A 72,089-nucleotide genomic window follows, 5' to 3' on the forward strand; every position below is an offset into this window, starting at 1 on the left:
TAAAAGTCCCATACCTTCAGCTACCCAACAACTTCACCAATGTTATTGACATAGCCAGGGTCTTATCTCCAGCCCAAGCAGTGAACATTTCGCAAGAGTTGCAGGCTTCGGAAGACGAGTCAGAGTAGAAAACGAGAATCCTTACAAGGTTTGGGCCATCCCCATCTCCTTCAGATAAATCCTTCAGGGACCTATGGCGCCCTGATGACAGGACTGTGATTATAGTAGAGGACATCTCTTCCCCAAACATCTTGAATTTCGACACAGGATTAACAGTGGGCTCCGGGCTTCCTCGTCAATCCTTCAGTGAGCTGCAGGCCAGGTATGGGAATCCGTTTTTTGTATCGGAAGAGGGCTATCAGGCAGCCCTTTTGAATACAATTGATGCCATCAGGCAGTGCATTGTTAGGGAAGAGGGATGCCATAACGTGCCTGGCTTGATAGATGTCCTGTACTTTTTAACTCTTGTGACATCCATTGCTAGGGGTTGTGTGTTTGGGTTTGTTGTCCGGCTTAGCCCTTAGGGCAGAGTGGAGGGTTCATGGCAGTGGGTTCTTCTTCTTTCTCCTCTGTGGCTATTGTTATTTCCTTCATTTGGGATACTTCCAATTGTGCGGAGAACTTCGGATTGGGAGCCTTTGGTAAAGAACAGCTTAGGGTTTTTAGGAGCAGCTGCTGCTTTTTATCTGACACCCATCTTTGCAAAATCACCTATTGAGAAAAAATGATTTCTTTCTGATTATTTTTACGCTACATCGTTTTTATAGTTTTTATATGATTGCGAAATTTAGCTCAATATGGTGCGACTATTAAACATTTTACATTTTAAACTTTCATGAAACAGTGAATGGCTTTTTGCAGATGGGGTACCTAAGTACATTTTTGTGATATGTTGACACGTTCTTTTTCAAAAAAGATTTTATTTAATCAAGTTTTTGGGTTAAATATGTTTAAAAGATGAATGCAGTAAGATTGAAATGTAATGCTCTGGTAAATAATTGATTATTTTACCTTAACTACATTATGGAGGTTTTTATCATTAAAGAGAATTAGTTTAGAATTAGTTTACAAACATTAAGACCTTAAATTATTTACAAAATGTAGGCCACCATTATACCATTTAATGGGAGAATAATGAGTACCCATCAACATCATTACCATAGGTTTCTCCCATAAAATGGTTTTGGGTTCAATGTCAATAGTGAAAATATCATGTACATAATAGTCAACATTTTTTATATCTGCTTCTTGTGGGATTGAATTTGAAGAGTCACACTTGATTCTTCTTTACCTTCACTATGTTAAGACAATTTAAGTACATATAGGTTATATTTTTAATGTTATAGTTAACGTGTTAGGTATTAAAGTTTATGTCTTGTAACATTTTAGGAGTTACAATGTGTTTATGATGAGAGTGTAATAGGGGTCATAATTTTAGAATTCATTGTGTTAAAAATGATATTGCACTATGGTTTACTCAATAATAGAGTTATTCCCTTAAGGATTATAAGGTAATAAATGCCATTTGTTCTTAATGGTAATAGTGGTTAGAAGTTTCATTTTGGAAGGGTTTGCAATTCTCCAAGAGTGATCAAAGTATATTATGGTTTACATGGGATATGGGACATATAAGTATTTTGACTTTCATAATGGTTTTTGGTTAAGACAGATATTGTATTTGATATTATTTGCGTTGGATTTCAGAGATCTGTGGTTTGAGCTTTTTGAATTTTTGACCGGAGAACCCACAGCAATGGAATTTTTACACCAACGTTTCGAATCCCAAATGGGATCCATCATCTTTCTCTTTCCCTGATGATGGATCCCATTTGGGATTCGAAACGTTGGTGTAAAAATTCCATTACTGTGGGTTCTCCGGTCAAAAATTCAAAAATTATTTGCGTTCTTATTTATGCCTTACGGCGTTTCCTTTGCAACATCTGGTGCGAATGCTAGTATTAACACCCAATGAAATTGAACACCATTGACATATAATTGAATTTGATTGTGTTTGTGCATGAGAATATGAAACAAAATTTGTATGGTTCATTCAGATGATGTCTTTTTCTTTTGCAGAGAAAAATAGAAAAATTGAGTTGAGATGATTTATAATTTGTGATTTAGCATTAAATTAATTTTTAAATTAAATTGTAAAGACGTGTTATTTAATATTTATCAATAATTTGTAATGAAAATTGTTTGAATAAAATATATCATTAGTCTTTTTCAATTTTTTTCTCAATATTATAGGTTTGTCTATTATTTGTGATTTAGTACTAAAATTATTGAATTTGGCAACCACTTTGAATAAAACCAAGAATAAAGTTGTATTAGATTAAACTGCTTTAACAAAAATCACCCATTAACATTTTGCATGGTAACTGACACATAAAATGTGGAACTTCAATGTGGGATCCTGGAGTTTCAAATCTTTTGACCTGCCAAAATAATAAACATTAATCACAAACACATGAAAGGAATTAAAAAGTAAAAATAAAAACCTTCTTGAATCCAAGAAGATTAATTTCTTGAATTCTTGACTTCAATTTCTTGTTATAAGATCAATTTATTGATTTTTTTATACACTTGAGACAAAAATTATAAAAATTATGTTTAAATAAAACAAATTCAACAATGTTTGGAAAAAAATACTCAATACATCCCAAAAATTACTAATAACTAGGAAAGACAAGATTCTAAAAAGTAATAACTTATTACCATAATAGTTATTATTTATAAAATCTATGTGTAAACAACAACAAAAAATTATGATTAATGTAATTGGAATTGAAAATAGAGAAAAAAATAGAAAAAGACAAAAAAATAGGAGTCCATTAAAATGTAAAAACAAAAACGAATTATTGGGAAAATATTTTTTCCCTCTTTAAAATTTGTCATATTTCTAGAAAAACCATAAAAAAATACAAAAATAAAATATAAGTCAAATTAAAAAGTAATAAAACACAAAAAAATATTGGAAAAAGTTTTTAAATTATTTTTTCTCCTTAACATTTGTCATCTTAAATTGAAAATATGGAAAAAAACTGTAATTCATGGAAATAATAGAAATATAAAAATAAATCAATCAAAAAGTTAAAGAAAAAGAAAATAAAACTAAACAAAAAAATTAGTAACTAGTAGAATCCAAGCTCATAATAAAACCTCAACCAATCATCTTACAAATAAATAAATCTAAATAATAATAATAAAAAATTCACATGTCAAATTAATTTAAATAATAATAAGAAATAAATTCTAAATATCAAACTAATAATAAGAAATAAATTCTAAATATCAAACTATGGATAAATTGCATAAATTTTTTGGTAAAAACAAATTAATAAAATTTCATAGACAAAATTGAATAATGCCTACCATAAAAATAATAAAATAAAATAATAAAATGTTCCACCATAATACTTGTTTACCATACGACGCAATGCTCAAATATTTTTGATAAACTGTGCGACATCATTTTTAAAGTAAAAAATAAATAAAAGACAAGCCAACGTGACAACCCGTTCTACTTACTTTCAGTTATTTATTAGCCCAAGGCTCCCCTATTTCAACCTGGGGTGGCAGAGTCGACATTGACTTTTCTTAATACAAACATTTGGATGGGCCAGATTAAATCTGGAGCAAATATTCTCTAGATATGCTTCATCTAACAAGCATATCTACGACTCTAATGCGAGGGTGCATGAAGTGAACTGTAGTAAATTGGAGATGTTATTTTTTTAATTAAAATTCATTGATCCTTGTTGCGGGTGATAACATGGCGACAGAGTAAATCAAAGGACATTAAATCTAATCTGAAACGTCGAGCTCCTGTAATGTGAATACTCTCGAGAAGACAAAGGGGTTAATAGTCCCGCATGACAGATAGGTCAACGACAACACTGTGGTTGAAGGCCGAGCGACAATTTGAATGCCTCAACGACACCACAGATCCATTACTAACAAGAGTTGAAGTCTTTCAAGCATTAAACACAGATCGATTAATCGTGCCGATCATGCAAAGCATTTCCATCATAGTGGGAATTTCTGCTGTCGGCTCAAAGCTCCAGAGGGTGAGAACTGCATCCGTGTCTCAATGTTTGTTCATGGCCATGATGGTCTCAAGTGTTCGGCTAGTTTGTGTGGCTCTTTGATAATAGACTCCACAAAAGCAGAGCCCTTTATCTATGACGGAGAACTGAGCATCATCCCCGATGACTGGTGGCATATTAGCGCATACTAATAGGCTATGGGCCTCTCATCCTAAGGTATATATACCATCTTCCTTGTACTCCGGTTTGAAATCCTTACTGATTGAAACTAAATGAACAAGCGTGAATTTGTGGGTTGATATTGTAGTCTCTGCTAATAAAGGGCCATGGAAAATACAACTACTCGGTAGACCGCAATAAAACTTGCAATGCTACTAGCAACCAATGTTCACCCTACATTCTACCGATGAAACCTAGAAATACATAACACTTGCAGACCGCCAGCGCAACTTCTTTATCGGCCCTCAATTTCTTCAGCTCTAGGACATCATGTGGGTAAATGTTAGGTATCTGGCTTAATGTGGTATGGTAAGGGTTTGATTCGATCGGCTTATTTTGTATTGAAAATTTTACTTTCAGGACTACAGGGTCTTATTTGTTGACCACAATTGAATTTGCAGTTACAGGGTTGTAATTATAATGCTATTAATATATAAATTGATAAATGATGATTTATATAGTTTATTTGTTTTTTTTTGTATTAGATATTTGGTGTTTGGAATGAGCGCCATCTTGTTAGGGAGACCAGCGAGGCTCTATCTACCTTGATGAACTAGCATGAGCCAGCCGTCGAACAATCAGTAAGCTTGATTTTTTATCATTTTTAGAAAACAATTCTGCAGTTTTTCTTTGTTTGTTCATGTTTGTTCAGATCTCATCCATATGATCCATAGTCAAATAATAAAATATTATTCGTTTACTAAGCATCGTAGAGTGCTCACCAGACATTACTTAATTTACTTACATGAGTAGAACCTCTGAAAAATAAATTTGGATAGACTGGACACAATCATACAAGAAACTATGTCTTCATCAGTTCTGCACAGTCGTATCAAAAGTTGTGGTATTTCAGTACAAATTAACGTCGTCCTCACCTTAGTTGTTTGAACTTTGACACAGTAACAACACATTTTACGTTTGGCTTCTATATAAATTCCAGGTGAAGAGAAAGCTACTCATCTCACAAACCCGTTAGAAAAAATGGCTTAATAATGGGATAAAGGCCCAAGGGAATTATACAATGGAAAATTCTTCTTATTTTTCCTTTATACTAGTGGCATTCAATACATCAGCATTTTACGTTTGGCTTCTATATAAATTCCAGGTGAAGAGAAAGCTACTCATCTCACAAACCCGATTAGCAAAAATGGCTTAATAATGGGATAAAGGCCCAAGGGAATTATACAATGGAAAATTCTTCTCATTTTTCCTTTATACTAGTGGCATTCAATACATCAGCGTTGTACATATTGTTGATGGTTGTTTTTACTCGAAACTATAGAGTAAAGTATGTTTATCATTTTGGGTGAATGATCATATAAATGATAAAAACACTTAATCAATAACTTATTATTTACCACAAAGCTTTAGCAATAAGAAAACCAAATAAATATAACAAACAATGTTGCAAGGAGAGGAGGGCTTGCTATGAAAGCATTTGAATAAAAAGATACCATTAATTGATTTGGGTGTTAGAAACTTCCAACAATGTTTACAATTGGGCCTTACATTTACATTTTTATTGTGGAGCATATATTAATTGCTTTGGTGTTTCAATTATGTCATTTATTTTTAATGTAAAAATCATTTTTATTGTAGAGCATATATTAATTGCTTCGGTGTTTCAATTTCGTCGTTTATTTTTAATGTAAAAATCATTTTTATTGCACAACATATATTAATTTCTTTGATGTTTCCATTTCGTCATTTATTTTTATGTAAATATCATATAATTAATGGGAAGAACATTATGTTTTGCATGATTCAACTCGTAGACTGATCAAAAGAAAATCGTTTCGATGAATAAGAACATGAAAAGCCATATAATTAAATTGGGTGGAAAATGATGTTCTTAATCTCGAATCCCTTTTGTTTATTGTGGATCAATATTTAACATAGCTTTATATCTAGTAACAATTATTAAAACGAAGGAATCGCTTCTGTGGTTGAACATTTAATATAGTTTAATTTCCACCGAGGGTTAGAGTTAATATTTTAATAGTGCCTAAAGTAAAATTAGTATTTATTAATATCAATATTCTTAAATAAATTAATATCTATTAATATAAATATCGCTAATTATTTTAATAATTCATTTTTATTTTATGCATTATTAATTAACCCATTAAATAATTAATTCATTATTAATTAATTAATAATTAATAATTAATTAATTCATTTATTAAAAAATTGATAAAATAATTAATAAACCTCTTATGAAATTATTATGTTATGCTTAAGTTATCCACTGATTTGGAATTATAATTAGGCCTCTATATGAGCACAAAGCATCTTTCTCCATTTTTTATTATTTATATATGGAAATCAACCATGGGCGACCATGTTTATTTTAGGGTTTAAAAATGCAATGGAATAATAAACCGAAGGGATAAAAATTATAAGCACAAGGTATATAAACCTTCAATCTTGCGTTTATTATTCCCTTGGGTTTATTATTGTAAGTGTTCATATTGCTAGGGTTTAATTTTATTCACATAGGTTTATTCTAAGTTGTGTTTTTAGTAATAATCCCTACATTTATTCCTTTGGTCAATGATGGTCCAACATCACATTGTAACAAAGATTGTCTCAATATAAAAACCAATGATTATCTCAACCATGGTCCAATGTTGCATTATGAAAAAGACTATTTCAATATGATAAACATGGCCAGCCATGGTCAATTTGGTCAACCTGGTCAACCATGTTCAACAATGTTTTATAAAATCCAATATGGTCAACCATGATCAATCATGGTCAAACGTCAAATCGTGACAAAGATTGCCTTGATATGAAAATAAACCATCGTTAAGCATGGTCAAGCATGGTCCAACAATGCATTGTGACAAGGATTTTCTCAATATGAAAAAAAATCATGGTCAACCATGTTTATTTTAGTGTTTATAATATAGACTCAACTAAAAGCACTACTTCACTAAAGTCGTTACTTCACTTGTATATATATAACAATTTTTTAGTTTGAATGGTGCAATTGAATGGCTAGAAACCTAAAATCAAATCATTTGTTCATGCTTTGATCTTCCAACAACAAAGTAATTAACATAGTGGATTTCTAAGAAATATTGTCTCAATATAAAAATCAACCATGGTCAACCATGGTCAATCATGTTCAACCATGGTCAAAAACCATGGTCACATTGTGAAAAACATTGTATGTTGGACCAATGTCACATTGTGACAACATGGTCATCCATGGTCAACCGTGGTCCAACATCTCATTGTGACAAAGATTGTCTCAATGTGGAAATCAACCATGTTCAACCATTGTCCAACGTCGCTTCAAGAAAGGTTGTATCAATATCAAAATCAATCATGGTCAACCTTAGTTTAACGCCACATTGTGACAAAGATTTTGTCAATAAGAAAATCAACCGTGGTCAACCATGGTCCACCATTTTTATTTTAGGGTTTATAATATTTACCTTAGGGTTTATAATATTTACCCCTTGGGTTTAATATTATTCCCTTTGGTTTATATCCCTTGGTTTTTTAGTATTAATCCCTTGGGTTTAATATTACTCCCTTGGCTTTATAGTACCTTGAGGTTTTAGAATTAATCCCTCTGGTTTATCAGTCTAAGGGTTTATATTCCTAGGGTATAATATTATTCATAAGCTTTATAATATTAATCCTAGGGTTTAATATAAATCCCTTGGGTTTATAATTATGGTCAACCATGGTCAAATTTTTCAATGTCACAAAGGTTGTCTCAACGTGAAAACCAACCATGGTAGAACATGGTCAAGCATGTTTATTTTAATGTTTATCATATTTATGTTAGGGTTTATATACCTAGACTTTATAATATTAACCCCTTCAGTTTAACATAACTCCCTTGGTCCAACATGACATTTTGACAACAATGATCATCCATAGTCCAATGTCACTTAATGAGAAATATTGTCTAAATATGAAAAGAAACCATGGTCAATCATATTCAACGATTCTCAATAACCATGGTCACATTGTGACAAAGATTGTCTCTTGGTCCAATGTGACATTGTGGCAACATGGTCATAGAAGGTCCAACGTCGCATTATAACAAAGGTTGTGTCGATGTGAAAATCAACCATGGTCAACCACTGTCGAACATCGCATTGTAAGAAAGGTTGTCTCAATATGAAAATCAATCATGGTCAACCATAGTTTAACTTCGCATTGTGATAAAGATTTTTCAATAAGAAAATCAATGTGGTCAACCATGGCCAACCAAGTTTATTTTAGGGTTTATAATATTTATCTTAGGGTTGATGTACCTTGGGTTTATACTATTTATCCATTGCATTTAATATTATTCCCTTAGGTTTATAGTACCTTGAGGTTTTAGAATTAATTCCTTGGATTTATCAATCTAAAGGTTTATATTCCTAGGGTATAGTATTATTCATAAGGTTTATAATATTAATCCTAGGGTTTAATATAAATCCCTTGGGTTTATAATCATGGTTAACCATGTGCAACCATGGTGCAGTGTGACACTCTGAAAAAGTTTGAATCAATATGAAAATCAACCATGGTAAACCATGGTCAAAGGTCACAATGTCACAAAGATAGTGTCAATATCAAAACCAACTATGGTAAAACATGGTCAAGCATGTTTATTTTAGGGTTTATGGTATTTATGTTAGGGTTTACATACCTGGGGTTTATAATAATAATCCCTTATGTTTATCATTGTTGAGGTCCAACGTTCCAGTGTGAGAAAGCTTGTCTCGACATTAAAATCAATCATGGTAAAAAATGGTCCAACCTCGCATTGTGACAACAATTGTCTCAATATGAAAATCAACCATGGTCAACCATGTTCCAACGTTGCATTTTGACAAATATTTTCTCAATATGGAAACCGACCATGTTCAACCATGGTGAATAACGATGGTCACATTGTGACCAAGATTGTCTCATGGTCCAATGTCACATTGTGGCTACCATGGCCTTCCATGGTCAACAATGTTCCAACGTCGGATTCTGACAAAGATTTTGTTAGTGTAAAAATCAACCATGGTCAAGCATGGACAACCTTCATCAAACATACTTGCCTATGGTCAACCATGTGCAACCATAGCCCAATGTCGCACTATGACAAGTATTGTCTCAATATGAAAATCAACCATGGTCCAACGTTGAATTATCACAAAGATTTTGTCTATATTGAAATCAACAGTGGTAAACCATGTTCAACCATGTTTACTTTAGGGTTTATAATATTTATCTTAGGGTTTATAAACCATGGTCAACCATGCTCCAATGTCACTTTGTGACAAAGTTTGCCTCAATATGAAAATCAACCATGGTCAAAGATGGTGCAATGTCGCACTGTGACAAAGCTTGTCTTGACAATAAAATCAATAATAGTCAACCATAGTTCAATGTTGCATTGTGACAAGGATTCTCTCAATATCAAAATCAAGCATGGTTAACCTTGTTCCAATGATGGATTCTAACAAATATTCTCTCAATATGAAAATCAACCATGGTCAATAACCATGGTCATATTTTAACTGAAATTGTCTCTTGGTCCAACATGACATTGTGACAAAAATGGTAATCCATACCGCAATGTCGCTTTCTGAGAAATATTGTCTCAATATGAAAATCAGCCATGCTTAATAACCATGGTCACAATGTCACAATGTCACAAATATTGTTTGTTGGTAAAATGCCATGTTGTGACAATGTGGTCATCCATGGTCAATCATGGTCCAATGTCGCATTGTGACAAAGATTGTCTCAATGTGAAAATCAACCATGGTTAACCATTGTCCAAATTTGGATTGTCAAAAATGTTGTCTCAATATGAAAATCAATCATGGTCAACCATAGTTTAACGTCACATTGTGACAAAGATTTTGTCAATAAGAAAACCAACCATGGTCAACCATGTTTGTTTTAGGGTTTATAATATTTATCTTAGGGTTTATATACCTCGGCTTTACAATATTTACCTGTGCGGTTTAATATTACTCCCTTGGGCTTATAATCCCTTGGTTTTTTAGTATTAATCTCTTCAGTTTATTATTCCCTTAGGTTTATAATATTTATCTTAGGATTTATATATCTTGGGCTTATGATATTAATCCCTTAGGTTTAACATTATTCAATTGGGTTTATTGTAGCTTGAGGTCTTAGAATTAATCCCTTGGGTTTATCAATCTAAGGGTGTATATTCCTAGGCTATAATATTACTCTTAAGGTTTATAATATTAATTCTAGGGTTTAATATAAATCCTTTGGGTTTATAATCATGGTCAACCACGTGCAACCATGGTGCAATTTGACATTGTAACAAAGTTTGACTCAATATGAAAATCAACCATGGTCAAATGCTACATTATCAAAAAGATGGTCTAAATATCAAAACCAATCATGGTAAGACATGGTCAAGAATGTTTATTTTAGGATTTATGGTAGTTATGTTAGGGTTTATAATATTAATCCCATGGGTTTAATATAACTCCCTTGGGTTTATAGTCCCTTGGGGTTTAGTATTAATCTCTTGGGTTTATTACTGCCGGTGAGGTCCAAAGTTGCAATTGAGAAAGATTGTTTGGACATTAAAATGAATGATTGTCAACCATGGTCCAATGTGACATTGTGACAACATGGTCATCCATGGTCCAACATCACACTTTGACAAAGATTGTCGCAATATGAAAATCAACAATGCTCAAACATTGTCTAGCGTCGCGTTTTGAGAAATGTTATCTCAATATAAAAATAAATCATGGGCATCCATAGTCCATTGTTGCATTGTGACAAGGATTTTGTCAATATGAAAATCAACATGGTCAACCATGGTCAACCATGGCCCAATGCCACATTGTCACAAATATTTTGTTGATATGAAAATCAACCATGGTCATTCATGGTCATCCATTTTTATTTTAGAGTTTATAATATTTACCCCTTGTGTTTAATATTGTTCCCATGGGTTTATAATCCCTTAGGTTTTTACTATTAATCCCTTACCTTTTTAGTATTAATCCCTTGGATTTATTATTCCTTTGGCTTTCTAATATTTATGTCAGGGCTTATATACCTTGGTTTTTAATATTAATCCCTTGGGATTAATATTATTCCCTTCGGTTTATCATACCTTGGGCTTTAAGAAATAATCCATTGATTTTATGAGAAAAATGATTTATTAATTAATAATATATCATTAACAATACTATTAACAATATTATAACATTATTTAATTAACTATATTTAATTAACAATATTTATACTAATATATCAATCAATTACTCAATTTTTTGTCCTAAATATGGATCCCGTTTGGGATTTTAAATATCGACAAGATGTACATAACACTATGAATGATTGGAATCACAATTTTCTAAAAGACAACCAAAAACAATTAAAATCTAACCTAAAATAAATATAAATATTTATTAAATTAACAATATTTTTATTAGTGTGATTTTACATGTGATTGATATAAACCTTCAGCTTATATTAACATTTTCTAAAAGACAACCAAAAACACTTAAAATCTAACATAAAAAAATATTTATTTAATTAACAATATTTTTATTAGTGTGATTTTACATGTAATTGATATAAACCTTCAGATTGCATAAACCACATTTACTATGTGGTTGCGCTAGTTCTACTGTTATCCATTCTATCACTCTATCATTTTAAAAATTAGTGGGTCATCTTAAGGTTAGTTATATGGTCCATCATTGTAAGCTGGATACAATGCAGGAAATACAATTTAAAATATGATATCAAAATATTCTGATTAGCTGGAGGGAAATATTTTCGATTATAACAAAGAAATACAAATATTATTATACAACTGATTACACCTTCAAAAAAGAATTATTTAAAAAACCAGGCCAGTGTAAAGAGAACAATACAGCTATACACATCGCCGACAAGTGCATCAGCGCGGCCTTAAACAATCTTTGTCCTTTCAAATATGGGTGAGTGTTATAACGCAAATGCTGGAACTCACTTAAAAGGCTGAAAACAAGTCATTGAGTACAATATTATTTAATATCATTGTTGACCACTGTTGTCACTCATTCCACGCCGCCTAAACAATCTTCGAATGGCAAGGGAGTATTACAAGGCAAATGTAGAAGATATCTTTAAAATATAATAGTGCGGAGCAAGTCATGGATTCCAACATCATTGCTCGCTGTCATTGCTATTTCAAAGTTCATTACTATCATTGCTGTTTTAAATTGAACTTTAAGCAGAAGTCGACGAACTGTTATGCATGTGTGACAATTCGCCTTCATGTGTATATTAAATGCATGTGTGACAATTCGCCTTCATGTGTATATTAAATCTTTATAAACAGTAGAGATTTCGTTTTTCAACATTGATATGAGAATGGAAGACAATAAACGGAAAAACGAGTTTAGATTCTAGGTAGCGTGTTTCAAAAATTTAGCAGCGATGAAGATTTTACTGACGGCTATATCAGTAATTATCATTTTACATTTTAGCCTATTTTTTCGGATCCATTATTTTTAAAGGAAAAGGTGGTTTTATATTACATATGGTTTATATACATCTTTTAAATAGTGAAGAAATCATATACCTCTTAAATTCCATGTCGAAACTGGAAAAGATTCCCATCCCCATAAAAACAAAACAGAAGTATTATAATATATTTTACATTTTAATCTATGTTATCATGGGGTGTTAATTTTTGTGAATTGATGTTGTCATAGGGTGTTAATTTGCATGAGAAGGAAGATATTTATTATAGTCTATTGATTTACTATTACGAATTACTTCCTTTGTCCGTAACTTTGATCATTTTCATAATAATAATATTTTTAAATTACATTATTTTATAATTTTTAATTGTTTATTTATTTATATTAATAAATTTTCATAATTTCTAATTTCATTATAAATATTTTTTATCAAGATTATAGGGTCTAATACACACATAATATTTTATAAAAAGATTAGTTTTAATAGTAATTATAAATTAAAGATCAAGAGTTATTTCAAAATAGTTATGTTATTAATTAATTAAGAAATTTGTCATATGAAAAAGTGTTATATAAGATATGAATTTTAGAAATCTATTATTCATCAATTTAGTGGATGATGATATTATAAAAGGAGATATTTACACATTAAGAATCTCCATCATAAAAATTAAATAGTAAAAATTAAATAATATGATTAGAAATATATCTATCTATCTATCTATATATATATATATGTATATGAATTTATTTGACTATAATAATGTATTAGTTCATTTGTGTTATCTTAATACAATTTTTAAAAATAATTATAATCTTTTAAAATTAAATGAGAAAACTAAATATCAAATAAAATTTAGAACTAAATTAAGATTTATTAAACATAAAAAAATTATTTAAAATTTTAACCATAATAGTTTATTAAATAAAACTTAGAAAAATAAAATAATAATGGAACATTAAAAGATAGAAGTTCCAATATTATAATAAAAGTCTTTGTAGTATGCAATAAACATATTTGCAAAATTATGTAATTTTTTTAACCAAATTGTATTCTATGCACAATAGTTATCATTCTTAGTATTTATTTAGGATGATTGAAAATAAAAACCATAAGGTTTTAGTATTGTATATGATTATATAGGCAGGCTAGGATGAAAAGTTGTTTCAACTATAACTAAATGCTAAATAAACATACGCACATGAATTGCATACTAAGGTGGAACTCAAAAAAGTTGGAAACATTTGTTTTGTTAGCATTAATATAAATACAAATACAATTTTTCTATAGAATTATTCAAGAAATATTTATACAAATATTTCAGTAACTAAGCCAACCAAGCTTTTTTAAACCTTTGTCTTATAGAAAGATCTCAATTTAACTAGATATGATTAAAAGCTATCTTTCAAATTCTTCTAGAACCCTCTATGAATAGCAAGAGATATTACAATATTGCAACATTTCTAAATTTCATACAATTCATTACATGATTTCCTATTAGTTTATGTTACAACTAGGCTTACAACACGAAATACATTCAAGAATGTGTTTTTGCATACCAGTACATCTTGTCCTTGGTTATATGTTCTAAAATATTTTCTTTCATCTCCTCCAAACATTATATTGTTCATGCATTTTCTTTTTTTTTCAGGTTTAGCTTTACTCTAGTCTTCTTCTTTAATATTTTCTTATCTTTGTTTCCTTCTTCAATTTCATCTTCTTATACATCAATAATTATTGATGGAACATCTATGTAAAACTCTATAAGATTGAAATCAAAGTTTTAATTTTCCTTCATGTCGCCTTCCATTGTTGCAATAGCTTCATTGACTATACTAGTTTCTTTTACTCTTTATGTTCCTTCTTCTGTTGCAGTTATGAAATATTTACAATGATGATTTTAATTTTCATCAAACATGAGATATGAAAGACCACCCTAAATAAATTATAATTCACTCTCATTCATGTTTTCAACACCTTCCGTTACTATATTCTCTTCACACCTTTCTATTCTTCCAAACATAGTTATAGTTTCAGTTTCAACTACAATTTCATCATCCACATTTGTATCTAACTAGTGGGATTTGCTCTATTGTAAGTCCCCATGGTTTGCATCTTATTGATAATAACTTTTTTTTTCATGTAGTATCTCCACTAATATGCTCTATATCATTTAGGAAAGCTACAATATCCATGTCTTGTATGTGTTCTTCTTCCTTAGTATGCTTTCCCACAATTTCTCCATTTAATTTGTCAAAGTCAAATTCATTTTCCTATTTTGTTGTAACAGTCATTTCATCAACAACTATAACATACTATGAGTCAACTTGATGTTGACTAGTGTTGCTCCCCCATTTTGTATATGCCATCCCTAGAATATCCCAAGCTTGTTTAGTCCTTGTTCCTACTACAATTTTGGGAAGAAGGCTCTCATCCAAAAATTATTGAATCATATACAATCTTGTTGAATCATCCTTGTTGTTTTCTATGACATGATCTCTTTGATATTCAGCCATGGCCTCATAGGCTATAGTTTTATTTGGGAGTAATTTAGTCCTTTTTGAAATGATATATCATAAATCTTGTACAAGTAGTCTTCTTCTCATCATAATGGCCAAAAAATCATATTAGTCAAGGAAGTAGGAGGTAGATTAAAATTTTAAAACAAACCCACACTAATAACTCTAAATTTACTCAGAAATATCAACCAATAATTTATCATCCTATTTTATTCTTCTTGGCGAAGAGTAAAAAACATATTAACCTTCTCATCCCTTACTAAATTTTAAAATATATTATAAAAACCACTATATATTTAAAGCTCAGAAATCACTATTACATTGACCATTATGTATGCAAAATTACATAAATCTATAACTATATACTTGTCATTCGTACTCAATCCTTATGCCTCCAACACACTGTAATATAGCAATATAAATGTAATGAATCAATGCATGGGCATTAGTAAGGGGATTTAGGCTTTACGTGGGGCTTTTCCTTGTAGGTATTACGAGTTGATATATAATTTTATTAGTTTTTTGTACCATTGTTACCTTTACATAAATTATCAAGGATGAGAAATTTAAAATTTTCATTTTATCACAATTATTCAATAAAGTTATTTTTATTTGCAAATTAATGACTAATAGTATTTTTTAATTCCTAATATCATAGCATAGTATTGAGAGAGACGATATGGTTATCTTGAGTTCTCAATAAGAAGACTATAAGATGGCATAGTATAGATTTTCTCTTTCAAAATTTTCCTAAATACATAAACCTAAAAATCATAAAAAATTGAGCTTTGGACCATATCTTACACAATGCAAAACATCACACCATTTTTCTTACCATATGGTATTTTTGAGCACTAGGTATGGGTCTTAGTGATGTGTACATTGTTAGAAATATGGGAAATACACTCCTTAATATTATAGTAGGCTTCCATGCCTCGAACCCATAAGAATATTTCATACAACTAAAAGGGGAATCAACACCTTAAGTCACACAAATATAGTGCCAATAGTATTATTTCTCTTTAAAGGAGGATACTCATGTGATCCAATTATTTTGAGCACTAGGTGTGGGTCTACGTTCAAATATAGGCTTAAGGGAGGATTCTTATGATTTGTTACTAGAAGTAAGTTTATAGTCATCAAATATGATGAATAATGTCTAATACTAGCACATGAGACCTATTAAACATGTCCTTGGATCACTAGGTACGGGACTAGGGTTTATGAACATATCTAGTGGAAGAAATCAAATCATTTTATATTGGAGGAAATTTACAAGCATCAAGGGACTCGAGAAACAATTCAACCATCTAAAAGTGTGCACTCAATGTAATCCTTTGCTTGTAAACAAGATAAGGGGATACATTTCAATTTTTTTAGAACAAGCTATGAGAATTGGGTTCCTATGCATGGAAGGAGATGAAACTTATTCTTTACATCGTAAATGAGGTTTCTAGGAATCAAATTATGTAAATTATTTTTTAAAACCATGAAAATGATGTACTAAGATGACACTTTATCTATAAGTGTGTGCAATTTAGCTATTTTTAGAACTACATATAGTTCCAGTGTCCATAGCAATTCTCATATCAATAAATCTACATGTTATACCTTAATGATGCATCTAGAAATCCAAGGCCAAGAAAAATACATCTAACCACCACAAAATGCCTTTGAAGGGTATCCTTGGCCTCTAATTAGGGATATAGCTTCCCTTTTGATGCTTTGGAGGTATAGATATGGGCATTTAAGCACCACATATGGTTAGAGGAGGGAACCCAAATCTTATTTCACAAAGAATGCTTGTATGGATATAAGGAAACAAATTACTATATGAACAACCATACAAGTTTAGTTGAGGGGATACGTATTTTTATCAATCATAAATGTCTTGGCTATGAAAGGAGATCTTCAAAGTAACATTAAAATGAAACTTGTAGATTAGAGGTGCCCCTCCAAACTAGAGAGGGCTCTCTCTGACAACTTAATCACCTACGGTCACTTAAATGCCCCTCCAAACCAAAGAGGTATCTCTCTAACAACATAATCACCTACGACCACTTAAATGTTTGGTTCTGTACTTTAGAACAATGGGTATATCTTTAGTTGGAGGGTGTTGAAAGGTTTGGTTCAGCAGAGAGGAGCATCAATTGGGAAATGGAGTCAATCATGCTAACAAGAATTGATTGTGAAGTAGGCAGACGTCAGAGGCAAGATAGATGCACATTTTCCTTAGATAGTTGTCATTGTAGCTGATAGTTGAAGGGAGAAAATAGTCCATTGCAATTGGCCATAAAAGGTGAATCGAAGAGCAGCTTTAGAGGACATGGTTGGAAATATTTGGATCTATGAAACAAAGCACCAAAAACAAGGATAATTCTTGTAACATTTAATCTTATCAAAATAATAGAAAACAATACATTCAAATGGTATAACTAAAAAAAACGATTACATAAGGAAAAATACAGATTGGAAAAATACATCGTATGAATCCTTGATATGACAAACTTCATGCTATGTCTTATCAAGCTTTATTACAACACAAATCTAATACAATGTGCTCCAAAGAGTCCTCAACTCGGAACCTTGTGAATTAAAAATTGCTAGAATAAATAGGCAAAATTACAAGGGCCCATTTTTCTAGAAAATAAAATATTAAATTGACATTTCTAGATAATAAAAGGTAAAATATTTTCTCCTACATTAACAAAAATAAAAAAATAAAATCTAAAGATACATAGATTAAATTGGTTGCGAAAAGGAGGTCTTGAATAATTTAAAATTGTTGGAGTGATCTCAAGATGTCGAGTATCCCTTATGCTATTGAATTAGTTCCCTGAAATCTGGATTTGAACCATATCCTTATTTGATAAGGAGGTGCTCACTAATTTTACTCCTAAAGATTGGGATACTATTTGAGTCCCCTGGTGATTTTAGTGTTAAAAATCAGGGATGTTTTGCCATTTTTTCGTTTCCTCTATCCTCCTTGATATACTCTCTATTAAGTATACCAAAAAAAATTTCCATTGATATCTAAAGCAAGATCCAACAGGAAAATTATGCTCTGCATATGATGACTCTATTGTTTTTGTGCATCTCGTATTTGTTAGACCAACAATAGTTTCCAAAAAACCGATGCAATTTTAACACTTTCTCGTTTTGAGTCTACATGAATCAATGTTGCGATGAGTAGACTTGCACGCAGCCTATGTCTATATATATAGATACCCTATCTCAACAACAAATTATGTTTCATGCTAGTTATTTGCCTCCATAGAAGAAATTGCTGAGTTCGCAATATGTTTAAAAACCAAATTTTCAAGCACCTTCATGGAAAAAATTCTGTTTCCAAAAGACCACGAAAGCCTTTCAAGAACATCAAGCCTTTCATATGTTTCTAATACAGATCCCATTCGTTCCCCGTCAATTGCTCCTGAAAGAAATCTGAAGTTTCAGTGGTTTTTTGTAATAGAGTATCTACGAAAGCTTTAACATGAGATCTTAGAAATGATTAGTTCATATGCTATTTTATTGGGCAGATTGCATAACTTCTCAAATTAAACAAAGAGGTTCCTCATTTATCAATTCATTGGACTCGTTGCAATTGCTATAGGCTCATAGTTCTGTCCTTTGCGCTGGTAAATCCTTATGGAAATACCCCTGCAAACAAAACATTAGAATTCGAGACCATCTTATGACTAGTTTTCTTTGGCGCCTTAGAAAAAATCGAACCCTTGCATGTGATAGTGATGATATCTTCCATGGGTGTTATCTCTGGATAAAATCTTGGCTGAATGGTGGTTTAATCCGGCTTGAAGTTATAGAAAAAATGTCCCTGGATTGTAATCTCTAGGCATTGAAAACTCTCATGCTGAGGGCCTGTCGAACATATCAAAAACTACAGTAGCTTCTGTTTGGTTTTCCAATATTGTAGTCAAGACTGGAGGTGTTTGATATTACCAAAACCCTGAAACCCCTACTGATAATTGTATGTGCAGTTCAAATCATGAAGAGGGACCCTTCAGAGAATTACAATTAGACAAAATCTTTAAGGAAGCTCGATCCGTTGGGCGCAAGAGGTTTCAGACTGAGTACTCTCAGCAACCTTTGAGCAGCTTCTATAACACTTGGCAGCGACATAAACATCCATTGTAACTTGGCGTGTGGTATGGTAATTTGTCAACACAAACCTTGCAAATCTCACAATAAACACAGTTTTTCAGCACTTGAGCGTTTATGGGTAGTTTCCACAGAATTCTCCTTTAAACAAGACTCTTACATTGTAACTTGGCGTGTGGTATGGTAATTTGTCAACACAAAACTTGCAAATCTCACAATAAACACAGTTTTTCAGCACTTGAGCGTTTATGGGTAGTTTCCACAGAATTCTCCTTTAAACAAGACTCTTAACGAATGGGTGGATGAGGGTTCTAACATCTGGACTATTAACACATAGATGATAACCCCCGTTTCAATACATTCACTTACATTTAGCTTTTTCACATGAAACTCAAAAAATTGTGGTATCCAAAATTTTAATTTTTAATAAATTAAACATTGCATTATTGACCACCTTTTACTTTTATAATAACCTTTTTCAACGCTGAACTCAAACTCACTGTTAAACACACATGGGAAACATAGAATAGGAAAGATAAATCATGTGAGTTCATTTTTTTATTAACATCAGATATACATTTATAGTACAATGTGTGACTCTTGGGTTTCAGATCCCAAGGTCTCTTGGACTGCTTTTGTCCATTCGACTTCCAGACTAACCCATTAGGATTAGTTGTCCAACAATTCCCCCCTTAATCCGAAGGGTTATGTATGAGTCCAAGAAGAGAGCTGTAATACAAAATGTGCAAAAAATGCATGGCAGCACTACTCTGAATGTGCTCTATGAAATGTTGGTAAAAAAGGGCGGTGGTTTAAGGATGACCACCAACACTGGAACGCTTAGTGCAGTTCCCGGAACTCTTCCAAAACTGGCAAGAAGCTGGAGTCTTCTGCTAGAGGAAGTGTTCTTAATCTGTGATGGTTTAAGGATGACCAACAACTCTGGAATTCTTAATGCAATTCCTGGAACTCTTCCAAAACTGGCAAGAAGCTGGAGTCTTCTGCTAGAGGAAGTGTTCTTAATCTGTGATGGTTTAAGGATGACCAACAACTCTGCGATTCCTGGAACTCTTCCAAAACTGGCAAGAAGCTGGAGTCTTCTGCTAGAGGAAGTGTCCCAGATTGCCAACTGAAGGCATGTTCAAGCATCTTTGTCTCTGGCTACAACTCTGAAACTGGTGTGGCAGGTTGTGGCTCAGGCTCGCTTGATGTGACTTTGAAGCTTGTAGATGACCATCATTTCCCCCCCTGTCGGATACAAGGTGAGATGATGGAGAAAACTCAACTGCAAGACTGTTCAATATTCTGGAACAAGTTCTGACATGTGTTTGGAATATCTTCTTGGCTGTTGATTCCCATTGCCAAGAAGCGATCCATCCAAGATGAATCTTTGTTCTTGCAGGATGTTTGTTTTTTAAGCATCTGTGTGAAGAATGGCTGGTTTTATGGCAGTGCTTACATGGATGAAGATCAAAACAGTGATCTTTCATATGGCCAACTCGGTCACAGTGTTGGCATTTCACGATCTTTTGTTTTTGTTGTTGTTGCTGCTGTGGAAGAGAGGCAGAGTCTGGAACACCTGAAGCTGAACTGTCATGAATGAATCCAGCACTCTGAAACTGAATGGGCTTGGCATAGTCTGGAATATGAAAGGACAAGTCCTTGTCATATCCAAGACCAGTTCTGTGCTTGTTGTGGACAAGTTGTTCCCAAGGTCTGATGATGGGCTTGGGAAGTGCAGACTGAACCTCTGCATCTGCATGTAACTTTGCTGCTTTATCTGAATGAACTGTAACATCATGCTGCTGATGGGTGGTTGTCTCAATGTTCTAAACAAAAACAGGTTCAGAATGGTGTCTATTTTGATGTAGCTCTTCTTGCTGTAGCTGTGATTCAAGCTACAAAAAATCAATCTTTTCCTGTGCATTTTGTAGACATGTCTGAATTTCTGAGAGAGATCTTATGCTGATTTGTAATGTGTCATCAACAGTAGATTGTATAAGAGTTTTCATGAACTCTAATACTTCACTGATTCTGGCCATTTATGCGTTAGAAACTGATCAAAACTACTACTTAATGCAGAAAAGTAATATCTACTCACAGTACACAGCAATATCCTTTATAAATGTCAGCAAATGATCAGTGTGCAATATAAAAGATTACAATCAGTTCACCAAAATCTTTATGCAGCAGTGGAATCAAGGAATCAATGCACTATAATGAGTTTTAAATACAATGCCACAATTGGGGCAGCAGCAACTGCAAACTTGTTTGGATCCTTCAAGTACTCTTTCACTTTCAAATCAGCATCAGCAAAAAGTTCCCAGAATCCAGGTTCTTTAAAACGGACTAGTAATATGCATCTCATCTTTTTTTTACCCAAATCAAAAAACCTCAATAGCTGGCAATTTCACAACTGTACCATTTGCATGCGGAAGCTTATCTTTCATGTGGTTCAAAATCATTCACCATTGATTTCATACTTTCATTAAAAGTCATCATATATGGAATTATCTCAATTCCAATATCTACTCATCAGCAGGCAAATTCATGCCTTCTTAAACCCACTGACTCAAATCATTCAAATGCTCATCAACCCAATAAACATCATTCATATATGACCAAAATTCAATGAAACAATGTGCCCATTATTTTAATCAATGAAAGGCTCAATGCGCCCTTGATCTTTTAGCAGTGGTACAAATGATCCCCAATGAATCTCAGCCTCCTAAAATGATGAAGAATTCGGTCTTCCAGGCATCCAGAACTCCTACATAATATATGCCCTTGGATTCAAATAAGGAAATGCTTTCAGCCTGCAAGAATGAATGCCTCTTTCCCTATCAAGAATGAATGGTTCTCGCCCTATTAAGATCTGATGTCAAATAATATACCTCTGCTCCTATTGTAAAATGCTACCACAATTATAAACAGAGTCTTCAAAAAATATTTAACACAGAGGCATCATACTGTCAGCAAAAATGTTTAACGCAGAGGCAAGTCGTCCCGAGAGGCAAGTCCTGAACCAACGGCTTTACATATATAAAAAGAACAGATTCAAGCTCAAAACCAAAACGTTTTGATGGACATACTTCAGATAGCGCTCTTGTTACATCAAATCGATAGCCCAGCCAACGGCTTTACATATATAAAAAGCACATTCAAAATTAAAACAGCGCATTCAATATATATCATGCTACCAATATATATCATCGTATATATATCACTTCAAAACAGTTCAAATTCGATATCTAGTGCCTTCATTCGAATGAAATGCTGGTAAGTTCAATTCTCTCTTACTTGAAGCGAAAGCAACCCCTCAAGGGAAACACTCAGATTGTGGAGCACATATCTCTGGTCATGTTCCTCCTGTAGCTAGAAAAGCGTTCTTAGCATGGACATTTTCCACACTAGATATTCAGGAACTCATTTGCCACCCTTACAAACACTTCAATGCCTTGCTCTTTCAGGGGCGCAAATTTGATCAGTTTGGAAAGTACCAGCAAATTTGAACACAATGCGCATAGATAAGAAATTACCAGCAAATTTCACAAAGGAAATATTTTATGCAATGGAAAAGCACTTTGGTCAGAATCAAACTATTCATCCTGGAGACATGGTTATTGATACCTCAGCGTCCAATTATGGAGCATTTGAACACAATGCTGCTTCAGAAAATACCCCACTGCATAAGGATATGAAGTTGGAGATGCCGTTAGATGTTTTGCTTCGCCTCTTGAGTTCGTCTTTCAGCTCTGTAACCTTCCACTGCTCCAGAGGGCGATTCCTAAAACCCCTTCAAGGCAAACAATCCAGGTAACAATTCGAGTTCGAATCCGAACAAGTGCTCAACAGAATATTCACCTCGGATAAGCAAAGCAATATCGTCCAAACCCTCAAATAAGGCCTCAGAATGGACTCACTGCCACAATTAATGTGCTAAGGTCAATTCACTGGCTCAGAGAAGGCTTTTAGAATGAACTGGCTTAAATATTGGCTGCTGCCATTGTTAATTCCTCCGAGGTAGTTTAATGGAATTAACAAGATATAGCATCAGAATTCTAGAAAGAGAATTACGGTGCTCTGAACAAGTGGTCCTGGTGTGGGCCAACTCGCAACGTAAAACACAATATCACCCAACAGTGAAAGGTATCCTTAAAGTTCATGCTTTAGTCACTGGATTAGATCGTCCCGAAAGTTCAGATCAAGTTGTTATAACTCGACTACTACTAGGGGGTGAAGAACAAGCTTCACATATAATTGGAGTGGCGGGGACAACAATACGAGCTATTAAACAAAGTACAAACGCCAATATTCAAATATTCGATGGTGTTGATAATATTCCCTTTGCATGTGGTACAAAAGACGACAGGCTGCTTGAGATACGAGGAGAACCTGCGAATGTTCATAAAGCTCTGGAACAAGTTCTTTCTAATCTAAAGATGTTTGAGCATGATCTTAGCGTTCTTCCTAAATTTGGAATCAATATCATGTTAAAGATCCCAAGGCCATTTCCTGACGATAATAATTACAAACACACGATGCAAATTTCTGAGGACGTTGTGAATCATAAAATTGTTCCAAATATGGAGAGCTGTGAAAAGAATAGTGGAGCAACCATAGTCGTGCAAGAAATGAGAGAAATGGCTGGTCAAATGACAATTGAAATTCGTGGAAAAGTCCGTGAATTTCACTGCGCACTGCAGATGGTCCTAAATATTATCTCCGCGGCGGAGGACGAGCAGGACCATCATCCTTAAACTTTATCACAGGAGGTAGAGGCAAAGTAGCGCTCTGGACAGAGGCGTTAATTATGGACAGAGCCCAATTTCCAGAGAATATGAAACGGTTTTGAAGTCTGAGCGTATTTAACTGAACAGGGCGCAGGAATTATAAATAGAATATGTCAGGGAAGCGCAGGTGTGGCAGACAGACATCTCAGAACAGCTTGGACAGCGCTGGCAGTGTCAGGAGCAGCTAAAATTTAGCTGAAGTAATATTCATGAGAAAATATTCCTGAGATGCAGAATTGATGGCAGAAATGACTTCACAAAAAGGCCATAAGACAAATGGCTCACATTAATTATGCAGGGCAGGAATACGCCTGCTCTGATACCATGTTAAACACACATGGGAAACATAGAATAGGAAAGATAAATCATGTGAGTTCATTTTTTTATTAACATCAGATATACATTTATAGTACAATGTGTGACTCTTGGGTTTTAGATCCCAAGGTCTCTTGGACTGCTTTTGTCCATTCGACTTCCACACTAACCCATTAGGATTAGGTGTCCAACACTCACACAAATATTTAGGCCTCAGCAATTTTGTAGTCGGTGGAAAATGATTTTACTGAAATTGATTTACAAGGCTTAGCTAATGAAAGATGAGATTGGGGTAACATTCCTATCAAGATGGATGATTAATCATCATGAAATAAAAGAAATAATTTAATTTGTGCGTAAACTCTAGAGACAATTTGGGTTTAAAAAGCAATTATTTTTTTATTTTTCAAACTTGTATAGTTTTGGCCCAAATTATATTTAATTTTCACTTGGAAAAATAGAGCCAAAAACTGGTTTCAAGCACTCAAAAAGGCCAAAGTTTTAGGCGCTACAAAATAATTTGGCAGTGCCCATGAGCCTACATAAAATTTATATAGTGCTAACAACTGGCTCTAATGGGGATGTTGCCCTCCCTGCAAGTTAGCAAATAACTCATAGACCAATTGCTTGAAATATTGAGCTACTCCCAACCTTAAAATGAAACCTGCAACCCGGCCTTGCAACCAACATATTTTACAATTTAACTAAATTGAGAACCAAAATTTTACATGTTGCAAAGTCACTAAGAACTAAATATGAAGTTGTAGGCTGCAATAAAAAGTTGGACAAAAATCGTATTACACACTCATCCTACACTAACTTCATAAAAGAAAGTCGGACTTAATGATACAAAATGTGAATGCAACTAGTCTAGTAATTGTTTAAATTTGGCGGTTTTTTTGCTGTGTTTTATCAAAATCAAAACTAGATACTATAGTGGTGGAGGAAACTCAACAGGGAAAAATGGTTGAAAATTCACGTTTATAAAACCCTATATATAGTAAGATATCGGATCAATAAAGACATTATCTCTTTGTTGATCCTCAATGTATTCTAGAATTTGGTTGTTGTGGTTGAAGAGTTCACATGTGCTCCCTATGTCAAACCATTGTACCAACTATGAGTTGTCAAACTCTTACCATTCTCAATATTAAAAGGAAAAAAGAAACTTTCTCACTATGCTAAAATGAAACTTCAAAAGGAAAACATTAAAATGGAAAAGTTTGGGGTATTTGCTGACATTTAAAAGCGTGAAGATCTTTCTCAATTTCTATAGAAAATTCGTCCAAAAACTGAATCTTAGCTTCTAAGATACATTTCCATTACATTAAATAAGAACACGAAAATGAAGGATAATTTCCATCCACCTCATCATTTGTACATGTATAATTCCATTCTATAAAACCTTGAATGGAAGGCGAGTGTTCCACTGACTCTAGTTTCTCCATCTATGTTTCCAAGAACATAATCCAAAAAATTGTTAGAGACCTTATGGGCATAACATGTAAACTTTCATCTCAACTTCTACATTTCCTTGGAATGAATTAAAATAGTCTAAGGAATACATCTTCTTACTTGATTTTAAAGAGATCAATAAATTCACAATAATTTGTGGTATGTTTCAAAGCCCGGCTTAGATCATCTCCATTAAATTTAGGACCATTCCTTAAGGAATACTGTCTTGTTGGTAGAAGATTAGGAAAACCAGGAAGGTCTAAAAAATTGAAGCATTCATACCTTGAAATAATAGTTATAGCATTTCAGTCCTTCATTGATTCCAGTTGAGTTACCAATACATTTTTCAAGCCTAATTTTTTTTGGACAATGTAGTCACCATGAACTCTGTATCGTTTTCTAATGGAGTCACTAAGTGAAATATGTAGAACTTATTTGTGTGTGATCATTGTTCACCGTAAGCAATCAGATTTGATTATGTGTCATTCTACCTTGGGATGATATGACATCAAACTTCACCTCCCCAATAATATTTCCAAAATGTTATTAGTCAGAAATGTCTTGTGTGTGAAAGGATATATCTGAGGTAACCTTAAAACCAAACTTGTAGATTAGAGGCTAGCCCCTCCAATACAGAGAGGGTTGTCTCTAACAAATTATTCACCTAGTGTGGCTTCAATGGTTGGTTGTATACTTTACAATGTTGAGAATGCAACAAGATGATGGAGCTTAGTGGAAAGAAGTCGCCTTCACTAAGTGGGCCCGTAGGCTATTTTGGCACAAAGTCTATTTTTAGACTATGTCTATTTTTAGACATGTGGATCATGGTATATGAGTTGCAAGATGCTATTTGTGGATGATTGGTCATGTTGGTAAAAATAGATGGACTTCTATTTTTAGACATATGGGCGGTTTCTATTTTTAGACTGCCAGGCTAAAAATAAAATAGTCAAATATTATTAGCTCATGATAATATTTGGACTATATACATTATCTTGTCCTCTTGGAGCACTTTAGTTTGAGCTACAGATGTGGCACATGCAGCTGTCAGAAGGAAATACACTTTTCTTGTGGGTCAGTTGAGCTATTGCATGCAGGACTTCAGTTAGAACTCATGTGGTCGAGTTTGGTGGAGTTGATTGAGGATTTGTGTTCAGTTTGACTTGGTTGAACTAGTTGTATTTTAGTCTAACTAAAGAATACACTAGTGATGAGTTGTGTGAATTAATTATTAATTAATTCACTAATTATCAACTCATAAAGCAACTAAATAATACATCAGTTAACTCAGTGCATGTACAGTTCATTGGAGACAGGTGTTAGAGGTTGAGATTGCTATCAATTGTGACTATAGTTGTGCATGAGATTTGCACATGCATGGATGGAGATTGCCCATGAGGCTTGCATAGTATAACCAAGGGAATTTGATTTCACAGAGTGATTGATTCTCTTGCAGGATTGCGCAGTGGAGACAGGCAAACAGCGGAGGAGATTTGAGGCTTCAGATCTGGGCTAGTTTGTGTGTAACAGGTGGAGATAGTACTGAGTACTTGTGAGGAGTATTGTACTATGTATTGTTAAATGTTCTCTATCATTATAATATACAGATAGTGTGGGGTTTTCAGCTGTATGCTTTCCCCAGGTTACATACTCTGTTAATGTGTGCATGCGATTGATGTTTCGTTGTTTTTGATGCTGCTAAATTGATGATCAACGTAGAGGAGATTATGTTTTGTGCATGTATTCCGCAATAGTGTATAATCGTGATAATATCTGTAAATAAGTGTTTAATTATTCAAAATTTCTACATGGTATCGGAGTTGTTGATCATCAGATCTACTATTCAGAAAGTGTTTACATTTTATTTCTTCAAGCAGAGTCTGTAATTGGGCCAGGTAGCCTCTGGATTCATCCTTCCTTTGGAAGGTGAGATATCCGGTAAACGCCCATATAGTCAATCTCTGTATGAGAAATACTTTGTTCTCACAAATTTTAGATCAGAGGCGGTTGAGTTTTTGAGCTGGTGGAATTCGAATTTGCAGCAGTGTTTTCTTGGTATCAACGTGGCAATGTCTTTCAACGGATTGCGATTGGAGTATGCTCTTGAGGGCATCTTGAACTATATTGCATGGAAGGACAGGATGGAGGCGGTGTCAGATGATAATGGGCTGAAGGATTTCATAGAGGCTGAGGTCCCAAAGCCTACTGATACTGCGCAAGTTGATGCTTGGCAAAAGAAGACAACAAAGTGTCGAAGGATTCTGTTGGAGGGTGTGAAGGATCACATTGTGTCCAGCCTGCATGGAAAGGCTTCTCCATACTTGATGTGGAAAGAATTGATAGATCTATTCCAAAGCAAGAGTGATCAGAGGAAGCTGGAGTTCAAGGATAAACTCAGAAACATTAAATGCGAGAAGGGACACAGTATGCCCAAGTATCTCACAAAGTTTACTCAGTGCAGGGATGAGCTGGGAAGTGTGGGGATGACTGTCGATGATGAGGACTTGGTGATCTTGGCTCTCGTTGGTCATCTGAAGAGTTGGCATTCCTATCAGGACTCTGTCAATGGTTGGGAGAAATTGCCAGGATGGGAGAGACTTTGGTCAAATCTTGTGCAGGAGGAGATTAGGCGGAATACCAGGGACGAATCTTCATCAAAGGGACCTGATGAAGAAAATTGCGCTTTGGCTGCCAAAACAAAGAAGGGGAAGAACAAGAAAGCTTCTCATTCTGGTGCGAAAGGTAAGAAACAGGGCATGTCCAAGGTGAAGTGCTTTCACTGTCACCAGCACGAACACTATGCCACTAATTGTCCGCAGAAGAAGAAGAACAAGCAAGCTGTTGGATCTGCAGCAGGAGAGGCTCTAGCCTCGCAGTTTGAGCTTGATTTTTCATTGATCACATGCTTGGTATCAAGTGTGATGGGATCGGTATGGTTCTTTTATAGTGGTGCGTCCTTTCACATGACAGGAGATCGAGATTTGTTTTCTGATCTAGAGGAGACAGATCTTGGAGTGCACATCGAGATGGGCGATGAAGGTAGATACAGTGCAACCGATATCGGTACCATTTCCTTTGAGAGGGAGTCTGGTAAACCCTTCATATTGAAGGAAGTGATGCATGTTCCAGGATTGGAGAAGAATCTTATCTCTGTGGTGATGTTAGAAGACAAGGGATATGATGTTGTTTTCAGCAAGGGAAAGGATTTCCTGTGAAGTAAGAAAATTGGAGAAACTAGGAAGATAGGGGTTCGAGTCAGGAACCTTTATCAGTTGCATGTAGATGGCTGCGCAGCAATGGCATGCAAGGAAGAAGGATTGGTGAGCCGGGATGATGGCGAGCTGTGGCACAGGAGATTGGGTCACCTTCACCATGGGGCCTTGAAGATACTGCAGCAGATCACTACTGGGCTTCCTAAAGGCACTCTTGCGCAATCAGATCAGTGCAAGGGGTGTACTTTGGGAAAGTTTGTGAAAGCCACCTTTCACAAGAAGGATAGTCGCGCCGAGACGATCCTTGAGAGAATTCACACAGACGTGTGTGGACCTTTCTTGGTAGCTTCGATAGCAAAACATAGGTATTATGTGATCTTTGTTGATGATTTCTCTCGAAAGTGTTGGATCTTCTTCATGCAGAAGAAGAGCAAGATATACTCTAAGTTCTGTGAGTTCAAAGCACTGGTCGAGAAGGAGTTGGGGAAGAAGGTGAAGGCTCTTAGGAGTGACAATGGTGGTGAATACATCTCTGGCAAGTTCAAGGATTTCTGCAGCGCAGAAGGGATTCGAAGAGAGCTCATAGCTCCCCATAACCCACAACAGAATGGGGTTGCTGAGCAGAAGAACAGAATGATCGTGGGTGCTGCACGGGCGATGTTGCATGATCAGGGCCTACCCCTTCACTTGTGGGTGGAAGCATGAAATACTGCAGTATATGTGCAGAACCATTGTCCTCACAGGATACTTGGCATGAGTACACCCAAGGAGGCTTATTCTTGTAAGAAGCCTGATCTTTCTCATTTGATGATTTTTGGTGCTAACGTTTACATCCATGTGACGAAGGATGCCAGGAAGAAGTTGGAGCCGACCGCAGAGGTTGGGATATTTGTGGGGTACACTGATACGCCCCACAACTATCATGTGTATTTGCCAGACAGTGGTAAGACTGCTGTGTTACGGGATATAAAATTTCAGGAGGAGAAAGCCATGAAGTGTTCGCTTGAGAGGGAGCGACACTTGCATGCAGATGAGGAGATATTAGTTCCTAAGGATGAGCTTCAGGACATGGATCAGCCATAGGATGAAGTTCATGGAGTGGAAGAGACCACTCATGCAGCGACAACCATCAGAGGGTGAAAGCACTTGACAGAAGCTGAGCGACTGGCTCAAGATGCAGAGAAGGTTGTAGGACCACCTACAACTCAATGTAGACAGAGACAGTCACCTGATCGGTACACTGGATACATGGCTGTTGTGAGCAAATGTGTTCTGACTGAGCCATCCTCTTTCAAGGAAGCTATGGAGGATCCCGCATGGGTAGATTCCATGGTGGAAGAGTATGATTTGATTGTCAGAAACAGTGCATGGGAGATTGTCCCAAGGTTGGAAGGGAAATCAGTGGTGGGTTCGAGCTGGATCTACAAAGCTAAGCAGGCAGCTAACGGGAGTGTGGAGAAGTACAAGGCAAGATTTGTTGCCCGTGGCTTTTCACAGATAGAGGGGATCGATTATGAGGAGACCTTTGCAACTATCTCAAGGTATTCTTCCATATGGACGATTCTTGCTCTCTCAGCGCAGATGGGGTGGCACATTCATCAGATGGATGTGAAGACTACGTTCCTCAACGGAGTCATTGAGGAGGAGGTGCACATAGAGCAGCCCGAAGGTTTTGAGATCTTCAGCAGCGATTCGCATGTGTGCAAGCTCAAGAAAGCGTTGTACGGGTTGAAACAAGCACCACATGCTTGGTACACATGGATAGATAGTTATTTCACTGGACTTGGATTCTCCAAGGACCAAGAGTGAGGCAGATCCTAAACTATACCAGATTGTGGTGGAGCGTAAGTTGCTTATCATTGTACTTTATGTAGAGGATTTGATTCTAACAGGTGATGAGTTGTTCATAATTTCATGAACGAATGATCTTGCTAAGGAGTTTGAGATGAAGGACTTAGGCCTCCTTCATTATTTTCTAGGATTGGAAATCTGGCAGCGCAGTGATGGACTATTTGTTTCTCAGGGTAAGTATGCTCAGGAGATACTGGAGAAGTTCAACATGCATGGTTGCAAGCCTGTTGAGACTCTTCTTCCTGGAGGCTAGAGGAAGGAGGATGCTACCTCAGCAGAAGTAGTGGATGCCACTGTTTATCGACAGTTGGTGGGGTCGCTTATGTATCTGGTCAATACACGACCCAATATATGCTATGCTATTAACCAACTTTCACAAGCTATGGTTAAGCCAACCAAGCTCTTCTGGAAGGCAGGAAATCATGTATTGCGTTATCTCAGAGGCACATTGGGATATGGATTGTGGTACAAATAAGAGGATGAGGTGAAGCTATGTGGCTTCACAGATGGAGATTAGGCAGGGATCCCAATGGACAGAAAGAGCACATCTGGAGGGATTTTCAGTATCGGGTCGATAACAGTTTCTTGGTACAACAGGAAGTAGATATCCGTGGCACTCAGTTCAGCATAGGCCAAGTATATGGCAGCAAGTTTGGCTACATGCGAGGCTATATGGATGAGGAAGATCCTGGTCAGGTTGTTCGGTTCATACTTGGAGCCCATAACCCAGTGATTCATCCATTTTATATTATTAACATATATTTATGGTGCTCTAAATGTATGAAATTATGATATGAAAGGTTTGTATGATTCTGCCATTTTGTATTATTGACTTTTATTTATGGTTCTATAAATTTATGCAACTTTTGATATAAAATGAAGAAAAACTATATTGGTATTCACACTATTGAATTTAGGGTTTTCCTATTTTTTAGTTTTTCCTCTATAGATAAGTTGATCTCTAGACAAATCCTTGTCCTATTTTTTTTCGCATTACATAGTTTGTCCTTCTCTATCACAATTGGAATTTTGGGTTAGCATTTTAGGCCAAGTGTTTTGTTTTATTTGGGGAGCTTAATTACACTCTCATATTTCCTTAACAAATTTCCTTCTTGTCATTTGGTGTGGCATATGCTAGCGCAACCCACTCTTCTAGGGGATTTTTTGGCTTTATGTTTTATGGAATTCAAAATATAGGGCTCGCTTAGAGGTTGTTCAGGGTCTTGAAATCTTGTAGACGATTTCACATTATTCCTTGTTTATGATTAGTCGCCTTGTTTTGCTATTTAGGTTACAACTGTCAGTCTATTTTGTTCGATGGATTTTTACAATTACGCCCTTCCATACTTGTTGATTAATCTTCTACCTCACCTTGCATTAGGTTTACTTGTCTCTTATCTAGTCATAATGTTTGCTTAAGTCGTGGTAGGTAAAAGTACCTCCCTTATTTTTTCTAGCTATTTCAGAGGGAACTCTAGACAAAAGAGGAGGATAATTAGTATAGGACTAGCACAAGGGGATTTCGATATTATCAAGCCCAAGTTATTCCCTCATGGCTGAAGGCTTCCACTAATATTACAATCAATCTATGAATCCATTTTTGAAGTGTTAAAGAGGAAATTATAAAAATGATCTCATATCCTCCACCTTGATGTAGTGTTGTGAGTATGAAATTTTTTTGTTGGCAAGTGGGGAATGGAATGTTTGGAGGGTTATATAATTTATATCACCTAGCTTCCCCCATTTTTACCCATCTCGATATTTCCTATGGTATAAGAGGTAAATCCTCCTCTCAGTGATGCATACTCTATCTTGACCCTCCGTATCTATTGAATCAATAACACTGCTTTAATGATTAGTGGTTTAGCAATATGAATTTTTATTAAAGGAATTTTAAAGCCTTCCATACCTTCAACCCTATAAACAATAAGCACTAGTCTCAATATGAAATTTCAAAGGAACTATTAACATCCACTTGTAATAATAATTTTAGTAATCAACTTGCAAGTTATCTCATTTTTATTCAAACAAAAAATAAAATTTTTAGTAGTATATTTCAACGATCTTATATGAAATATTGGTTATAACAAGAGAACATTACTTAATGATTCAGTACAAAATCCTAGATCTTTTACATGAACATCGATAAAAAGAATTAATACCTAATGTTAAAAAAAATGCATTATGGATTATATCAACTCACACATAGATTGGTGATACAAATTGGTGAGGGACATTCTAGACATCCTTAGTCGATCGATAAGCCAAACATATTTATCAAGACAATCCCAAGACTTAGTTGTTATTTTATAGAAATGATTCACTCCTACTTTCCTATTCTTAGTTCTGAAGATTACCTTTTCAAGTAATAGATGGTTGAAATCCTAGTTGTAGTGTCAACCTACCACCTGTACTGGTGTTCCCACAACTAGAGACTCCTTAACTTATTCATCAAGTAATTTTTTACTCAGCTTCACCCCATTAGGACATAGCATACAAAAAACCTCCCATGAACAATTAGTTATTTCCTAATACTTGTTCCACAATCAAGTAATAACCCCTATATGCTAGGTTTCCCTTAAAATTTGTTGTTTTGCCCCATCCAAATTTCCTTTTTAGGGAATTAGTGTTATTGAGCTTGTCATTTGACTTTCAAAACTTGTTTTGAACCCAATGGAATCCCTTATATAAAGTCAAAAGTAGTACTCATTAACATCTCTCATAGAGCTACATCTATTTATTTGTTATTATTGAAATCAAATTGGTTGTAGTACATATTACAATTTCTAGCACCATTTAGGTGCCTTAATTCAAATCATACTTCAGAGTGATATATTTATTTTTAAATTAAATTTTTGGGGCATTATATTTTTAATCTCATAATATTTACCACTATCCTTTGTATCTATTTCAAACCGTTGATCCTAAAACATAGATGTATATGCTTCCCTAAGTGCATCCTCCCTTCCCAGTAGCCCCTTGAGGGATACAATGCTTCTACAAAACCTTAACTTGTGTGATGAATCAATTTTCGAGCTTTGTTTCACATCAATCAATAATTACCATTGGCCCTATTAGATAATCTCCCATGGGCTCCACCTAGCCCAAATTCCAATCACAACATGAGACATATCATGCACATATTTTCATAAAAGAGAAACATGAAAAACATTGTGTACTTTGATGTTTGTCAGCAGTGCCAGTTCATAGGTTACTGAGCCTACATGGGCCAATAGATCGAATGGACCATAATATCTTATTGCCAAATTGGCATAACTTCCCAGTCTATGTTTTCTTATTTTTGGGTTAACTCTTAGGTAGACACAGTCTCCTTCTTTGAAACCCAAAGGTGTCCTTTTTAGTTATGGATAACTCTTTTTATTTTCATGTGCAACATTCAAAATATTTCTTGCATTTTGTACAACATGTTCTAATTCCTTAAGCATGTCAAGACTTGGGATCATTTGGTCCACCAGCTCATGCTACGTCATCAGTGTTATGTGTTTCCTTCCATATAATTCCTCAAAATGGATAATTTTTAAACATGATTGATACCCATTATTGTATGTAAATTTAGCTAAATGTATATATTTATCCCATTTCTTAGGCATTTTCATAACATACATTCTAAACACATCCTCTATAATGTGCTTTTCCATCTATTTGTAGGTGATAAGTGGTGTGGACACTATGTTGAGTCTTTAAGCACTCGAAAAAAACCATCTAGAAATTTCCTGCAAGTTTTATTTTTTTACCTAACACAACAATGCTCAGAATTCCATGTAATATAAATATATCCTTCATAAAAATGTTTGTTGTATTAACATATTTATTGGTGTACTTTTGAGGGATAAAATGGGTCTCTTTAGTTAGTTTATCAACCACTACCAAAATTGAGTCATTATACCTATTTATTTTAGGGAGCCTCTAATAAATTGATAGTGATGGTATCCCGGTTTCCATTCGGGTATGGGTAGGGATTGCAATAGTCTTGTGGCATGTTGGTGTTCAATGTTAACTAGTTGGAACTGCATGCATCTTTCTATATATTATTTTATTTCATTTTTCAATTTTGGCCATTAATAGTCACTTTTTAGTGTTGTAAGATATTTCTGGTAGCTTCCATGTTTGAAATATGGACTTTGTTGAAGGTCATCTAACAAATATTTATTTAAATCTACTAAATATGGAACAAAAATTATGTTTTTGTATTTGATCAACACTTTGTAATTGCATTCCGAACCCTTACATAACATTTAGGTTTTTTTTACACACTTTCATTAATTTTTTGGTTTTTTCGTCACTTTTCGTATGCTATTTTAATTTTTGCTAGCATATATGTTTCATACTAATTTTTGAATGTGGCATATAGTAAGTTGATTTCTCTATTAATAAAATTTACAACCTTGCTTTATTCACCATTGATGTGTTTTATTTCAAAATTATACATGCTAAAAAAAGTACAACCATCTATCATGACGAGCATTTAGGATAGATTGGTTGAACACGTACTTTAGGTTGTCATTTTCAGTCATCAACACAAATTGCCTCTGCTATATTGTGGGTGCCCTATAATTTTTCACATGTTCCTTCAAATTCTAGAACTCATAACAAATCACTTGTCCGTGCTATGAAAAAAAACCACCTAATATATCCTTACAGGCACCAATGCACATCGTAGAATATGGGTATGGATTTATGATTCTTAAGATGGCATAGTGGTAACCATGACTTTAAGTGTCTCAAAAATTTCTTGGAATTTAGGGTTCCATTTAAACTTGCATCCCTTTTTTTGTAATGAAATTATAAGAGATGTGAATTTTGGGAATCCTTTTATAAATCTTTTGTAGTATCTGTTTATTCAAGTGAAGGACGTAATGTCCTATGTCCTTAGGTACTAGACAATATAATATGGAATTCACCTTTTCCATGTCCACTACAATCCCCTTTTCATAAATGACATACCCAAAATATTGTATTTTTGGCTGATAGAATTCACATTTACTAAATTTTGCATAAAATTAGAGATCCCGTAATGTATGAAACACTATTTTTATTTTTCCCAATGTTCCTTTTTGTTGCTTAAGTATATTAGGATATCATCTATAAATATCTGGATAAACTTGTCTAAATATTTGTTGAAGATGTTTTTCATCAAGCACATGAAAGTAACTGATACGTCGTCAACACGATTGGGATGAATACAAACTCCTAATCTTTATAACAAGTTCAAAATGCAGTTTCATGAATGCCTTCTTCTTTAATTCTAATATGATGGTAGCCTAATCTTATGTCTATTTTAAAAAGCAGTTTTCCATCCCATAATTGGTGAGATAGATTTTCAATCCATGGTAATGGGTACATATTTTTTATAGTCATCTTGTTTAGTTTCATGTAATATATACATAGTATTAATGTCCCATCCTTCTTCCTCACAAATGAAGTGGATTCTCCCCATGGGGATACATAGGGTCTTATATAATATTTTTTGAAGAATTCTTGTAGTTGTAATTTTTGTTCAGTAAGTTTAGGTATGTTCATTATGTAGGGAGGCTTAGAGATAGTTTTTTAACCTAGAATTAGATATATATTATAATTGATATTGTTTAGGCACTATCCTTATATGTATTCTAGAAACACGTGCCTAAATTCCCTAAGGGTGATAATCTCTTCAAGATTGGGTTTACCATTTTCGAATATTGTATCAATCAACTAAATACCATAAATTTTCTAGCCTTTCCTAAGACATTTCTTTAGTTGTATAGCAAAAATCTATCTTATAATTATGCGCTTGGGCATTTTAATTTTTTTACATTCTCGTCATCATCCACGGAGTCAAGGGTATTATCTAAGAAATTTATAAATACCCTTTCCTTATTGATCTAGTCCATGCTAATGAACGCATCATATGATCCCAATGGTGGGACATTCAAATTCACAACAGTCTGTAATCCATCCATTTGTAATAGATAATATGGGACTAGTTTTGTGACCTTTATTTTTATCCCAGTGGCGAGTTCCATGAGCCATGTTTCTTTATCTTATTTTTTCCTTAATTCAAAATTTTACACTACCTTAGGTGACACATAACCCTATCTAAAACCCGGGTCTATAGGGACTGTAACAAGTTTAATGTTTATCTTAGTGCCTATTTTTACCATTGAGAGTTTATGTTATGTTTGATGGTCATGTAAGGGTGCACTAGTCCTATGAATGTCTCAGTATATATGATTATTGATGGACACCTCATTGATACCATGTATGGTCGATCTATCATCCCCTTTTTTGTGTGGGATTTTTTGGGTTAGATGGGTTTCTTAACACACCCAACATTTAAGGGTTTCCCTAACAAATTTTCCCTTCCCATTTCTGAAGCCTTATGACTGTGTGGACTTTGGAACATATTTGAATGGGTTATTAGAATTTATAGTGTAATTAATCCCTTGAAAATATTCATCCTAATGTGAAACAACATGGATTTGAAACCCTTTCCTTTGAAATTTAGTCTCTCCTTATTCTAAATAGATTATTCTTTGTATTGTTTCGTCTTCTAATAAAATTGGTTATAGAACAATTTTGTTTTCCTTATAAATTCATCAATTTTTATTCAACTCTTTAATTCAATTTGATTCCAGTATGATGGAGGTGAATATCTCATGTATCTATTTAATTTTTCCATTTATCCCAGAAGATAGGGTACGTATCTTAGCAGTCTTAAGAATTTTGTCGTCAAGTCATTTATATTCTTACTTCCGAGTTTCAAATCACAAAACTCCTTAGTTGTATATTTAAAGTATATTTTAGGTAAATACTATTTTTAAAAACCTCCTTGAAATGTTTCCATGTCATCTCCTTTTGCTTGATTCTATGATATTTTTTCATATTATGCCACCAAATGAGGGCTTCACCATTCAAATAGTAAGTAGCCACCCTAGTTTGAATTTGTTAGAATACTCATAAACTTGGAAATATTTTCTCATATTCATAGAGCACGCTTCTAGGTTTTCTTTTGAATCTCCTTAAAAAACTGGTGGCCTTATCTTCCTAAATTCCCCTTCTAGCTCTTCTACCGTGCTTCTTCTTGTTAAAAGTTGTTGTTGATTTTATTCACTGTTGTTAGATGATTTAGTGCCAATATTAATTATTTAATTTTTTTTAATGGTTCATTTCCTAGATTAGTTGGTTCCTTTTATTTTAACTTTTATTTTGGAATTATTTTCTCAGTGTTATATTTATCCTTTAGGATTTTGAACAATGGCACATTTATCCCTTTTTATTCTTCCTTCAATTTTTGTTGCTCTAGTTGTATCCTGAATAGGAATTCATTATTACCTCTATACTTCTCTATTTCAATTCACATGCTTTTCATTGTTGCTAACAAGACTAACTAAATATCTTATATACCTTGATGCCACAAATTTGCTAATTCAACATATATACATGGCCCTGTTTTTTTACCCTTATCATTTTTACTCCCTTCGGGACTTCCTTGTGGAGTCTATCCTTCTCCCTCCTAAACCATTTAACCTATAAGAGTGGCCGTAAAACTTTATTACTTATTTTGGTTTTCTTTTTTTTCACCAACTACATAATTCACTTTATGCCCATGTATGTATGAGTGTTATAAACCTTGGCTCAAATATTGTTTTTGATATAACTCTAGTAACATTATAATACTCCACTATAAATACCCCTTTCTTTCTTTATAAATATACCATTTCTCTAGTCCTCTATATATACTTTTTTCCATTAATATTTAAATATGACATGTATCCCCAGTCATGGGCTCGTACACTGTGAAAATTCTCAAAACAAAGTCTTAAGACCACCAAAAAAATATTTTCATTGTCAGACACATGTAAATTCTCATGTTAGAGTCCCAAGAACACTATAAGCACTTCCATTAGTTTTCAATATAACTCATAACTTTCCTCGACATGTCCTGATCCTAGTCATTATGAGCTGGGATTGGATCTCATCCCCTTGTGGTGGTAGATAAACAATCTGGACTGCCAAGTTAGTTGGTGGCTTTTCGAGCCACATCGATAAAAAATTTAGAGTGGCCCCACTCCGCATGGATTATTCATGTCCCAACACAATGGAGATTTTCTAACATGACTCTTGGTTTTAAATCCTTTTTACCTCACATCCGATCATGTGATTATATTTTTGTGGATTATTTGATGGAAAAAATGGGGCGATCCACCTTTCTTTCTTATTCAAAGTTTATCGCCCATGTAATCGCAACTTGTTTCCAAGCCTATCCAAATTTATCCAAGTCTTAAACAAGCTTACTACGTAGGTAGATGATGGATTGATTTATTACATGACACAACCAACTCCAGGGTTCAGACATCTTCCACGTTAGAGTTATGGTTCATTGTTCTTGTCTCATTTAACTTTGGCTTTATGTATTTGATTATGAGACTATCCTTCTCCATTCAATTCCTTCATTCTTGTTTTTGGTTCTTCCCTTTCACTATTCATATGGTGAGGACCGGCAGGATGCGTAAGCATGCTCGACTGTTAAGGAACTTTAGTTGCTCGACCATAAGGGAGAGGAGAGGGGCTCGACTGTTAAGGAGAGGGACAAAGTCACTCACTATTCCAATGGTGAGGGATTGTTGCCATTTACTCCATGAAACTTGGTAGATGAATTTTGCTACACCATGGGGAGTGGGTTCGTATGGTGCTAGTAGGTTGTGGAATGTAGAGAGACTACAAGATGGGGGTTACTTGGAGACTAGTGTGAGGGAGGAAATAGTTCTTGCTTCCTGCAATTGGTAGCTCTGAGAGTGTTGTCATCGAGTGTTACCTATATTGTCTCGATATATTTACATGGAATGCAACTCATTGTGACAGTAATTATCTGCATTATACAGAGGGTTTAAGGGAGATGGAAGATGATACATGTAAGCTTCATCAATGTTGTCATATGTTGAATTATTTTTCATTCTCATTACCTCTTTTTTCGGACATTGATTCTACTTGGTACAGTTGTACATGAATATTTTCATTTAGAGGAAGGAGTCTAGGGATTCCTCATTGATAGCTGAGATGAGTAGGTAAGTTTCCCCGTGCACCAACCCCTCCCCTCACATTCTTTTCCCTTGGAACGATGATGAGAGGATGGGTACTTCCTTTTCTTTCATATCTCCTTCCATGTTTCCAGTTCATGTTGGCTACTTATGAGCTATTTTTTATTGTCTCTAGTCTTAATTGTTATTGGAATTTTATCATACATTCATTAATGTTCTATTTGAGATATGGTTAACATCCTAGTACCATATTCATGGTATTTGTAAAATTAATTGATAGTTTCCCCTCTGAGATTAATAGAGAGAGATTTATTATTTAATGTTTATCTTTGGTTATTCTCTTTTCTTAGTTATTTGGTTAAAAGTGAAGGGTATTATCCCATAACCCCGTGATTATGCCATTTTATATTATTGACTTAGATATATGGTGCTCTAAATGTATGAACATAGATAGGAAATGTTTGTGTGATTCTCTCTTTTTTTATTATTGAGTTTTAATTATGGTGCTCTAAATGTATGAAACTTATTATATAAAATCTATACAAAATATATTGTTATATTCTCTTGAATTTTGTGTTTTCCCATCTCGGGTTTTGGTCTTTTTCCACTAGGGATTATTGGGAGTAGAAAGTGGTAGGTTGTTATTTAGACAAATTATGGTCCTAATGTTCCTTTTCATGTTATGTTGCTTCTCCTTCTATGTCACAAGTGGAATTTTGGGTGATCACTATTGGTAATTTTTTTTTTTTCTAGAGATTAATTATACATTTATTTTTCCATCACAACCTTTTCTTCTTCTCAATCAACATGTCATCCACTAGGGTAGTCATCTCTTCCAAGGAATTTTTTAGATTTGCAGTTTGTAGCTTGCCCATCATAGGGCATGTTCAAAGTTTATTTGGGGTATCGAATTCTTGTAAGTGATGTTAGATTTTTCCTTATTTATGATTGGTTCCCTTTTTTTCCTCCTCTCTTTATAGTTGTCATTCTATTTTTTTCTATGGGTTTTACAAAATAGTCTCTTTAATTGATCTACTACCTCACATTGAGTTATGTTTAGTTATCTCTTCTCTAGTCATAGTTCTTCATTAGGTCAAGGAAGGTAAAAGTACCTCCCTTATTTTGTCTTGTTATTTGAGAGGGAAGACTAGACAGGAGACGAAGAGAACCAGTACAATATTTCCATGAATATATTTTGATATTCTCAAACCCATGATGTTCCCTTAGTTCTTAAGGCCTCCAATAGTATTATAGTCAATCTCTGAATCATTTTATGAAGTGTTAAAAATGAAATTATCAAAATTCTCTCTTATTGTCTCCCTTGATGTAGTCCTTTGAGCATGAGATATTTTTCCTAGCCAGTCGGAAAGGAATATTTGGAAGGTTATAGAATTTGTATCAACCCCCACATTGTTTAAGCTATCTGGGCATTCCCTATGTTTTAACAGGTAAATCGACCTCTCAATGATGCATACTATGTCTTTACTTACCCATATAGCAAATTGGTAACATTATTTTAATGATTAATGGTTCAACAATTTGACATTTTAATAAAATAATTTCGATACATTCCATATTTTAAATGATGGAAACAATAAGCTCTAGTATCAATATGTAATTTTAAAGGAGATATTAATCCCTACCTATAATAAATATTCTCATAATCAACCTGCAAGTTATTCAATCTTTATCTCCACAAACAATAACATTTTACCAGTATATTCCAGATACCTTAAATATTAAACATTGTTGATAAGGAGGTAACATTACATAATGATTTTGTACACAATCCTAAATATTATACATGAACATCGATAATAATTAATTTAAACCTACTACTGGAACAAATACATTAAGGTTTAGATCAACCTCTTCTCAAATGGAAGATACAAATTTAAGAGAGATGTTCGACCCATCCGTAGTCGATCGATAATCCAAACATATTTACGTAGACACCCCCAAGCTTGGGTTGTGATTTTATAGAGGAAACTCCCTCCTGCTTTCCTATTCGCATTTCTGGATATTACATTTTGAAGTAACATATGGTGGAAATCACAATTCCAGCCTCATCGTTGCACCTCTACTAATGTTACCACAACTTGAGACTTCTTGTCTTATTCCTTAGGTAGTTTTGTAATTAGCTTGACCTATACAACCTCATAGCATGAGAAAAATATCGCACTAACAATTATTTATTTTTTAGGACTCGTTCCCCCATCATGCCATATCTCCTATGTACTAATCTGCCCTTAAAATATAGTTTTGGTCCCCTATTTGAATTTTATTTTTACAGGATTAAAGTTCTTGGGCTTGCCATTTTTATTTAATAACTTGTCGTGAGTAATGTAGAATCTGTTCTATAAAATAAAAATCCATGCTCATTAATGTCTCTCATCAATCTATATATATTTATTTATCACTATTGAAATGAAACATTCTACAATATTTATTACAAAGTATGCCACCCAATCAAGTGCCTTAATTCATATTATCATTCACAGTAATTTAAACTTCTTTTTTAAATAAAAAATTTGGATCATTACATATATAGCTAGAATTATCTCAGATAAAAACCACAAGGCTTAGATAAAACAGTCTAAAGCGCAATTGGTTAAAAACACATACATGAATTCTACACAAACTTAAAAGTAAAAAAAAATGATACATTTCATTGCTTCCCCACGGGAGGTACCAAAACAAATAAAATTCTTCTAGAGAATTCTTCAAGAAAGGTATAGAACAAATATTTCAATAATTAACTTAGCTTACTTCTGTGAGAGATTTCTACACATAAGGATCTGCATCTAACTAGAATTTATCCTCCAAAAACATCTAGAACTTTCGATGATGAAAAAGAGTAATTAACATATTCTAACACTTCTAAATAACAATGATTAGTAACAATTATAAGAGTAAAATTTAGACAAATCCTATAACTTTTACATAGTTTATAACATGATTTTGTATGATAATATCTCATACATAGGCTTACAACACTTGAAATAAATCCGAAAAGATTTTTCTACATGTTTCTCATCTAGCGCTCAACTCTATATTCCAAATATTTTTGTTCTTCATCTCCGAGCATTATATTATGCATATATTTTCTTTTTCTTCAACTTTAACATTACTCCAATGTTATGGTTTAATATTTCCACATCTTACCACGATAGCTTAAGAACTCCAATGTTTACCTTTATTTTTGTATTCCTTTGTATGTTGCAATTAGGACATTTTTTCCATACTAACCTTCATTCCCTTCAATCTTTAGGTTTATAAGACACTACTCAAGGAATTTTAGTTCAATCTCATTCACATCTTCAACAAATTCCGCTGCTATATTCTCTTCTTGCTTTTCCATTTTCGAAAATATAATTTCATTTTAAACCTTAACTATAATCTTATCATCTGTACGTGCATATACACAATGGGATTCACTCTTTTCAATATGGAAATTCCTTTCATCTTATATAGTCATATTTCACTTTTTTTTTTAATTTATTCAACAAGCATCTCTATATAATTTAGTACAATTTTTGTCTCCATGTGTTGTATATGTTCTTCTTCATTAGTAGGATATTCCACAACTCCAACTATTTTTCCAATGTCAAAATCCTTTTCCGATTTTAGTACAACAATCACTTCATTAATAACTAAAAAACTATGAATTTTAACTTGATGTTGATTGAGTTGCTACCCCTTTAACTATATGTCATCTTAGAATATCCCAAGCTTTTTTAGGCAGGGTTGTTGTTTCACTTTTGGGAAGAATTCCCTCATACATTTTTTTTTAAATGAGAGAATGTTGCTACATCATCTTTGTTGTTTTATATCATATGATGAATCTAATATTTAGTAATGGCCTCGTAGGTTTCTTGATTTGGGGTTACTCAAGTCGTTTTGACACAATATGTCATATATATTGTACATGTAGCCTCGTTCTGGCCCAAAAATCATATTTTTTACTCACGAAAATATGACATAGATAATACATTTTCTAAATATGAATATGATAAAGTGGCAATCAATAATTTTTGTCCCTATATTCCTCCCATGAATGAATACAAGAATCCTTAAATTTCTTTCCATTTATTATTTTTTAAAATGGAGCATAAAAATAATTTAAAACCATATTTTTTCTTTACACTTATAACTTTGATTCACACCCCCAATGTTATTCCTTCAGTGTATTACAATGGTTATGCCAAAAACACCCCTCAATGATGTGCTCCTTAAAGTTTCAAAATTACTGTTGAACATCTTCAATATGATATATTATGTTTTTGATAAATTACATTAGGAATAAAACATAATTTTCACGATAAAAAGGTGAATAATATTCAAAGTTATTAATGTCCAAACTCTCGCATCTTTTCCAAATACCATGAAATTTACTTAACCCATATTTTAGAACAATGATTTTCGTAAAATTGTGGAAGGTTGAACTCTTGCAATTAAATAGTAGTGAACGTGGCACGGAATGGATTATTAAATGATTTGCCATCTATATCAATGTTTTTAGAGGTGTAGGAGTAATTTATAGTTGGGTTTCAATTTGGATAATTGGGGTATGAAACATTTTATGGAAATTTTGAAGTATTAGATTATTTTTTTTTTGGGTGTAAAACAACATTTTTTAACTGTCGAACTCCATGAAACTATTGTGTTCCTCAAGAATTTTTAATATTTCACTAATTACGCCAACTAGAGTTGATATGAAAAATGAATGTCTCCCAAAAGATTACTTACAATTTTTTAATACCATTGTGCATGCAAATTCCATGCCCACGTATGTTACCCATACAAATGGGGGTAGCCACATTGGGATTTTTAAGAAGGCCATAAAAGGGTCAAATGTGTAACTCTTGTTAAGAGTTGGTGGAGTTAAAATAAACTCCTAGTTGGCTACTTCTTTATGTTATAATTAGGTTACGAGGAGGGAAAGGGGTTCCATTCACTTCAATTTTATCTTACTTGATATTGGAGCTGAACAATTGGGAGTGGGACTGAGAGAGAATAATAGAGGAACATATGTTAGCTAATGCTTTGATTTTAATACACTAACATGCATCCAAATGTTAATTTTTTTTATCTTGTTATCCAAATTTGCTCCTCAATTTTTCACTTGTAGCACTATGATTGTATATGAAAGGTGATAGTTTCCCTCGAGGGATTAAATTCATATTATTTGTTTAGAAACTAAATTAAAAACATAGATATTCTTGTAATAAATATCATAGAAGGGATACATTGAAAATATTTCTTAACTTATTCAATATGATTGCCATGAATTTCCCTGATTGCATCTTCTCATAACATCTTATATTTAGTGCATAGATATGTACCACCAAGTAACATCTTATCATATTTCATAAATGTTCCTAGAAACCTGAACAATTGTATCTAGATGCATAGATCACTTCCATTGTACATTCATGGTTATTGTTGAGCACTTCCTTGGGAGTTAATAAATTTCCTCTTCTTGTTGTTAGGGATTGGTTCCAACCTAACAAGGAAAAGATGGAAAATTGTGTTGAGCATGATCGATTATTCCTACTACCATTATGGCTCCTAGAGATTGGTTTCACCATGACCTAAAGGAGCTTGGACATTGACTTTAGCATGATACAATATGTTTTACTTGATGGATAGTCCAATGTGTGTGTGTGTGTGTTCAATTAAGTCAGTTAGGTTATATTGATTCAAATTAGATTAAAGACAATGTTCAAAAAATAATATAGTAGATACACGCATCATGTTATATTAAATCAATGAAATGAAGTAAGGACCAAGCAAGGGGTATATCACGGGAGTGGGTATGTAAAGGATACGGATATGGGTAGGGATTTCGAAATATAAATACATGAAATACCTAGTTAATTATCCCCTAATGAACATTAGTTATTGTTTTGCATGATATCAATGGAGGTGATCCATTAACAACAAGGATTGCAATTGTATATGCAGTTAAAAATATAAAGCTAGTAATAAAACCACACCATAGTTTAAGTAAGAGCATCAAAAGCTATAGTAATGATAGAGGTACTTTATCGAGTTCATGTTTACTTCATTCTAGATGAATATCCATATCTAATGGTCACATTACTAATAGAATAATTCTTTTATACGAAAACATGATAATGAAAAAGTTGTTGGCTTTGGAGCATTACTATTGAGAAGCTACAAATAATTATTCCTTATCACGAAAAAATAAGTGGTTGGAAAATTCTCTAATTAATATGTAACATTAAAATTCAGAAAAATGATAAAGTCCATCATGCATAATATGCAACATTGAAATTCAAAAAAATGATAAAGTCCATCATGCATATATATATCTTTCTATTTCTCTAGCTAAATTCATACTATCATGCATAAAAGTATTATGTACCTTGTATGCTTAATCTTCTCACATCTAAAACTCTAATAAAATACCAGTATGTTATCAAATTTTGTTTATGATAATAGTAATTAAATAAAATAATACTTCCCAAATTTCATGTAATTAATTTGGACAACCTTCCATAGTGGCCTCCATGTTATAGTGTTGCATTAGAAATTCAAGGTTATTCCATCAACTTGATTGATTCTTGGAGTACCAAAAGCATATGAGCATGGCTTTATGCCTTGGAAATGTAAAAATGATTTGTAATTGTATTGTAAATTTACTGCTATGATGCAAGGAAAAAATATATTATTAATGTTTTGATATTGAGTTTAATGGCCTAAAAATCACAACACAATGTAAGGTTAGGATGTAATCCCAAGGTCTAGAGAAAGTAGCTAGTGTTAGGATAAAGTGAAGGAAGAGTCAAAAGTAGCAAAAATAAAGGTATGAATTCTTGAGCTCTGAAATAAGGAAATAGAGAATGTGTAGAACCAATTCATGGGAAGAATAACATGCATACTTGTTTCCCAAATGTTTGAAGCATGCATGATAAGCATTTAGAATCCATTCTCTTGAAAAGTTGTTCATAATAACAAGAAATATAAAGGTTTCAATACTATATTCACTTATATCACATTAACACACTCATAATGAGACATTGAAATATAATTTTTTTTGCAAATTACATTTACTAATAATATAATTTGCAATAACAAAATTATTATTTTGTTCGACCAAACTCAAGGCTTGTTTTCTTGGCTTGCAATTTTTTGTTGTTTTGTGTATCTAAGTTACACTTAGAATTTGTTAGAATTATCATATGTAAAATAAAATAAGATACCTTCTAAAAAAATTAATATAAAATAAGTATTTTAAAATTGTTAAATAAATACATAATAATTAAACTTAAAGATATAACGCTAGTTATAATTATTGTTGTTTTTTTAAATTAATTTTTTAAAATTTGTTTGAAAATATAATATTATGAAAATTTGTAATAAATCGATCAATATCGTTAGCCAAATAGCAACCTCATAAACAATTTTACTAAAAAATGTCTTTATATGAAATGACATAACAAACTATTGAAAATGCAATAATATGGTATAGGAGTGGGGGACAAATAAGAGTGGAATGCCACAAACCAATTGACTTGGTGCATGATGAAGAGCAAGAGAGTTCATGTGGGGCATGTTAGTGGATACTTCTGTCAATTCATTACAATAATCTATAAAAAAAAAAAAAACATGAACATCCTGAGTTTCCAACATTTGTGATTGTCAATTCAGCAAATATATTAACACTTCCTAGAATCCAAGCTACCCTAATTTCGTTTCAATTTCAAAAGTTATTCATACTGAGATTTCACTTTCAATGAATTACGAATTAACAATACATAAATATAAAACTTTAAATTACCAAAAGTTGCAATGGAAAGACGGTCTATCCTTGACTACAATATCTAGAGTTCCATTTTTGAATATTATTTACATCTCTCCATCGTTTTACCTAAAAGAAATAAAATAATAGAAAATAACTCTAATATAATATACTACAAACAATCCCAAAAAATTCTCTACTCCAAATATTTTCCATCATCTCCTATCTAACATATTCAATTTTTGTATTCATTAGGATGTCATCGATGTTGCCTCATTACCTCATACCTATATAATTTTTCTAACATAAGAATTTTTCTTTCTTCATTTTTTTATGATTCCATATATTCCTAATATATATATTGTTAATCACCAACTTAATCACTTTTCCATATGAAATGATTACACATATTCCAAGTGACACATATATGTATGTAAGTTAGTAATTTCACTTCCAATATATATGTGTTATTACACGTGTGCGTTAATACCATATGAAATAACCCATATTCCTTATTTTTATATTATATAGAAACCATATGGTTATGCTGACAATTCTTTTAAAGATGAAATGCATCGACGTTTTGAAGATAACAAAGCAATGTTATAAGTGATCTGTTCTAGTCTCTTAATGCATTTAAGAGACACTATTTGAAGTATGTTGGATTTCATAAGAAATAACAATATTTCCCTTCTATGTAATATTACTACAATTTTTCAAGAGAAGTTTATAATTTTTATTATTTATCTATTATTTTAGTGATGGGTTCCCTATATGGCAATATTTTTTTATACCAAATATCCTTTTTTTTCCTATTAACATTACCATGTTTTGCCCTTCATCATATCTAATCTTATCATTTTGTTTTATTGTTTTGTCACTCTTTTTTGAATTAAATAGTTAAAGGGTTGTTGGAAGAAGTATATAGGTGTTTTTTCATAAATGGAAGATTCCAGCCTTATAGCTTGCATTAAAATTTGCATAAATATATAGATATAGTGGCTTGTAGAAAAATAAAACTTCATACTGCTGATCGATATTCGAAGTGGTTGTCTACATGGCAATTTTTGGCGTCGTACGCCACGACTATGTGTGAATAGGATAAACTTCATATTCTTTTTTAGCATTGCCATTTTGAGCGAGAATACGAATTTTTGGCGTCGTACGCCACGACTATGTGTGAATAGGATAAACTTCATATTCTTTTTTAGCATTGCCATTTTGAGCGAGAATACGAATCATTCATGGACATATGCATGATAGCATATGCCACGTGAACATGATCTACAATGCCAATAAGCATGGCTACAATTTTGATATGGACAGAGGCAGGTTTTTCTCAGACCTACAAACACTTTTGTTGCTTAGATTGACCAACCAAGCACATAAGAGCACTCTATTCAGGGTTTGTTATGCACTAAAAGTCCTATTGTTCGAGGATAAACGAAGTATCTCTGAGATCCTGAACTGCAACGAGCATTTTGGGAAGTTGCGACCAAGGTTTGAATGCAGTTACAACGAAGATACCAGACCTTGGAAGCCTACAGGATAGTGAAAGCAAATTGTTCAAGTTGATGCGTTTAGTTCTGGAGACTTACAGGATTGTCGAGCAAATTATATGTAGTGGAAGAATAGTAGAACTGGTTTAAGTCATGTCTGGAGTTGGTAGATAATCGTAACTGGTTTCTATTTTTCATCATCGATCAGTTTGCTCAGTGAACCAGACTCCTGTGTGTTTAGATTAATACTTCACAAACTCCTTATATATGTGTGCGCGCGCTCATAGCATGAGGGAAGAACGACGTCATTTTGATTTTTTTCATACATAATATATTAGCTTGCTTTGTGTGTCTGATTGGTGGGAGCTTTTGATTCTTCCTTTACGCTTTGGTATGCATTTCATGATTGAATGATATGCATGTGTTGGGTATTTAATTAGGTTCTTGTCACAAACTGATCCTTGAGTGGGAGGCCCACTCCAGGCGTAACCTTGTGCCCATTGTCTTTTACTATTTGGTTATATTCAGATTTACAGTGGTAGTTTATATCACCGTTGTCACTTATTTTTCATTGCAATTGTATGCAATTTGCTTTCAAGTAGTAGGACTTTTGTTTTCAAAGTTTGGTGATGTTTTCATTTTGATTATTTGATTCATTTTAATAGTTTAAAGGGATTTGTGGTATCTCATATGTAACGGTTATAAAAAATAGTTGCTGCAGAATGGAGTGATTAAAAGAAAACCATTTCATTAACACCCAGTGAAATTGAACACCATTGACATACAATTGAATTCGATTGTGAAATTGAACACCATTGACATACAATTGAATTCGATTGTGTTTGTGCATGAGAATATGAAACAAAATTTGTATGGTTCATTCAGAGGATGTTTTTTTCTTTTGCAGAGAAAAATAGAAAAATTGAGTTGAGATGATTTATAATTTGCGATTTAGCATTAAATTATTTTTTAAATTAAATTGTAAAGACATATTAGTTAATATTTATGAACAATTTGGAATAAAAATTGTTTGAATAAAATATATCATTAGTCTTTTTCAATTTTTTCTCAATATTATAAGTTTGTCTATGATTTGTGATTTAGTACTAAAATTATTGAATTTGGCAACCACTTTGAATAAAACTGGGAATAAAGTTGTAGTAGATTAAACTGATTTAACAAAAATCACCCATTAACATTTTGCATGGTAACTGACACCAATCTTTAGCAGCTTGAAATAAAATGTTGAACTTCAAAGTGGGATCCCGGAGTTTCAAATCTTTTGACCTGCCAAAATAATAATCATTAATCACAAACACATGAAAGGAATTAAAAAATAAAAATAAAAACCTTCTTGAATACAAGAAGATTAATTTCTTGAATTCTTGACTTCAATTTCTTGTTATAAGATTAATTTATTGATTTTTTATACGCTTGAGACCAAAATTATAAAAATTATGTTTAAATAAAACAAATTCAACAATGTTTGGAAAAAATACTCAATACATCCCAAAAATTACTAATAACTAGGAAAGACAAGATTCTAAAAAGTAATAACTAATTACCATAATAGTTATTATTTATAAAATCTATGTAAACAACGAAAAAAATTATGATTAATGTAATTGGAATTGAAAATAGTGAAAAAAATAGAAAGAGACAAAAAAATAGGAGTCCCATTAAAATGTAAAAGCAAAAACTAATTATTGGAAAAATATTTTTTCCCTCTTCAAAATTTGTCATATTTCTAGAAAAACCATAGAAAAATAAGAAAATAAAATATAAGTCAAATTAAAAAGTAATAAAACAAAAAAAATATATTGGAAAATTTTTTTAAATTATCTTTTTCTCCTTAACATTTATCATCTTAAATTGAAAATATGGAAAAAAAACTGTAATTCATGGAAATAATAGAAATATGAAAAAAAATAAATCAAAAAATTAAATAAAAAGGAAATAAAACTAAAAAAAAATAGTAATTAATAGAAATGGAAGTTATTAAAAAGTTCATAATAAGACCTCAACCAATCATCTTACAAATAAATAAATCTAAATAATAATAAAAAAAATCCACATGTTAAACTAATTTAAATAATAATAAAAAAAAATTCTAAATATCAAACTATGGATAAATTGCATAAATATTTTTGTCAAAACAAACTAATTTAAATAATAAAAAAAAAAAAATTCTAAATATCAAACTATGGATAAATTGCATAATTATTTTTGGCCAAAAACAAATTAATAAAATTTCATACACAAAATTGAATAATGCCTACCATAAAAATAATAAAATAAAATAATAAAATGTTCCACCATAATACTTATTTACCATACGACGCAATGCTCAGATATTTTTGATAAACTGTGCGACATCATTTTTAAAATAAAAATAAATAAAAGACAAGCCAACGTGACAACCCGTTCTACTTACTTTTAGTTATTTATTAGCCGAAGGCTCCCCTATTTCAACCTGGCGTGGCAGAGTCGACATTGACTTTTCTTAATACAAACATTTCGATGGGCCAGATTAAATCTGGAGCAAAAATTCTCTAGATATGCTTCATCTAAGAAGCATATCTACGACTCTAATGCGAGGGAGCATGAAGTGAACTGTAATAAATTGGAGATGTTATTTTTTTAATTAAAATTCATTGATCCTTGTTGCGGGTGATAACATGGCGACAGAGTAAATCAAAGGACATTAAATCTAATCTGAAACGTCGAGCTCCTGCAATGTGAATAGTCTCGAGAAGACAAAAGGGTTACTAGTCCCGCATGACAGATAGGCCAACGACAACACTGTGGTTGAAGGCCGAGCGACAATTTGAACGCCTCAACGACACCACAGATCCATTACTAACAAGAGTTGTAGTCTTTCAAGCATTAAACACAGATCGATTAATCGTGCCGATCATGCAAAGCATTTCCATCCTAGTGGGAATTTCTGCTGTCGGCTCAAAGCTCCAGAGGGTGAGAACTGCATCCGTGTCTCATTGTTCGTTCATGGCCATGATGGTCTCGAGTGTTCGGCTAGTTTGTGTGGCTCTTTGATAATAGACTCCACAAAAGCAGAGCCCTTCATCTATGACGGAGAACTGAGCATCATCCCCGATGACTGGTGGCATATTAGCGCATACTAATAGGCTATGGGCCTCTCATCCTAAGGTATATATATCATCTTCCTTGTACTCCGGTTTGAAATCCTTACTGATTGAAACTCAATGAACAAGCGTGAATTTGTGGGTTGATATTGTAGTCTCTGCTAATAAAGGGCCAAGGAAAATACAACTACTCGGCAGACCGCAATAAAACTTGCAATGCTACTAGCAACCAATGTTCACCCTACATTCTACCGATGAAACCTAGAAATACATACCACTTGCAGACCGCCAGCGCAACTTCTTTATCGGCCCTCAATTTCTTCAGCTCTAGGGCATCATGTGGGTAAATGTTAGGTATCTGGCTTAATGTGGTATGGTAAGGGTTTGATTCGATCGGCTTATTTTGTATTGAAAATTTTACTTTCAGGACTACAGGGTCTTGTTTGTTGACCACAATTGAATTTGCAGTTACAGGGTTGTAATTATAATGCTATTAATATATAAATTGATAAATGATGATTTATATAGTTTATTTGCTTTTTTTTTCTCGTATTGGATATTTGGTGTTTGGAATGAGCGCCATCTTGTTAGGGAGACCAGCGAGGCTCTATCTACCTTGATGAACTAGCATGAGCCAGCCGTTGAACAATCAGTAAGCTCGATTTTTTTTATCATTTTTAGAAAACAATTCTGCAGTTTTTCTTTTTTCTTTTTTTAAGGAAAAAAACTATCATAGATTTATATTAAGAAAATATAAAGATCTGCATTACATAACAAGATTTGGGGGAAGAGAAGCCCAGATGCTGATACTAAATAAAGGCCTGATTTCCAGGGTCATCCAAAACTTATGACAGAAACATATACATAATCTGTATTATCCGAAGATGATACAAAAAGCATTCTATCGCAAAAGAAACAAAAACAGCAAAAGATTGCATGATAATACACATTCATAGAGAACTTGAGCCCTTGCATGGATGAGAGTCACATTCCATTAATGCTGAAATCCTGTATGAGGAATGAGCAACCATCAAGCATGACTGATAATGAGCACATACCAGGTTGCATGCTGAGACCATCCTTTGAGAGGATATCAGCCTGGGCATTCCAGGAAAGAGGAATATGCTGAAACTTAATCCGGTTTATTAAGTTCCTAAAGAAGCTGATGCGGCTTAACCATCCAAGGAGATGTGGACAGTTAATAAGACCCTGACCATTTACATGATCAATGAGCGATTTTGAGTCTCCAAAGATCGATATAGACTGTATGCCCAAGAAGACATAGAAAGCAAGCAACCCCGAGAGAGCCCTAGCCTCCGCCATAGAATTTGAGCCAAAACCGCCATGCCAAGATAAAGAATAGTGAAGGTTGTCACTTATAACAATGACAACTCCGCAGCCACAACAATGGTTGCGTTCAGCTCCATCAAAGAACGCTGCAGGGGTCTGATAGGAAATGGTTCCCAGCTCCTTTTTGCAGGCTTTTTTTTGGCTGAGTGTCGACCTGATGAAAAGATTTTCTTTGTTTGTTCATGTTTGTTCAGATCTCATCCATATGATCCATAGTCAAATAATAAAATATTATTCGTTTACTAAGCGTCGTAGAGTGCTCACCAGACATTACTTAATTTACTTAAGTGAGTAGAACCTCTGAAAAATAAATTTGGATAGACTGGACACAATCATACAAGAAACTATGCCTTCATCAGTTCTGCACAGTCGTAGCAAAAGTTGTGGTATTTCAGTACAAATTAACGTCGTCTTCACCTTAATTGTTTGAACTTTGAGACAGTAACAACACATTTTACGTTTGGCTTCTATATAAATTCCAGGTGAAGAGAAAGCTACTCATCTCACAAACCCGATTATAAAAAATGGCTTAATAATGGGATAAAGGCCCAAGGGAATTATACAATGGAGAATTCTTCTTATTTTTCCTTTATACTAGTGGCAATCAATACATCAGCGTTGCACATATTGTTGATGGTTGTTTTTACTCGAAACGATAGAGTAAAGTATGTTTATCATTTTGGGTGAATCATATAAATGATAAAAACACTTAATCAATAACTTATTATTTACCACAAAGTTTTATCAATAAGAAAACCAAATAAATATAACAAACAATGTTGCAAGGAGAGGAGGGCTTGCTATGAAAGCATTTGAATAAAAAGATACCATTAATTGATTTGGGTGTTAGAAACTTCCAACAATGTTTTCAATTGGGCCTTACATTTACATTTTTATTGTGGAGCATATATTAATTGCTTTGGTGTTTCAATTATGTCATTTATTTTTAATGTAAAAATCATTTTTATTGTAGAGCATATATTAATTGCTTCGGTGTTTCAATTTCGTCGTTTATTTTTAATGTAAAAATCATTTTTATTGCACAACATATATTAATTTCTTTGATGTTTCCATTTCGTCATTTATTTTTATGTAAATATCATATAATTAATGGGAAGAACATTATGTTTTGCATGATTCAACTCGTAGACTGATCAAAAGAAAATCGTTTCGAGGAATAAGAACATGAAAAGCCATATAATTAGATTGGGTGGAAAATGATGTTCTTAATCTCGAAACCCTTTTGTTTATTGTGGATCAATATTTAACATAGCTTTATATCTAGTAACAATTATTAAAACGAAGGAATCGCTTCTGTGGTTGAACATTTAATATAGTTTAATTTCCACCGAGGGTTAGAGTTAATATTTTAATAGTGCCTAAAGTAAAATTAGTATTTATTAATATCAATATTCTTAGATAAATTAATATCTATTAATATAAATATCGTTAATTATTTTAATAATTCATTTTTATTTTATGCATTATTAATTAGCCCATTAAATAATTAATTCATTATTTATTAATTAGTTAATTAATTAATTAATTATTAATAATTAATTCATTCATTCATTAAAAAATTGATAAAATAATTAATAAACCTTTTATGAAATTATTATGTTATGGTTAAGTTATCCACTGTGATTTGGAATTATAATTAGCCCTCCATATGAGTACAAAGCATCTTTCTCCATTTTTTTAAATTTATATATGGAAATCAACCATGGGAAACTATGTTTATTTTAGGGTTTAAAAATGAATGGAATAATAAACCGAATGGTCAACTGTGGTCAAACGTCAAATTGTGACAAAGATTGTCTTGATATGAAAATAAACCATCATTAAGCATGGTCAACCATGGTCCAACATCGCATTGTGACAAGGATTTTCTCAAGATGAAAAACAATCATGGTCAACCATGTTTATTTTAGTGTTTATAATATAGACTCAACTAAAAGCACTACTTCACTAAAGTCGTTACTTCACTTGTATATATATAACAATTTTTTAGTTTGAATGGTGCAATTGAATGGCTAGAAACCTATAATAAAATCATTTGTTCATGCTTTGATCTTCCAACAACAAAGTAATTAACATAGTGGCTTCCTAAGAAATATTGTCTCAATATGAAAATCAACCATGGTCAATCATGTTCAACCATGGTCACACTGTGAAAAACATTGTATGTTGGTCCAATGTCACATTGTGACAACATGGTCATCCATGGTCAACTGTGGTCCAACATCTCATTGTGACAAAGATTGTCTCAATCTGGAAATCAACCATGGTCAACCATTGCCCAACATCGCTTCAAGAAAGGTTGTATCAATATCAAAATCAATCATGGTCAACCATAGTTTAACACCGCATTTTGACAAAGATTTTTTCAATAAGAAAATCAATCGTGGTGAACCATGGTCCACCATTTTTATTTTAGGGTTTATAATATTTACCTTAGGGTTTATAATATTTACCCCTTCGGTTTAATATTATTCCTTTTGGTTTATATCCCTTGGTTTTTTAGTATTAATCCCTTGGGTTTATATATCTTCAGCATTTAATATTAATCCCTTGGGCTTAATATTACTCCCTTGGCTTTATAGTACCTTGAGGTTTTAGAATTAATCCCTCGGGTTTATTAGTCTAAGGGTTTATATTCCTAGGGTATAATATTATTCATTAGGCTTATAATATTAATCCTAGGGTTTAATATAAATCCCTTGGGTTTATAATTATGGTCAACCATGGTAAACCATGGTCAAATTTTGCATTGTCACAAAGTTTGTCTCAACGTGAAAACCAACCATGGTAGAACATGGTCAAGCATGTTTATTTTAGTGTTTATCATATTTATGTTAGGGTTTATTTACCCTAGACTTTATAATATTAACCCCTTTGGTTTAACATAACTCCCTTGGTCCAACATGACATTTTGACAACAGTGATCATCCATAGTCCAATTTCACTTAATGAGGAATATTGTCTCAATATGTAAATCAACCACCATGGTCACATTGTGACAAAGATTGTCTCTTGGTCCAATGTGACATTGTGGCAACATGGTCATACAAGGTCCAACGTCGCATTATAACAAAGGTTGTGTCAATCTGAAAATCAATCATGGTCAACCATAGTTTAACTTCACATTGTGATAAAGATTTTTCAATAAGAAAATCAATGTGGTCAACCATGGCCAACCAAGTTTATTTTAGGGTTTATAATATTTATCTTAGGGTTGATGTACCTTGGGTTTATAATATTTACCCATTGTGTTTAATATTATTCCCTTGGGTTTATAATCCCCTGGTTTTTTAGTATTAATCCCTTGGGTTTTTTATTCACTTCGGTTTAGAATATTTACCTTAGGGTTTATATATATTGAGCTTATAATATTAATCCTCTGGGTTTAATATTATTCCCTTGGGTTTATAGTATCTTGAGGTTTTAGAATTAATCCCTTGGATTTATCAATCTAAAGTTTTATATTCCTAGGGTATAATATTATTCATAAGGTTTATAATATCAATCCTAGGGTTTAATATAAATCCCTTGGGTTTATAATCATGGTCAACCATGTGCAACCATGATTAGTGCGGAGCAAGTCATGGATTCTAACATCACTACTCGATGTCATTGCTATTTCAAAGTTCATTACTATCATTGCTGTTTTAAATTGAACTTTAAGCAGAGGTCGACGAACTTTTATGCATGTGTGAGAATTCGGCATCATGTGTATATTAAATCTCTATAAACAGTAGAGATTTCGTTTTTCAACATTGATATGAGAATGCAAGACAATAAAAGGAAAAACGAGTTCAAATTCTAGGTAGCGTGTTTCAAAAATTTAGCAGCGATGAAGATTTTACTGATGGCTATATCAGTAATTATCATTTTACATTTTAGCCTATTTTTTCGGATCATTATTTTTAGAGGAAGGAAAAGGTGGTTTTATATTACATATTGTTTATATACATCTTTTAAATAGTGAAGAAATCATATACATCTTAAAGTCCATGTCGAAACTGGAAAAGATTCCCATCCCCATAAAAACAAAACAGAAGTATTCTTATAATATATTTTACATTTTAATCTATGTTATCATGGGGGGTTAATTTTTGTGAATTGATGTTGTCATAGGGTGTTAATTTGCATGAGAATGAGAAGATATTTATTATAATCTATTGATTGACTATCACGAATTACTTTGTCCGTAACTTTGATCTTTTCCATAATAATAATATTTTTAAATTACATTATTTTATAATTTTTAATGGTTTATTTATTTATATTATTAAATTTTCTTTCTAATTTTATTATAAATAATTTTTATCAAGATTATAGGGTCGAATACATACATAATAATATTAGTTTTAGTAGTAATTATAAATTAAAGATTAAGAGTTATGTTATTAATTAATTAAGAAAATTGTCATATGAAAAAGTGTCATATGAGATGTGAATTTTAGAAATTTATTATTCAACAGTTTATTGGATGATGATATTATAAAAAGAGCTATTTACACGTTAACAATCTCCATAATAAAAATTAAACAATATATATATATATATATATATGAATTTATTTGACTATAATAATGTATTACTTCATTTGTGTTATCTTAAATAATTTTTAAAAATAATTATAATCTTTAATGAAAAATATAAATATCAAATAAAATTTAGAACTAAATTAAGATTTATTAAACATACAAAAATTATTTAAAATTTTAACGATAATAATTTATTAAATAAAACTGAGAAAGAAAAATAAAATAATAATGGAACATTAAAAGATAGAAGTGCCAATATTATAATAAAAGTCTTTGTAGTATGCAATAAACACATTTGCAAACTTATGGAATTTTTTTAACCAAATTGTATTCTATGCACATTAGTTATCATTCTTAATATTTATTTAGGATGATTGAAAATAAAAACCATATGGTTTTAGTATTGTATATGATTATATAGGCAGACTAGGATGAAAAGTTGTTTCAACTATATCTAAATGCAAAATAAACATAGGCACATGAATTGCATACTGAGGTGGAACTCAAAAAAGTTGGAAACATTTCTTTTGTTAGCATTAATATAAATACAAATACAATTTTTCTATAGAATTATTCAAGAAATATTTATACAAATATTTCAGTAATTAAGCCAACCAAGCTTTTTTAAAGCTTTGTCTTATAGAAAGATCTCAATTTAACTAGATATGATTAAAGTTATCTTTCAAATTCTTCTAGAACCCTCTATGAATAGCAAGAGATATTACAATATTGCAACATTTCTAAATTTCATACAATTCATTACATGGTTTCCTATTAGTATATGTTACAACTAGGCTTACAACACAAAATACATTCCAAAAATGTGTTTTTGCATACCAGTACATCTTGTCCTTGGTTATATGTGCCAAAATATTTTCTTTCATCTCCTCCAAACATTATATTGTTCATGCAGTTTCTTTTTTTCCAACTTTAGCTTTACTCTAGTCTTCTTCTTTAATATTTTCTTATCTTTGTTTCCTTCTTCAATTCCATCTTCTTATACATCAATAATTATTGATGGAACATCTATGTAAAACTCTATAAGATTGAAATCAAAGTTTTAATTTTCCTTCATGTCCCCTTCCGTTGTTGCAATAGCTTCATCGACTATACTAGTTTCTTTTACTCTTTATGTTCCTTCTTTTGTTGCAATTATGAAATATTTACAACAATGATTTTAATTTTCATAAAACATGAGCTATGAAAGACCACCCTAAATAAATTATAATTCACTCTCATTCATGTTTTCAACACCTTCCGTTACTATATTCTCTTCACACCTTTCTATTCTTCCAAACATAGTTATACTTTCAGCTTCAACTACAATTTCATCATCCACATGTGTATCTAACTAGTGGGATTTGCTCTATTGAAAGTCCCCATGGTTTGCATCTTATTGATAATGACTTTTTTTTTCATGTAGTATCTCCACTAATATGCTCTATATCATTTAAGAAAGCTACAATATCCATGTCTTGTATATGTTCTTCTTCCTTAGTATGCTTTCCCACAATTTCTCCATTTAATTTGTCAAAGTCAAATTCATTCTCCTATTTTGTTGTAACGGTCATCTCATCAACAACTATAACATACTATGAGTCAACTTGATGTTGATTAGTGTTGCTCCCCCATTTTGTATATGCCATCCCTAGAATATCGCAAGCTTGTTTAGTCCTTGTTCCTACTACAATTTTGGGAAGAAGGCTCTCATCCAAAAATTATTGAATCATATACAATCTTGTTGAATCATCCTTGTTGTTTTCTATGAAATGATCTCTTTGATATTCATCCATGGCCTCATAGACTATAGTTTTATTTGAGAGTACTTTAGTCCTGTTTGAAATGATATATCATAAATATTGTACAAGTAGTCTTCTTTTCATCTTAATGGCCAAAAAATCATATTACTCAAGGAAGTAGGAGGTAGATTAAAATTTTTAAACAAACCCACACTAATAACTCTAAATTTACTCAGAAATATCAACCAATAATTTATCTTCCTATTTTATTCTTCTTGGCGAAGAGTAAAAAACATATTAACCTTCTCATCCCTTACTAAATTTTAAAATATATTATAAAAACCACTATATATTTAAAGCTCAGAAATCACTATTACATTGACCATTATGTATGCAAAACTATATAAATCTATAACTATATACTTGTCATTCGTACTCAATACTTATGCCTCCAACGCACTGTAATATAGCAATATAAATGTAATGAATCAATGCATGGGCATTAGTGAGGGGATTTAGGCTTTACGTGGGGCTTTTCCTTGTAGGTATTACGAGTTGATATATAATGTTATATGTTTTTTTTGTACCATTGTTACCTTTACCTAAATTATCAAGTATTAGAAATTTAAAATTTTCATTTTAGGACAATTATTCAATAAAGTTATTTTTATTTGCAAATTAATGACTAATAGTATTTTTTAATTCCTAATATCATAGCATAGTATTGAGAGAGACGATGTGGTTATCTTGAGTTCTCAGTAAGAACACTATAAGATGGCATAGTATAGATTTTCTCTTTCAAAATTTTCCTAAATACATAAGCCTAGAAATCATAAAAAAATTGAGCTTTGGACCATATCTTACACAATGCAAAACATCACACCATTTTTCTTACCATATGGTATTTTTGAGCACTAGGTATGGGTCTTAGTGATGTGTACATTGTTAGCAATATGGGAAATACACTCCTTAATACTATAGTAGGCTTCCATGCCTCGAACCCATAAGAATATTGCATACAACTAAAAGGGGAATCGACACCTTAAGTCACACAAATATAGTGCCAATAGTATTATTTCTCTTTAAAGGAGGATACTCATGTGATCCAATTATTTTGAGCACTAGGTGTGGGTCTAGGTTCAAATATAGGCTTAAGGGAGGATTCTTATGATTTGTTACTAGAAGTAAGATTATAGTCATCAAATATGATGAATAATGTCTAATACTAGCACATGAGACCTATTAAACATGTCCTTGGATCACTAGGTACGGGACTAGGGTTTATGAACATATCTAGTGGAAGAAATCAAATCATTTTATATTGGAGGAAATTTACAAGCATCAAGGGACTCGAGAAACAATTCAACCATCTAAAAGTGTGCACTCAATGTAATCCTTTGCTTGTAAACAAGATAAGGGGATACATTTCAATTTTTTTAGAACAAGCTATGAGAATTGGGTTCCTATGCATGGAAGAGATGAAACTTATTCTTTACATCGTAAGTGAGGTTTCTAGGAATCAAATTATGTAAATTATTTTTTAAAACCATGAAAATGATGTCTTAAGATGACACTTTATCTATAAGTGTGTGCAACTCAGCTATTTTTAGAACTACATATAGTTCTAGTGTACATAGCAATTCTCATATCAATGAATCTACATGTTATACCTTAATGATGCATCTAGAAATCCAAGGCCAAGAACAATACATCTAACCACCACAAAATGCCTTTGAAGTGTATCCTTGGCCTCTAATTAGGGATATAGCTTCCCTTTTGATGCTTTGGAGGTATAGATATGGGCATTTAAGCACCACATATGGTTAGAGGAGGGAACCCAAATCTTATTTCACAAAGAATGCTTGTATGGATATAAGGAAACAAATTACTATATGAACAACCATACAAGTTTAGTTGAGGGATATGTATTTTTATCAATCATAAATGTCTTGGCTATGAAAGGAGATCTTCGAAGTAACATTAAAATGAAACTTGTAGATTAGAGGCGCCCCGCCAAACTAGAGAGGGCTCTCTCTGACAACTTAATCACCTACGGTCACTTAAATGCCCCTCCAAACCAAAGAAGGATCTCTTTAACAACATAATCACCTACGATGACATAAATGTTTGGTTCTGTACTTTAGAACAATGGGTATATCTTTAGTTGGAGGGTGTTGAAAGATTTGGTTGAGGAGAGAGGAGCATCAATTGGGAAATGGAGTCAATCATGCTAACAAGAACTGATTGTGAAGTAGGCAGACGTCAGAGGCAAGATGGATGCACATTTTCCTTAGACAGTTGTCATTGTAGCTGATAGTTGAAGGGAGAAAATAGTCCATTGCAATTGGCCATAAAAGGTGAATCGAAGAGCAGCTTTAGAGGACATGGTTGGAAATATTTGGATTTATGAAACAAAGCACCAAAAACAAAGATAAATCTTGTAACATTTAATCTTATCAAAATAATAGAAAACAATACATTCAAATGGTATAACTAAAAAAACAATTACATAAGGAAAAATACAGATTGGAAAAATACATCATATGAATCCCTGATATGACAAACTTCATGCTCTGTCTTATCAAGCTTTATTAGAACAAAAATCTAATACAATGTGCTCCAAAGAGTCCTCAACTCGGAACCCTTGTGAATTAAAAATTACTAGAATAAATAGGCAAAATTACAAGGGCACATTTTTCCAGAAAATAAAATATTAAATTGACATTTGTAGATAATAAAAGGTAAAATATTTTCTCCTACATTAACAAAAATAAAAAAATAAAATCTAAAGATACATAGATTAAATTGGTTGCGAAAAGGAGGTCTTGAATAATTTAAAATTGTTGGAGTGATCTCAAGATGTCGAGTGTCCCTTATGCTATTGAATTAGTTCCCTGAAATCTGGATTTGAACCATATCCTTGTTTGGTAAGGAGGTGCTCACTAATTTTACTCCCAAAAATTGGGATACTATTTGAGTGCCCTGGTGATTTTAGTGTTAAAAATCAGGGATGTTTTGCCATTTTTCCGTTTCCTCTATCCTCCTTGATATACTCTCTATTAAGTATACCAAAAAAATTTCCATTGATATCTAAAGCAAGATGCAACAGGGAAATTATGCTCTGCATATGATGACTCTATTGATTTTGTGCATCTCCTATTTGTTAGACCAACAATAGGTTCCAAAAAACCGATGCAATTTTAACACTTTCTCGTTTTGAGTCTACATGAATCAATGTTGCGATGAGTAGACTTGCACGCGGCCTATGTCTATATATATAGATACCCTATATCAACAACAAATTATGTTTCATTCTAGTTATTTGCCTCCATAGAAGAAATTGCTGAGTTCGCAATATGTTTAAAAACCAAATTTTCAAGCACCTTCATGGAAAAAATTCTGTTTCCAAAACACCACGAAAGCCTTTCAAGAACATCAAGCCTTTCATGTGTTTCTAATACAGATCCCATTCGTTCCCCGTCAATTGCTCCTGAAAGAAATCTGAAGTTTCAGTGGTTTTTTGTAATAGAGTATCTACGAAAGCTTTAACATGAGATCTTAGAAATTATTAGTTCATATGCTCTTTTATTGGGCAGATTGCATAACTTCTCAAATTAAACAAAGAGGTTCCTCATTTATCAATTCATTGGACTCGTTGCAATTGCTATAGGCTCATAGTTCTGTCCTTTGCGCTGGTAAATCCTTATGGAAATACCCCTGCAAACAAAACATTAGAATTCGAGACCATCTTATGACTAGTTTTCTTTGGCGCCTTAGAAAAAATCGAACCCTTGCATGTGATAGTGATGATATCTTCCATGGGTGTTATCTCTGGATAAAATCTTGGCTGAATGGTGGTTTAATCCGGCTTGAAGTTATAGAAAAAATGTCCCTGGATTGTAATCTCTAGGCATTGAAAACTCTCATGCTGAGGGCCTGTCGAACATATCAAAAACTACACAGTAGCTTCTGTTTGGTTTTCCAATATTGTAGTCAAGACTGGAGGTGTTTGATATTACCAAAACCCTGAAACCCCTACTGATAATTGTATGTGCAGTTCAAATCATGAAGAGGGACCCTTCAGAGAATTACAATTAGACAAAACCTTTAAGGAAGCTCGATCTGTTGGGCGCAAGATGTTTCAGACTGAGTACTCTCAGCAACCTTTGAGCAGCCTCTATAACACTTGGCAGCGACATAAACATCCATTGTAACTTGGCGTGTGGTATGGTAATTTGTCAACACAAAACTTGCAAATCTCACAATAGACACAGTTTTTCAGCAGTTGAGCGTTTGTGGGTAGTTTCCACAGAATTCTCCTTTAAACAAGACTCTTACATTGTACCTTGGCGTGTGGTATGGTAATTTGTCAACACAAAACTTGCAAATCTCACAATAAACACAGTTTTTCAGCACTTGAGCGTTTATGGGTAGTTTCCACAGAATTCTCCTTTAAACAAGACTCTTAACGAATGGGTGGATGAGGGTTCTAACATCTGGACTATTAACACAGATGATAACCCCCGTTTCAATACATTCACTTACATTTAGCTTTTTCACATGAAACTCAAAAAATTGTGGTATCCAAAATTTTAATTTTTAATAAATTAAACATTGCATTATTGACCACCTTTTACTTTTATAATAACCTTTTTCAAAGCTGAACTCAAACTCACACAAATATTTAGGCCTCAGCAATTTTGTAGGCTGTGGAAAATGATTTTACTGAAATTGATTTACAAGGCTTAGCTAATGAAAGATGAGATTGGGGTAACATTCCTATCAAGATGGATGATTAATCATCATGAAGTAAAAGAAATAATTTAATTTGTGTGTAAACTCTAGAGACAAATTGGGTTTAAAAAGCAATTATTTTTTTATTTATCAAACTTGTATAGTTTTGGCCCAAATTATATTTAATTTTCATTTGGAAAAATAGAGCCAAAAACTGGTTTCAAGCACTCAAAAAGGCCAAAGTTTTAGGCGCTACAAAATAATTTGGCAGTGCCAATGAGCCTACATAAAATTTATAGTGCTAACAACTGGCTCTAATGGGGATGTCGTCCTCCCTGCAAGTTAGCAAATAACTCATAGACCAATTGGTTGAAATATTGGGCTACTCCCAACCTTAAAATGAAACTTGCAACACGGCCTTGCAACCAACATATTTTACAATTGAACTAACTTGAGAACCAAAATTTTACATGTTGCAAAGTCACTAAGAACTAAATATGAAGTTGTAGGCTGCAATAAAAATTTGGACAAAAATCTTATTACACACTCATCCTACACTAACTTCATAAAAGAAAGTCGGACTTAATGATACAAAAATGTGAATGCAACTAGTCTAGTAATTGTTTAAATTTGGCGGTTTTTTTACTGTGTTTTATCAAAATAAAAACTGGATACTATAGTGGTGGAGGAAACTCATGATGCATTTTGTCTCCACGAGGAAAAATGGTTGAAAATTCACGTTTAAAAAACCCTATATATAGTGAGATATCGGATCAATAAAGACATTATCTCTTTGTTGATCCTCAATGTATTCTAGAATTTGGTTGTTGTGGTTGAAGAGTTCACATGTGCTCCCTATGTCAAACCATTTTTCCAACTATGAGTTGTCAAACTCTTACCATTCTCAATATTAAAAGGAAAAAAAAAAAACTTTCTCACTATGCTAAAATGAAACTTCAAAAGGAAAACATTAAAATGGAAAAGTTTGGGGTATTTGCTGACATTTAAAAGTGTGAAGATCTTTCTCAATTTCTATAGAAAATTCGTCCAAAGTATCTTTCACATCTATTGAAGGAAAGGAATTTGAGGATGCAACAAAGTATAGATAGCTTGTAGGAAGTCTCATCTACCTCACTACTACCAGACCAGACATTTCATTTACTGTTGGAATCCTCTTCAGGTTCATGCAAAAGCCTTGTGAGGGACATTGGTCTGCTGCAAAAAGAGTTCTAAGGTACTTGAAGGGAACTCAAGACCTTGGAATCAAGTATACACAAGTGGATGACTTAAGCTTGATTGGATACTCTCATTCAGACTTCGATGGAGACAAAGAAACTGGGGTATCTACTTCAGGATATGGTATGAGTCTTGGATCAGGAGCTGTCTCCTGGAGATCACGCAAACAATTAGTTCCAGCAGATTCCACAACTGAAGCAGAATACGTGGCAACAACTGAAGCAACGAAAGAAATTGTGTGGTTCAGGAAAATTCTTGAAGATTTGCAGGTAAAACAACTACAATCAACTCCACTCATGATTGATAACACCTCTGCAATAAAGTTGGCCAATAATCCAAAGTTCCATGATCGAACAAAGAATATCAATACTAAATATCATCTGATTCGACATCATGTTGAGGCCAAAACAATCCATCTCCGTCATTGTTCCACAAATGAGCAAATTGTAGACATCTTCACCAAAGCACTTGGAAAGGAAAAGCTTGAACGATTCAGAATGATGCTTGGACTCACCAACATCCCTTCAGATTGAGGGGGGGAATGTTGACACCTAATCTTCATGATTGGGGAATTTGTAAATAAATAAATCAGTAATGTGAACAGTCATCGGAAGATGAACTGAACAATCACTCCTAATGTATATAACAATAACCTACCTATGGAATAATCAGGCAAAACAGGTTTTTCTGCCTTTGGAGAATTACTGCCTGGCCTGACAATAAAACTTGCAATGCTACTAGCAACCAATGTTCACCCTACATTCTACCGATGAAACCTAGAAATACATACCACTTGCAGACCGCCAGTGCAACTTCTTTATCGGCCCTCAATTTCTTTAGCTCTAGGACAATATGTGGGTAAATGTTAGGTATCTGGCTTAATGTGGTATGGTAAGGGTTTGATTCGATCGGCTTATTTTGTATTGAAAATTTTACTTTCAGGACTACAGGGTCTTGCTTTTTGACCACAATTGAATTTGCAGTTATAGGGTTGTAATTATAATGCTATTAATATATAAATTGATAAACGATGATTTATATAGTTTATTTGCTTCTTTTTTTTGTATTAGATATTTGGTGTTTGGAATGAGCGCCATCTTGTTAGGGAGACCAGCGAGGCTCTATCTATCTTAATGAACTAACATGAGCCAGCCGTTGAACAATCAGTAAGCTTGATTTTAGAAAACAATTCTACAGTTTTTCTTTTTTTTTTCAGAGGAAAAAACCCATCATAGATTTATATTAAGAAAATATAAAGATCTGCATTACATAACAAGATTTGGGGGCAAGAGAAGCCCAGATGCTGATACTAAATAAAGGCCTGATTTCGAGGATCATCCAAAACTTATGACAGAAACATATAAATAACCTATATTATCCGAAGATGATACAAAAAGCATTCTATCGCAAAAGAAACAAAAACAACAAAAGATTGGATGATAATACACATTCATAGAGAACTTGCGGCCCTTCCATGGATGAGAGTCACATTCCCTTAATGCTGAAATCTTGTATGAGGAATGAGCAACCATCAAGCATGACTGATAATGAGCACAGACCAGGTTGCATGCTGAGACCATCCTTTGAGAGGATATCAGCCTGGGCATTCTAGGAACGAGGAATATGCTGAAACTTAATCCGGTTTATTAAGTTCCTAAAGAAGCTGATGCGTCTTAACCATCCAAGGAGATGTGGACAATTAATAAGACCCTGACCATTTACATGATCAATGAGCAATTTTGAGTCTCCAAAGATCGATATAGACTGTATGCCCAAGAAGACACAGAAAGCAAGCAACCCTGAGAGAGCCCTAGCCTCCGCCAGAGAATTTGAGCCAAAACCGCCATGCCAAGATAAAGAATAGTGAAGGTTGTCACTTATAACAATGACAACCCCGCAGCCACAACAATGGTTGCGTTCAGCTCCATCAAAGAACGCTGCAGGGGTCTGATAGGAAATGGTTCCGAGCTCCTTTTTGCAGGTTTTTTTGGCTGAGTGTCGACCTGATGAAAAGATTTTCTTTGTTTGTTCATGTTTGTTCAGATCTCATCCATATGATCCATAGTCAAATAATAAAATATTATTAGTTTACTAAGCGTCCTAGAGTTCTCACCACACATTACTTAATTTACTTACATGAGTACAACATCTGAAAAATAAATTTGGATAGACTGGACACAATCATACAAGAAACTATGCCTTCATCAGTTCTGCACAGTCGTAGCAAAAGTTGTGGTATTTCAGTACAAATTAACGTCGTCTTCACCTTAATTGTTTGAACTTTGAGACAGTAACAACACATTTTACGTTTGGCTTCCATATAAATTCCAGGTGAAGAGAAAGCTACCCATCTCACAAACCCAATTAGAAAAAATGGCTTAATAATGGGATAAAGGCCGGAAGGGAATTATACAATGGAAAATTCTTCTTATTTTTCCTTTATACTGGTGGCATTCAATACATCAGCGTTGTACATATTGTTGATGGTTGTTTTTACTCGAAACGATAGAGTAAAGTATGTTTATCATTTTGGGTGAATCATATAAATGATAAAAACACTTAATCAATAACTTATTATTTACCACAAAGCTTTAGCAATAAGAAAACCAAATAAATATAACAAACAATGTTGCAAGGAGAGGAGGGCTTGCCATGAAAGCATTTGAATAAAAAGATACTATTAATTGATTTGGGTGTTAGAAACTTCCAACAATGTTTTCAATTGGGCCTTACATTTACATTTTTATTGTGGAGCATATATTAATTGCTTTGGTGTTTCAATTATGTCATTTATTTTTAATGTAAACATCATTTTTTTTGTAGAGCATATATTAATTGCTTCGGTGTTTCAATTTCGTCGTTTATTTTTAATGTAAAAATCATTTTTATTGCACAACATATATTAATTTCTTTGATGTTTCCATTTCGTCATTTGTTTTTATGTAAAAATCACATAAATTGATGATCATATAATTAATGGGAAGAACATTATGTTTTGCATGATTCAACTCGTAGACTGATCAAAAGAAAATCGTTTCGATGAATAAGAACATGAAAAGCCATATAATTAAATTGGGTGGAAAATGATGTTCTTAATCTCGAATACCTTTTGTTTATTGTGGATCAATATTTAACATAGCTTTATATCTAGTAACAATTATTAAAACGAAGGAATCGCTTCTGTGGTTGAACATTTAATATAGTTTAATTTCCACCGAGGGTTAGAGTTAATATTTTAATAGTGCCTAAAGTAAAATTAGTATTTATTAATATCAATATTCTTAGATAAATTAATATCTATTAATATAAATATCGTTAATTATTTTAATAATTCATTTTTATTTTATGCATTATTAATTAACCCATTAAATAATTAATTCATTATTAATTAATTGATTATTAATAATTAATTAATTCATTTATTAAAAATTTGATAAAATAATTAATAAACTTTTTATGAAATTATTATGTTATGTTTAAGTTATCCATTGATTTGGAATTATAATTAGGCCTCCATATGAGCACAAAGCATCCTTCTCTATTTTTTTTAATTTATATATGGAAATCAACCATGGGCAACCATGTTTATTTTAGGGTTTAAAAATGCAATGGAATAATAAACCGAAGGGATAAAAATTATAAGCACAAGGTATATAAACCTTAAATCTTGGGTTTATTATTCCCTTGGGTTTATTATTCTAAGTGTTAATATTGCTATGGTTTAATATTATTCACATAGGTTTATTCTAAGTTGTGTTTTTAGTAATAATCCCTACATTTATTCCTTTGGTCAATGATTGTCCAACATCGCATTGTAACAAAGATTGTCTCAATATAAAAGCCAATGATTATCTCAACCATGGTCCAATGTTGCATTATGAAAAAAACTATTTCAATATGATAAACATGGCCAACCATGGTCAATTTGGTCAACCTGGGTCAACCATGTTCAACAATGTTTTATAAAATCCAATATGGTCAACCATTATCAATCATGGTCAACTGTGGTCAAATGTCAAATTGTGACAAAGATTGTCTTGATATGAAAATAAACCATTGTTAAGCATGGTCAAGCATAGTCCAACATCGCATTGTGACAAGGATTTTCTCAATATGAAAAAAAATCATGGTCAACCATGTTCATTTTAGTGTTTATAATATAGACTCAACTAAAAGCACTACTTCACTAAAGTCGTTACTTCACTTGTATATATATAACAATTTTTTAGTTTGAATGGTGCAATTGAATGGCTAGAAACCTAAAATCAAATCATTTTTTCATGCTTTGATCTTCCAACAACAAAGTAATTAACATAGTGGCTTTCTAAGAAATATTGTATCAATATAAAAATCAACCATGGTCAACCATTGTCAATCATGTTCAACCATGGTCACATTGTGAAAAACATTGTATGTTATTCCAATGTCACATTGTGACAACATGGTCATCCATGGTCAATCGTGGTCCAACATCTCATTGTGACAGATTGTCTCAATGTGGAAATCAACCATGGTCAACCATTTTCCAACGTCGCTTCAAGAAAGGTTGTATCAATATCAAAATCAATCATGGTCAACCTTAGTTTAACGTCGCATTGTGACAAAGATTTTGTCAATAAGAAAATAAGTCGTGGTCAACCATGGTCCACCATTTTTATTTTATGGTTTATAATATTTACCTTAGGGTTTATAATATTTACCCCTTGGGTTTAATATTATTCCCTTTGGTTTATATCCCTTGGTTTTTTAGTATTAATCCCTTGGGTTTAATATTACTCCCTTGGCTTTATAGTACCTTGAGGTTTTAGAATTAATCCCTCGGGTTTATCAGTCTAAGGGTTTATATTCCTAGGGTATAATATTATTCATAAGCTTTATAATATTAATCCTAGGGTTTAATATAAATCCCTTGGGTTTATAATTATGGTCAACCATGGTAAACCATGGTCAAACTTTTCATTGTCACAAAGATTGTCTCAACGTGAAAACCAACCATGGTCAAACATGGTCAACCATGTTTATTTTAATGTTTATCATATTTATGTTAGGGTTTATATACCTAGACTTTATAATATTAACCCCTTCAGTTTAACATAACTCCCTTGGTCCAACATGACATTTTGACAACAATGATCATCCATAGTCCAATGTCACTTAATGAGAAATATTGTCTCAATATGAAAATCAACCATGGTCAATCATATTCAACGATTCTCAATAACCATGGTCACATTGTGACAAAGATTGTTTCTTGGTCCAATGTGACATTGTGGCAACATGGTCATACAAGGTCCAACGTCGCATTATAACAAAGGATGTGTCGATGTGAAAATCAACCATGGTCAACCATTGTCGAACGTCGCATTGTAAGAAAGGTTGTCTCAATATGAAAATCAATCATGGTCAACCATAGTTTAACTTTGCATTGTGATAAAGATTTTTCAGTAAGAAAATCAATGTGGTCAACCATGGCCAACCAAGTTTATTTTAGGGTTTATAATATTTATCTTAGGGTTGATGTACCTTGAGTTTATACTATTTACCCATTGCGTTTAATATTATTCCCTTGGGTTTATAATCCCTTGGTTTTTTAGTATTAATCCCTTGGGTTTATTATTCACTTCGGCTTAGAATATTTACCTTATGGTTTATATATCTTGAGCTTATAATATTAATCCTCTGGGTTTAATCTTATTCCCTTGGGTTTATAGTACCTTGAGGTTTTAGAATTAATCGCTTGGATTTATCAATCTAAAGGTTTATATTCCTAGGGTATAGTATTATTCATAAGGTTTATAATATTAATCAAAGGGTTTAATATAAATCCCTTGGGTTTATAATCATGGTTAACCATGTGCAACCATGGTGCAGTGTGACACTCTGACAAAGTTTGAATCAATATGATAATCAACCATGGTAAACCATGGTCAAAGGTCACATTGTCACAAAGATAGTGTCAATATCAAAACCAACTATGGTAAAACATGGTCAAGCATGTTTATTTTAGGGTTTATGGTATTTATGTTAGGGTTTATATACTTGGGGTTTATAATAATAA

The 72,089-nt window shown here is 33.0% G+C and overlaps 1 protein-coding gene across 1 annotated transcript; it reads left to right on the forward strand.

Moving 5' to 3' along the window:
• Nucleotides 1-22,958: 22,958 nt before the first annotated feature.
• LOC149178413 (RNA-binding KH domain-containing protein PEPPER-like) lies at nucleotides 22,959-24,147 on the forward strand. The gene is made up of 2 exons (XM_089422081.1): nucleotides 22,959-23,203; nucleotides 23,433-24,147. The coding sequence occupies exons 1-2, from the start codon at nucleotides 22,959-22,961 to the stop codon at nucleotides 24,145-24,147; spliced, it is 960 nt and encodes a 319-aa protein (XP_089278207.1).
• The last annotated feature ends 47,942 nt before the right edge of the window (nucleotides 24,148-72,089 follow it).

This window comes from Pinus tabuliformis, chromosome 4_1, assembly GCF_031772625.1.
Source record: "Pinus tabuliformis cultivar Carrire ecotype Pingquan chromosome 4_1, CPIR1, whole genome shotgun sequence".
Classification (NCBI taxonomy): Eukaryota; Viridiplantae; Streptophyta; class Pinopsida; order Pinales; family Pinaceae; genus Pinus; species Pinus tabuliformis.

Excerpts from the sequence above, each read along its gene's own strand:
- LOC149178413 (XM_089422081.1), top strand. The coding sequence starts at position 22,959 with ATGGAAAAGCACTTTGGTCAGAATCAAACTATTCATCCTGGAGACATG. Across the intron at positions 23,204-23,432 it reads CTTCAAGGCAAACAATCCAG|ATATAGCATCAGAATTCTAG; the intron begins GTAACAATTCGA and ends GGAATTAACAAG.